The sequence below is a fragment of the Dermacentor silvarum genome, chromosome 9 (assembly GCF_013339745.2).
Source record: "Dermacentor silvarum isolate Dsil-2018 chromosome 9, BIME_Dsil_1.4, whole genome shotgun sequence".
In the NCBI taxonomy this organism is placed as follows: Eukaryota; Metazoa; Arthropoda; class Arachnida; order Ixodida; family Ixodidae; genus Dermacentor; species Dermacentor silvarum.
Window position 1 is genome coordinate 80,635,476 of NC_051162.1, and position 72,089 is coordinate 80,707,564.

General features: G+C 45.7%; 2 protein-coding genes across 2 annotated transcripts; one reads left to right on the forward strand and one right to left on the reverse strand.

Annotated features, from left to right (window-relative positions):
* Positions 1-9,874: 9,874 nt before the first annotated feature.
* Positions 9,875-36,158, reverse strand: LOC125940070 (uncharacterized). The gene is made up of 7 exons (XM_049655742.1): positions 36,024-36,158; positions 30,669-30,852; positions 27,315-27,516; positions 25,557-25,815; positions 21,872-22,178; positions 16,542-16,893; positions 9,875-11,743 (listed from the first exon to the last, which is right to left on the reverse strand). The coding sequence occupies exons 1-7, from the start codon at positions 36,087-36,089 to the stop codon at positions 11,353-11,355; spliced, it is 1,761 nt and encodes a 586-aa protein (XP_049511699.1). The 5' UTR covers positions 36,090-36,158; the 3' UTR covers positions 9,875-11,352.
* Positions 36,159-39,634: 3,476 nt separating this feature from the next.
* LOC125939848 (uncharacterized) lies at positions 39,635-57,769 on the forward strand. Its single transcript, XM_049655334.1, has 5 exons — positions 39,635-39,811; positions 53,130-53,324; positions 55,517-55,878; positions 57,547-57,698; positions 57,761-57,769. The coding sequence occupies exons 1-5, from the start codon at positions 39,696-39,698 to the stop codon at positions 57,767-57,769; spliced, it is 834 nt and encodes a 277-aa protein (XP_049511291.1). The 5' UTR covers positions 39,635-39,695.
* The last annotated feature ends 14,320 nt before the right edge of the window (positions 57,770-72,089 follow it).

Consider the following 72,089-nt stretch of genomic DNA (forward strand, 5'->3'; position numbering starts at 1 on the left):
ACACACATACACACACACGCACGCACATAGTTACGTTCGTCAATGTTCCAAGAAAACTGTGCGTCGCACAAACTTCATATTGCGAGTAATATATATCAGGCACAGTTATATTATGTTGAACAAGGAGGCCTGTTGATGACGAACAGTATATCTTTCAACCAAGTAGCGTAATTAGAGCCTTGTATGAAAGTTCCTTCTTCAAGTGTTCCACAGTGCCATACCACCGGTATTCGCAATCTTACTAACAGTTCAAGGAAGTGTGCCTGGTACGAACTGCAATTTATGTAATAACAAAGGAAATGTTGTATAATGTGCCGAAACTTTCAAGTTGTCGGCTTAATTGAAAGCGTTTTAATTATTTACCGAACTCTTGTATTTTCCCCTATTTTCATGCGTCATAAGAGGTTCACAGCTGGTTTGTGCAATGTTATCCTATATTCTACATTTAGGTTCTTTATCTGCACATATTCAACATAATCGCAGGCGTCATCCTCTTGAGCTCGCAGCCCTGCTGACTAAAGCGCTAAGGTGACAGCTGTCTCACAGTATTCAGTTGATATGGGGGCCATCTTATGTGCTATATGTCACGAAATTGAAACGTTTTTGGCTCAATAATGAGCGCCAAAACATTTTTAGCCCTTGTATTTAATGCGTAGCATTCTTTGGCAGGATTCTCGCCGTAATTATCTGTTCCGTTCTGTTCGCCTTTTCGGTTTCGTATCCCAAAATAGCGAGGGGGCCATCTAGGCTTGAATAGGGTAATTTATGTGAATTCACGGACTTCTGTGCGCTTACTGACACTACGTATGGGCGCACGAACCTGGACGCATTTTGTTGTCAGAAAGCCGCCAGGTGCCGACACATATCCGCCCAAAGCACAAACCTTTGAGTATCCTACAATAAATACTAGAGAGAACTCTGGCACTATTGCGTAGGGAGCTGCGCGCAGGGTAGTGCAGCCAACATCGGACACATGGGAATGTTGGCTGCACATGGAAAGAGCCCTGTTTTTCCGAGCGTGAGGAAGCGCGGGCTTCTTTGGCGCTCGAAAAAAAAAAACACTTTTATGTAGCACGTATTGAGCAACAGAAAGCTGTATCGGGAGTTTTTAATGTTTCTCTACAATTGTTTATATTGACACCTTTCATTTAAATATAATATTCGAGAAGTTGAATCAATATTAGGAGTAATTATGTAATTAAGCGGAACATAAGATATAATCTCAGCGTCTCCAAGCGACGGCAAGTAACATTACCTTGGTTCTCTCCAGCTACGTGACATTTGAACATTTTTAAATATTGGTTTATGGCAGTTCGTCCTAGCTAAAAGTAACCAATGTTTTAAAAACGACGGAGTGTACTAGGGGGCAGAAACCAACTCCGTGGTATTGAAATTCGCGCGGCCTAGCCTGCGCTATCTTTTTTGTTTTCCAAAATCAATCAATTAGTACAATGAATTACCTAACTTTTTTTAAATATTGGCGTTAGCAAGAAAGTGACAATAGGAAGCTGTAGATCTCATTGCAAAATGGCCAGCTGAAGTGTTTTCAACTAAGTAACACCAATCGAGCTTCTTGTACTTTCTTTTAAAGAAAGCCCGCATAATACAAAAACAAGCGTGTGATAGTGGCGCTATTTGAGCGCTCCCAGATGACCGATCAAGAAAGGAAATCCGCTTCTTTGCAGCGTTGTCCGGGACTGGCTTGTGTTTTCGGTGGCCGCAAGATACGCGCCAGTAACTCTCGCTAGTAAGATGTGATCACGAACGAATAAAAGAATATGAAAATTGCATTTTCCTTCCCCATTAAATAGCTCTTTGGTCAACATTTACTCAAGCCCGCGTTTTTTTGTGATAGGAATTAGATGGGCACTCCAAGCGCATTGATGCCGTCAGCGTCGTCGTCGCCGTGATGTTCCGTATAAAGTCCAAGGAGGATAACATCGTCGCTGCGTGCCGTATGATCTGTGTGCGAGTGAAAGTTGGCGAAAGGCAGCCGTCGATCGCGGATCGATTTCGCTCGCGTGAGAGAGGAAGCCGGGCGGAAGCGCACCGTCTTCTGTCTCGCGCGAGGCACGGGGGGATGGCGAGGGGGGTGTTCTACTTTGGCGGGATCTGCTACTTACGGCGCGGCCGCCGTAGCTTGACAGGTAGCTGGGACATGCAAAACGTGCGCGCCCACGCGTACCTCATCTTCAAAGCGATCTGCGATGCGCACAAAGTACGCCCAGTGACGGTAGCTTCGTATGCATTGTGCTTTCGACGTTTAGTTTCGATGAAGCGAAAGACAGCACGAAGGACAATTCGCGCGCCGTTGCGGCCGCGCTTCCCCACTGCAGAGTTATGACAGCGAGTTTCCACGCTCATATCGAGCGAGATGTGTTCATGTTTACCTGTGCGCGCGTGATACCGTGCTTTTAATTTGGTTTGTAAGCGAATTTTTGCAAGGTTATACGGCCAATAAAATTAATAACCTTACTTGGCATAGCTATCTACTATTTTGCTTAATTAATTGACTTCGTAACGCGAAAAAAATACCGCAGACTACATCGCGTGATCCTCAACACCACCGTGTTCGTTTTAGCCCACTAGCACACTTCGTCACTTTTAAAATGTTCGTTACTTTTAGTCATAGAGTTTCATATTACTATAACTAGAGGGCAATGTGGCGCTGCGATCGTTCAACTATCATGGGAATGATGGGAAGTACAGGCTACGGATTGGTATTCTGTTGACTGGCGAACTAGTCTACAGGTATTTTTGTCAGTTTTGGTTTCGCTAGTTTTGCTCCAAGCGCAGTTGCTACAATCCGCAGTGGGGCAGTGCGGCGCAAAACTCTCGAGCTCTCTGTATTTGTTTGGTCGCTCGAAGTAGCGATAGGGTTCTTTATTCTATGGCGATAGCGTGAGCTAGCGGCTGGAACGATGCTTGTGTCGCGGCGTGTTGACGAAGCCCTGACGAGAAAGCGACTGCTGACTGCTTGCATAAAGCATTTTGTTTGCTACATAGTTGCTCTTCTACGGGCTTGACAATCAAATTTGATTGAGGGCTTCATTGCACATTACTCGTTTATGTGTTCATTGAAATGGTTGTTTCAGGACATTTCAGAACACAAACTTACTTGTGGTAGGAAAGGTTGCTGCTTCCTGGCTGTAGTCTGCTGTCGCAAAACGGGTAAGCGCAAAGCCACGACATAACAGTTGCTGGCGCGCACTTCAGAAGAAGCGGTGCGTCAACATAAAATATAGTGAAGCATGCTCGTAAGAGGCCACAAGCGTCCAAGATAGCACTGCAGCAGATGTGTTTAAAAGTACTCGAAGACGTTCATCAATCGTGACAGCCGATGCAGCCTTTCGAAAGAGCGAGAGAGTTCGCAAGTGCGTCTGCGCAGACGCAAGTGCGTCTGCGAGAAAAGTTCACTTCCCCCCCGCGTTCGCAGCGAGCAGGCGTCGTAGCAGACGACACTTGTAACATTTCTCTCAAAGGCGCAACACTTTTCTCATAATACAAAATTTTTATTCCCACAAATATTTGATGAGTATTTTTTATATAAGCACATGCACGGTTGTTATTGCTGTTGTGAAAGTAAATAAATAATTATTCAATGACGCTAAATCAGGCAGAACGATGCATACCCTGGTGGTAAACCATGCTTCAATCTCAAAGTCATACAAACTTTATTCAATGTATTATGCATTATATAAAACACAACATAAATAAAATTAATTTTTGCACAAAAATGTTTTAATACAGCTTCGTTTACTGCGCCGCATGCAAACGCCACCAGTTTCAAGACAGAAGTCAATCCGAAGCCTGTACTTCCCATCATTCCCATGTAGGTTGAGGCGACGTTCAGGAGAACCCCCGTAGACACTAGCGCCACTTTTCCCTCTAGGTTTTTTATTTAGAAACTCTATGCTTTTAGTTGAGACACTTTGTATATATTGTACTTAAAAACACGGTCGCAAGCAAAAGACGTGGACGAAGACTGTTTTTGGTGCTAGAGCTCGCTCTCCTCTGCCGTTGAGCGGAACGCTTTCTTGTCGCTTGATTATTGAGATAAATCACGCCCTGACCTGAACGTGCGCTTGTATTTGGTGTAGGTTGCTGGTTTCACTCTTCACCCAGGAACTCCATACCCAGACTCTACCTCCCGCCTCGGCTATACCTGACGACATGGCGCCGCAAAAAGCTACCTCACCCACGGCTGTAATCTGTTCTGGCGTTCCAGCGCAGCGAGACCCTGTTACATTCAGCGGCACCGAACACCGCGACACGGAGCACTGGCTGTCCTCCTACGAATGGGTGTGTGAATAAAACAAATGGGATGAGGCCGCCAAATCAAACAGCGTCACCTTTTACTTGAGCAATGGGGCACTTCTATGGTACCGTTACCACGAAACTGACATTGCCAACTTGGGTTCTTGTAGACGAGCTTCGGGGAAGTATACAGCGGACCCACTATGCGCAAGCTCCGCGCAGAACAGCGCTTGCGTGGTCGCGCCCAGCAATCCGGCGAGAACTTTAGAGCCTACATGAAGATGTCGTAAGCCTCTGCCACCGCATCAGCCATTCAGCACCCGCACCCGCAAACAGTCACCGACCTAATTTAGCTCTGCCAAAGGTACGACGAGCTGAGGAAACAACGCATTTGCTTGCGGAGCTCTAACTTCAACACGACCAACATCTCGGCTCTCACAGTTCGCGATGATTATTGGGACCAATATACTTAAATTGAAAAAAGTACAGGCGCACATGCAAAAGCGAAAAAAACATTTATTTAGACGTTTCGGCAGGGACCCGCCGCCCTTTATGATGAGTGCAAATTGCAATTACAAGCAACCAGAGTTCACTTTAAACATCTTCTCTGTAAGAGCGAAAAAAAAAAAACACATAGGTAGCCTATTACCACAAAGACGCGTGCATTCAGAGGCGTGAGAAATATAAGATAGGCAGACGCAGCCAGTGGAATGCAGGGGTGAGGGGCCAAATTTTTGCATAGAGCATGCGATGGGTCGCAGCTGCTGGAAGAGTGTTTTGCTTGTTCTTAGTCTGAAGTTACTGCAGCTTTTGTGAGACAATAAAGACAGTCAATACACCCTAACCTGGTTATATCATACCCATACTGTGACCGCCATTAACCTCCGAGTACCGCGAACTGCATTCCATTGCGATCTTTCCACAGGTGCTATTGTGGCTTTGTGGGGACATCAAGTAATGTTCAAAAAGTGGTACATTCATTTCTTCACAGAGATTCCTCACACCTAAAGAGAAGGGCTCTCTTGATGTAGGTCGGTTACGATAGATTCTAGCAGAGGCCATACAATTTATTATTACATAAGAAGGGTGTTAATTGTTTGCATCTACTTTAAGAAAATATGTAAAACTTGAATACGACCGCTGTAGAACAGAGCACTCAGGCCGATGCATAGACTGTGCACAGGGTATGGAATTTTTCATGGACTTGGTGGAGCTGAATTATACATTATAACAATGTAGTCAAGGCCCGAGCGGACAAGGCTCTCATGCGAGCTCAGGAGACATTTCCGATTACTATCCCACGGAAGCTTTAAAAGGTTCATTGTCTTAAGGCATTTCATGCTGAGATACTTAAGATAAAGAATAAACGAAAGCTGAGAGGTTAAAATGATTTCTAATCACCTATATGATCGCTGTTCACAGAAAGCTCATCTGAATTGATAGCAATACTTGAGACTGACGTTAGTCCTCTCTTGTTTGTAAAAATGTACGCAAGTGATTTTCTGTGTGTTCACTTGAAAAACAGTTCCATTTGTACATGAAGACAACTTATTTGACCCAAGCTGCACCTGCCGTTTGCAGATGCCAATAATAAATCATTAAAAGCTGTCTGTAAATCATCGACGTACATGGTATGAAACATGCTGCGTGGAATGACTGCATCAAGCGAATTCATTTTCACAACAAAAAATGGGCAGCTAAGCACTCCGCCGTGGGTGAATGGTCTTGAAAAAAATAGTGCAAAACTCTTACGCGGAATGTGCATTCAGACAGGCAGCTTTCAATGATGTTCAACATGCTACCGCTGACATCCAGTCCCGACCGCACTAGAAAAATTCTGAAGCGCCATGTGGTATCGTAGGCTTTCTCGATGTCTAAAAATACAGATAACAAGTATTCTTTGTGAATGAGGGGGTCGCTAATATTTGCCGCCATGCGGAGTAGATGGTCAGTTGTAGATCAGGTCTCCCTGAAACCGCAATGGTATGGACCGAGCAGTTTATTGATCTCCAGAAAGTACAGTAGGCGCCGATTTACCATCTTTTCGAAGAACTTGCAGAGTCAGCCCGTCAGTGCTGTAGGCCTTTCTCTGGTGGATAAAAACGGCTCCTTGCCCTCTTTGAGAATTGGAATTATAACGGCCTCTTTCCAAGACGACTGGATATCCCTGAAGACCGTATACATTGAAAAGAGAAAGGAGAGCTTATCGGGTTACAGCGTGGAAATGCTTTTTCACTTCATAAATGATCTCATCAGATCCTGGAGCACAGTTATATTACAGCAGTTCAGGGATCTCTGGAGCTCGGCTAAGTGTAATGGACATTTGTATGCCTCATTTGTGTGCGTTTCCGTTCCAAAAGCGGTCGTTATGCTCGTTGTTTGTATCTAAGGAATGTTTCATAATAATGTAAAGGGGGGGGGGTCCCCCCCTTTACATTATTATGAAACATTCCATTATTTACATTTACATTATTATGAAACATTATTATGTAGATGTGTTGAAAATGTGCAACCAGAAAGTCTGCTTGTTCTTTGAGATTATCTCCCTCAGAATTTACCAAACCAATAGGTTGTTGCCTGTCGGCCTTTTATTTTGTGAACTCTATTCTGTACTGTATCTTATTGTATACTTTCTATTCCATAGTGCATAAGAGATTATATCCGAGATATACTTTTGCCAACATTCTCAAGTGAAACAGTAGTGGGTTTGACTGCTGGCCTCTTATGCTATTTACTCTATTCCATACGGTATTTTGTTGCATAGTCTCTATTCTTAACTCTATAAGAGTTGATACCAGACATATACTTTTTCCATATGTCTCTCCTAGCCTGTCGATGCGTCCTTCTTCCTTGCAATTTTACGCACTCGAAGGTAATTAAGTACCTGTGGCTCAATAGCCCGATATTGAAAGCATTACGCCACACACGTAAGCATCGACAAGTGGCACAGAACACGCTTAACAATTTTATTTATACATTAGTTTATTGATAAGTGATACTTTATTGCTTAGCAGCCTTCGTGCGGCGGCGATGGCAGACGAGTTTGCTGTCCAACGATGCGTCCAGCACTCAGCGCCGAAAACTTTCTTTGACCTGTAAAGAAACTCTGTCGGGCGCGTGGGTGCGATTGCGACACCTGTACGGCTGAAGCTTCGCTGCATCTCGTTGCGCGATAAAAGCTAGAAAGGGCCATCGCGTCGAAATTTGGATCATTTGAAAATACTGCCCTAACTTCATGCCACCAAAATAAATTTCACGTTTTTGGCTACTAAAATTACGTCACTTCTCTTTTTTAATGGACATGGGGTCACTAATTATTTTTTGTTCCACCCTCGTCACACAGATGACGATAAGCTCCACCAAGCGCCAATGAACCGCCGTGTTTGGAACCTTATGGGCTTCGAAGGACGCTTCGCTAACAAGTATATTTACCTCGGCGTCGCTTAAAATTTCAGTTGAGCTAGCGCAAGGTCTTTATCGGCAAACAGAGCCGTGGTTGCAGACATTTCGATATCGTGCATTGTGACGCTGCAGCAGCCGATGTGTTGTCCCAAGGTGACATTAAAGCGGAGAGCTTGGCGAACATAGGCCCAGCGATGTTTGCTGACTGTAAAGGCTGACTCAGACTACACCGACACGAGAATGACTTTGGTCTGCCGACTGATGACGCGAGCAGTTTACAGCACGGAAAACGCTGTGGACAACGGATTAAAGGAAGGAAACGCAGTCGCCAACAGTCAGCAGACCAAAATCCGGTGCCGTGTAGGCTTAGTGTGATTTAACCTTAACAAAACACTCGGAGAACACTGCACGCAGCAAAGCTGGTAAGGTTAAATTCTTTTCAAAAGATACGGCGCAATGCTTCCTTGTCTGATAATTGATTATATGAAAGCAGGGTTTCGCACATATGCGGAAGTGTCCAAATGATTCAATGAGAAATGTCCACATAGATTTCTGTTTTTTGATTGCGTTGGCAATACTACTTTTCATCCACTGAAACATCATTATTGTTCGGAATAACACTAATGTCTTCAATTGAATTCCGGGGTGTTACGTGCCAATTAAAACCGCGATTGTATTGTGAGACACGCCATAGGAGAGGGGGGGGGGGGGACTCCGGAATAATTTTGACCACCAGGGGATACTTAAAGTGCTATGCACGGGACACGGGCGTTCTTGATTTTCGCCCCAATCTAAATGCGGCGCGATTTGATCCTGCGACTTCGTGCTTCTTCTTTCTGGGGTTTTACGTGCCAAAACCAGTTCTGATTATGAGGCACGCCGTAGTGGAGGGCTCCGGATTAATTTTGACCACCTGGGGTTCTTTAACGTGCACTACAACGCAAGCACACGGGCGTTTTCGCATTTCGCCTCCATCGAAATGCGGCCGCCGGGGCCGGGATTCGATCCCGCGACCTCGTGCTCAGCAGCGCAACGCCTTAGCTGACTGAGCCTCCCCGGTGGGTGACTTCGTGCTTAGCAGTGCATTACCATAGCGCTTAGCCACCGCGGCGAGTGGTATGTAATCTTAATGTGGACTAGGATTATATACCACTCATAGTGTGAACGGTGTTTTACAGTCGCTCTGGCACTGTCATTAATCCCCCATCTGCTACCACACGCTCTTAAAGAAAGCACAGAAAAAAGTTCAAGAGCAAGCTCGTGGCTAAGCTTAGGAAAGCTGCAACCTCACAGAATAAAAATAACCCTGCGCGTAGCAGACAAAAATTTGGGCCATTACTCAGAGTTATTTTGGTTCTTTCAGCATGCAGGTTGAAACGCAAGATATAGAAGTAATTTAAATATTCGTGCGAAGGAGCGTAAGACACCGATGCAAGTTCCACTTCCGACTGTGAAGTCGAAACTGTTGGTTTATTTTTTTATATTTTGGTTCATAGAACTGTGCCCCGACACCGAGATTGCGATGATTGCAACTTAGCGCCATTTTCTAGACCTGTGGACTTCCGTAGAAGCTTCGCTATTATTTACATATACTTTGCCACTTCCATTAATGCTCTGAATGTGCAACGCTCTTTTTATGTCCACTGGCCTCGTTCATTTCAGCACTTGAAAATCAGAACCGTTCTGCACAAAGTCGACACAACTTGAGATCTCTTTGAGTGTTCTCGAGATTAAGTGAAAGCCTGTAGAACCAGTGCTTTCGCGCCTTTACGGGCCCAGTATGAGGCACTGACGAGTCCAACAAGCCGGCAACAAAAGAAAGCCTGCCAGTTTGACAGTGGTGCAGAGATTACAGTAAACAGTTTGGAGGCGGGTTGCATTGAACATTATGTTCAATAAATGATATACTTATCATCTTCATTCGTGGTATGGACGTTTCTCATGTACAAACCACTACAGCATACGAAAATACAGTTTTTCCATAATGTCATTGAGAACAGACTGAGTTGGTGCGGCTTTTTCGGGTACGTACCCTATATCAAGTACCCCGTATGTTTTGTTTGGGAAATGGCGGGAGAACTTCGACCTGTGTACCTATTTATTACATCCCACATCCTTGTTCAAACAAAATTCTCATACTTTTTACAGCATAACATTATTCCAAATAAAATTATTTCACTAAAATTGGTTCACCCGTCCACTACAAGGACAGGTGCTTCCGCGCTTAGCAGAAATTGCCACATTATTCATTCCATGACGTGAATTTACAAGCACTCATTACTCTGGCTTCTTAAACGCCCTTATACATGGCCCAGAGAGTTACTACGACAGCCTCCTACTATGATTCAGAACAAAACCGGCAATAAAATGGTGAATCTCTACAGCTCACAATCAATTTCTCTGAAGCTAGACAAACTTCTGAAAAGAAAACACATCATTGGCGTCACAAACCTGCAGGAAACGTGTATTTTATTGTTTTACAAGATGAGTAGAAATCATGGAGAAATGAAGTGCACCGACATAAATTACAAGGCACATGCATTGGCACAAAATGTATTTTCAACAAATGTCAATGCACTATAAGCGGGTAGGTCTAAAAAAACATCTGAAATGAAAGCTATACAGACAAAAATGACATTAAATGCCACTGGAGCACTGGAGGCATTCCTTGCAATAAAAAACAGCACGTGCTCTAATTGAAACCTTTCATACAAATGCAGTCAGGCTCTTGTTTTGTGACCTCGAGAGATTGGTTGTGTCATACAGGAGACGCTCATAAAAATAAACGAAAGCTATAATATAAATATCCGCGAACTCTCTGGGGCGCTAGAATGTCTTCAATAAAATGTCAAAGTAGTGGCCTTGGTAAGCATCAGTCAGAACTGAATACAATTACGACGTGAATTTGGAATATTGCAGTTATTTGTCCTAGTACAATTAAGAGTTACGTTTTTATTACCATCAATTATCCTGCGTCTAATACGGTAATGCCAGTGAGCCTTGGATATAGTGTAGGCTCTCCACTTCGAGATGAAATTTTGGTGTCAATGCGGTGGAAATCGCCGTGATACGAGTAATAAAATATGCTTACTTTTCACGGTCCGAAATTGAGACGTTCGGTAGTCTTCTCATGACTGGTCCTCAGCAAGTACTCCAAGGACCCTTATGTAATTTAAGAGTTCTCAGATAAGCTCTTAAAGCACTTAAAAACATTGTGACATTACTAGACGCAGTTTCGCTTTAAACAAGCTGCCACTGCGTCAACGCACCCGCACAAATACATTTAAACATAAGCAGATTGCATACATTTACAGGTGTTTTCGTCTGCATCAAGTGAACATTTTTCATTGCGATATGTTCAGCTTTGCTTCGCGTTAACGGCGTGACGTTCTTTATTTCGATGTAATTTCCCTGTCGCAAGCAAAACATTCATTTCAAAATGTAAAAAGTGTCGCACCTCTAACGTAACGTATACGTAGCTTGGTCAGTGAATAAGAACAAATTTAGAACATAAACCATTTAGAACAAAAACAACGTAGGTAACGTGTCTGCTTTCAGACACTTTCTTACAGCACCTGTGAAAAAACACCCTACAAAGGTGAGAATGGCAACATTTGTCAGAAAGTGGCGATAGCCTTCCAAAATCATTTGAAAATCGTCTAAACTGCCTTCTGATTCTAAAAGCAAATAAAGCTAATCTTGATCACGCATACATACAATGGAAAACACATTAAGAACATAAGTACCAAGCAATGGAGGTTGCGTAACAGTAATTATGTATGGCACCATGTCACCGATGGAACATGTGAGCTCGCGACCGGCGCTGAGTGTCGGTATAATGTTTGTCTCAACACCAAGCGTTGTGCTTACGCCACGGTGGTCGGCGCATTCACAGCACAGTAAATGCGCGTAGGTTGCATCGACCTCGTATCTCAGCCTCCGAACGTCACTGCAAATGCGGTATGTCAGGTTTACCGATATTTGTCGGGGCTCGCACGGTCCAGGGCCAGTGTTGTTCAGGTGTATTCCGAGCTGCTCAAGAAAGGGCATTTCCCTGGTAGCGTCCAATATTCGTGCGATGTTCCTAAAATTATGATAAGGCAAGCAATATATGTGTCTGATGTTGTGGCTAACATGCAACTAGGAAAATGTCTGCCAGCAAGTAATCTGAAAATGCTACAAATTATACTCATTTTGTCACCACAGCCGTATCACATGAATAATTTAACTTTGGGTTTTGTTTACTAAGTACTTAAGTCCAAAAAACAAGAAAAGTTCGTTTTTCACACTACCAGTTACAGAGACGCGTATACCCATTCCCTCACGCTAGGTTAGACAGGGCGCAAGCAGTACACTACAGGCAATTACAAACTGATTCTTACATAAACCCAAGACTCATGCACGCCATGTATCCAGACATGTACACTACAAACAGATGCACATCCTGTGGCGAGGTTGCCACACTTAATCACATGTTATGGGAATGTCAGGACATAACAAACAATTCGGGCAGTGCCGACACCTCCGTCTCTTCCACCGCCAGCCTCCGCTCGCGTTGGAAGACCGCACTGCTCAGCTCGAACCTGACAGTACAGCTCTGGGCCGTCCAGCGAGCCGAGGAAGCCGCTTCGAGACAAGGTCTCGGTTCCGCGTCCGCGGCGGGTGCCCAGACCCACTACGCCGGACTCAAATCTTATCGATTTGATAATAAAGTTTTCTTTCTTCTTCTTCTTCGTTTTTCAACCACAGTGCCCTGACCCGTGCATTAGTTGACAGAGAACATATTTCTTTGTGCTTACCCTTTATTGAGAGTTGTTGAGTGTCCCGACATTTTATCATCCCTCTAATGCAACATAAACGAATGTAGTTCAGTACACTGAAAATTGCACAGGCTATGCAAAAATCGTCGACCAAATTTCAGCTATTACCTTTACAGAGTACGGTGAGCAATTAGAGCGGCTTGGAGCCTGCCGGAGGAGAGCAGAATGCTAATACCGGCGTACCAAATCAATCCTAGATCTTAGGGCGGCTAAGATTCTGCGACGTATTGACATATTCTAGGCCAGTCACCGGAAATCATTTTGCGGATTGCAGGATCCATATAAGCGTCTCTCACATGACTGGAGTACTGTACAATATATCAGCCGCACTCCTCAGCAGTGCGGCCCATTCCGGTCCCTCTTATTCATCATAGATGGCAGTAAATTGATGGTGAGGAAGATTTGTGGGCAAGGCTACAAGGCACAATATTCTTCTCTGCTACACATCTTCCGATCGCTACACCTTGTTCACGACATGTACGAATGAATATTCTTCGTTTTTTGGGAGACGGAGTTTTCACTAGCTGTGTGCCAGCACTCATCTGTAGAACTTGATGTAGTTATATATACCACACTGAGTGATCTGAATCCAACGGCCCAAGATAGCATTCTCAAGCTTTAAAAGGAAACCATGCAAGAAGTGTCATTCTCGCTAAGATGGAAGTGAAGTCGCGTTGTTGTAAATTTAAAGCCTGACAAGTCTCCGTTCCACTCAACATTGTACCCTCCAGATGCAATGGCCAGCTATTGGGAAAATCATGAAGAGGAGTGTTATGAAGTGCTTTCAACGGTATCTTAAGAGACACAGGGCCTATCCACAAGCCATGCCTGGCTTTCGACGCGGTCGATGTTTAAGAGACGTTGTGATTTACCTCGTAACGTAGGCGCAACATGAGACAAGTCTTGAACAAACAACCGCGGCGCTATTTCTAGACTGCGTACGATAACATGACTCTTGAGGCCATACACGACGTCTTGAAGACTTGCCGGATGGGCAGTCACACACACACACACACACACACACACACACACATATATATATATATATATATATATATATATATATATATCCTTATATCCAACGGTATAACATTGGATATGCAGGTATGTATGGAAAAGATCATGACGGAAAATAGAGGAACATATTCCTATCGCATTTCGCGTGCTGTTCCGCCGGGAGGAGTGCTAATACCTACACAATTAAATGTTTCGTAAAAGATATTTTGGAGTCGAAGTTAGAAACATAAATCTATCAGTATATTCAGTCAAGAACTACATAAGATGCCGCTGTAACACACCAATAAATTCGGGTGAGACTTCACAGGGCCGTGACGAACCGTATCCATGTAACTACAAAAACTTCCTGCAGCTTTCCCTAGAAACGTTCTGTGGCTGCATTCCCGCACAAGCCCGATGGTATCACACACCGTACATATCTACAGGCAAACAATCCTAAACAAAAAAAAACAATTAATTTGGGGGTATCGTCATGGACCTTTCTCTGAGCTCACCAATCAATGTTAAAAAGATGCTCACAGAAATTGTTAACCTATTGGTATTTCTTGGTAGGAAGTCGTGGGGTTCTTCACTGCAATCCAAGCTGATACAGTAGCGCATGATTTTTCTGGGCTTCCTAAGATACAGCACATTTGTGCCGGCAAAAGTATGCGCAACCAACATTCGTACGCTTAAACGCTTCCAATTTCCAGCACTCCGGACCTCTCTTGAACTCTCGATGCATACATTTACAGCGGCTACCGAAGCCATTATACGGGATCACCTGATCACGGCACAAATTTCATTTAGCATCACTGAAACACACAAAATACCCCGCTGAGCTTCCATCGCACCATCTGGATTGCCTACCTACAATGGGGATGTTTAGAACGGACGCAAACATTTTTACACAGCACCCCGGCTCTCTGTCGTAAGCTTTTGCACATGCTAGAAGACCGACGCCACCTTTGTGATGTATACACCAACCCAAGGTACACCAACCCAAGGTACACCCACCCAAGGTACACCTCGCTATTGCTGGCTTCAAAAGCAAAGCTGGGGTGCCTCAGGAGTTTTAAGAGAAGCAACGCCACACTTTCTATAAGACGGTCACAACACCCCATTCCGTGTTCATACTAACGGTTTTGTGAAATCTACGATTGCGAGAAAAGCAGTTCACGTACCAGAAAGGCCTGTTTAAATGAAGATTGACATTTTGTCTGACAAATCATATGAGCACGGCGCGTCCTGCGCTTCCATTGGCACTCGAGTTTACTATTGCGATAGCAGTTATATAGTTATATAGACACTCCAGGCGCATTTCCGCCGTCGTTGTCGCTGTGATGATCTGTGTAAAGTCCAAGTGCGATAACACCCTGCCCACACGCCTTATGCTGCAGGTACTAGTGAAAACATGCAATGGTGAGCCGAGGATGGCGGCTTCATTTCGCGCGCGCAAGGGAGGAAGGTGGTGAGGAAGCGCGCCTTGCACCACACGCAAGGCACCAGAGAAGGTGGTGGGGGCTTCAACTTCGATGGCGTCTGCCTACGGCGCGGCTGAGCTCGGCTGCGCGGGTCCTATCTTGAAAGCGATCTGCGATGTGCAAAGAGTTGGACTGCCGAGGGCTGACAGCTTCGTGTGCACTGTGTTCTTGACGCTTAGTTGGCGTTGAAGCGAGAGGCAGTATGGAGGTCAATACACTCGCTGCTGCTGCCGCTCTTCCTCACGCCTGTGTTTTGACAGCGAATTTCCGCGCTCATCGAGTGAGATGTATTTATGTGTACTTTTTCGCGCGTTCCACCATCTTTGTTAGTTTAGTTAGTGAGCAAATGTTTACGAGTTTACACGGTGGATGAAACTGCTAAGCTTAATTCGTATAGCTGTCGAATACTTTGCTATCGCAATTGATGGTTCACCTATCGGGCAAAGCTGTGACAATTTTCTTCAGAAACCCCCTCATCACTGGACCATTCTTCGGGATTCGGAGGTAGCCTTCCAAGGTATACAAAGCTCAATGCGCCATGTTCTCAAACAATGTGTGCCGAGATACAACGTTTACACCATGAAGAAACCGTTCAAGGACACGATATACTTTATCAGTGGGAGCCGGCGCACTATGGTGCCTGTGAAAATCATTGAGCTGACCGACCAGCTAAGTCTCCATATAGAAGTGGCAGATCGGCCTCAATTCCACTCGCAAGAACAAGCGCAGCAATTCCACTTCGTTACATGTCACGTGATGTAGATTGGCATCGTGTAAGTCAACTATTTCTACGAACAGTCGATTTCCAGGTTCCTGACGTGAAAATCTGCTTACAACCTGAGCTAACAGCATGTAAAAAAAAAACGTACCGTTTGTGGTTTGGTATCCCGTTTACCAAGTCATACTCGTTCATATTAGCATCTGCTGATAGTTCTACCTGTGACAATCTTGGAGCTGTGAAGGTACTATTTCACATCTTCTGTGTATCTGTGCACGTTATAGTAGGAGAGGCGGGTGCTGTATACCATGTTAGAGATATTGGGCAGCTGGCCCCTATAAGAGCAGAAATACGTGGACAATGGTCACAATGGACGTCTGCAATGAAGACAGCCGCAGAACTAGTTCACTTCCTGTCGTCTGCAGGCATGAGAGATAGACTGATAGTAACTTGTTCCGCTACTAATTTTGGCGCCAATGAGCGATTCTGTACTCGTTTTTCGTACTCGTCATGTCGTCCTGGTATTTGTACCTTCTGGTGCTTTTCACGCTAATTACGGAAGTCTTCGTTCGTTCCAACATCTTTAAATATTTATTTCCTTTCCCCCGAGCATGGCAGGAACCCTAACTTTTTCTGGTTAACCTCTCTGCTTTCCTTTATAGGAGTGTCTGTCTCTCTGAAAAAAAAAATAACACTAAATGTTGCGTAGGGGGTTGTGAAGTGGCGGAGCAGGCAAAGTCATCTGAAACGTCCCCAGATTCGCGGTAAACGCAGCTGTGCTGAATTATGCATGCAATCTCTTGTCGAAAGCGTGGATGTTTAAGCCTTACTTTCCCTAATAAAATGGAAGAAAGAAAAACGTACCTGTTGTTTACGTCAAATTCGAGACGTGCATCCATCCGGTGCGCTTCACGCAACATCTCCTGACCTATGACGTCACAACTTTGCGGAGAGATATCTTGAAAGTACACATCAGCCTGTTCAACATTTCTTAATCGACACAGATGATGCAAATACGGTAACACAAAGTCCATGTACGGGTCGCGAAATGCAGAGACTTCAACGTCGATCACAAAGGTTCCGTCTCGCAAACTGAAGCCCTGGTAGAAGTTTCTGGGTGGCCGGGAGACTGCCGAGATGCTCAGGCACAAGCGGTGAATACAAAAGTGAACGGTCAATAGAGCCCTTGTGAACGTTTCCCATTCGGCGAGATGATCTGCAAATAACAACGGCATCAATCATTTCATTTCATGAAGATATAACTGTTCCCAATGGACGCGCATATTTAGAAAACTCGCATGAGGACACAAACAAAATTTGCTGTTGCAAGCGAGCAATGATAAATGTTCTTCAGAATGTTCTGCGCAAACCTTGCCACCACTTAATCAAAAACATCTTAATCCTACAGTGCATCCACCTGTCTGATGCAAGCTACACTAAGAGTTTGTTTAACTGTGAGGATCCTTAAAAAGTCATGATTCAGAAAAAAGGATGCTGTGTCTTTTTATTCATAATCATTGCACTACTGGAAGAGCACTGATGAGCACTCAAATTTGCAGGTGCTATTCACGGCATGAAATATACGGGTAAAGGTTATGCAATATGTCTAACCCTAACAGCACTGGGATAAAGATGGCCAAAATAGCTTCGTTGTTCCGAGAGCGTCGTCGACCGTATGCCATTGTCATGCTGTAGATATATTACTCGGTGCCGAACAGGACGCACAGGGTGATCAAAATTAACCTTTAAGGAATTCCTAAAATATAAAACTACAAATGGAATTGAAACATAAGTTATGCGGTCAGGGTATAAGCGTGATCCTCACCGTCTTGCACTGAGTAATGCGTACAGACAGAGATGAAAATTTGAAGGGCGGATATCTCAAAACACGCGCACACTAGCAGAATTATGACAAATATACGTGTGCAGGAATGAGGCTCGACTTTCGATTTCTAATACAAACGAGCCCACTTGCTGCAATAACTAAAATGTTAGCTTATCTGCAGGGCTACATATCACGTACTTCTGAGCCCCAAATGTTAAGAAATCTGTGAAATTTAATTTTGATAACCTCATACAAGCGTTCCCGCGGGATGGCTTACATATTTTTTTTTGAAGAGTGAGAATGCACGGCTATTTTTGACATCAATGAGGTGTCCTTGCAAGAACATGAGATCGGCTGACACGTCAGCTCCGCCGTTCCTATTCAAAATTAGGCTGACAGTGTGAGCGCCGTTTTTGACATAATGCCACGGGCTAGTGGACTTACGCAAGAGATCAATATTGGTAAATTGAAAGAAAAAAGCACCTGCAAATCTCTCGAAATAAGAAGTTAGAAATTAAGGCCCTGTGCTGTTGTTCCTATGGTCGCGCTTGACTTTTCAGCACTATTTTGGATGCAAGATTGTACCCACGTTTGCTATTAAATTCAAGCTGCTTTCGTCCAAAACGTCACTGTTATTAAATAAATTTCGTTCTTTGATATGTGCGTTCTATGATATGGTTGTGCGCTCTCTAGGTACAATACTTTCTTCGATACATTCATGTATCCAGGTGGAATTTATTGATTGTATTTTTATGTGGGTATTATGTGTATTGAATGTATCCTATGTGGCTAAAAGGCTTCTAGTGCTGCTCAACTTGACTGAATTATGTCACTTGCGAAGTCTCTCAAAGCGTTTCATGGGTTAGCCCTGAATGCTTCCTTTATGCCTCCTTAAATACGTTTTCTTACGATTCGATATCATTCAAATGCAGCTTCCTGAAACAACGCTATGGATGCCTAGGTGCGCTCGTAAGTAGCCAATACTGAACGGCCACTAGAAGTAATTTGTCCAAGAGGTACATAATGATTGCGGGCGCCGTTCCGCCAAAAATATTTCTGAGATACGGAACCGCGCCTTTTAGTGCGCACCATAATAATGGTGACCAGAATACACCATTCAAATTTCGTGCATATCTGTGGACCTAAATTGGTCGCCAATATTGCCACTTGAAGACACAAGGAGAAAGCAAATTAAAGTTTCCTAAACGGGCTTGAAAAAGCGGCTTGAAACTCCCACAAAGGTCTTCTAGATCTGTGATGGATCCTGTTTGTGTGTTGCTTGTAGGCAGCTTCTCGTCTGGAGTCTCGTCACAAGCTCCACCGTCACCACAATGTTGTAGACAGGCATGAATGAGGCACATCAATTAGGCTAGCCTAATCTTTAGACGAAAGCTTGACATAGCGTACGAGTGTTATTGGTAAAAAGATATATACATGGAGCGTGTTGGTATTCCATACTTATGTAAATAGGGCGGAAGAACAAATTATTTAGGAAAACGAGGTCTTCGTCTAGTGCTACGTTTTCATCCTTTGTCGTTTGGTACTGCTTTTACAAACATTAATTGTTCATCCGTCTACTTCTAAAGTTGATGTGCTACGTGACGCCATTGGTCAGACTGATGTCCCACAGTCACCGCCATGTTCTTGACTGCTAATGGCTAACGCTCCTCTGAATTCTACCCATAAACAGATGTCCAAGAATGTGAACGTGGGAACAGCAGTCGCCGTACGTCAATTATTAGAGCAACATATGCATTGTGTGGAGCCACTGTGCTTGTTAATTGAATAAGTAAGCAATTGTTTACTGTAATCGACGCTGCGAATAAAACTATGAACTTTATTTTGTATAACACTTAATACTTTTCTGTAGCTATCAATGCTTCGCCTTTCGAGCGAAGCAGTCTTTTTTATCCCACACATCATATGTATGTCGCATGATTTACTGAAAATTTTATTTTGAAGAAGAACCAATGGCTGGAGCATGCCGGGGTTTTCTAAAAGAGACTATGGGGCAGAGGGAGATGACTCGCTCAATTAGGTTACCGTCGGGGAGCAGAGCAAGTTATCTAGATGCCACACTCATTCGAATTGATGGTGGTTTGTGTTCAAAGCAATAACGCATTGTAGGGTTATAAAATTAAGATACACATATGGCACGCCTCTGACTGGCAAGTGGCATTTACTTGCGGTGTTCACCATATACACATCAGTCATAAACAAAAAATGACAAGTGGCAAACCGTTCATTATTTGGCAATCGACATATGTACTGCCTCCATGATTAGGCATTGTCCGTTCTTGTTGGAATTGCTTACTAATATCTACAAAAAGAACCGCAGTCCTACAAAGGAGATCTAGATAAGATTTTTGCAGGCAGAGTTTCTGACAGTACCAACATAAGTTAAGAATACGCTCTTGGTTTAAATAATCGGAAAGAAAGAACAGTGACGCTGCCTCGACGAAGTCTTTCCTACGAACATCAAATGTTATAGTGATCTCTTCGACAATATTAAGCTTGCGACGATGTGCTATGTGTCATAGAATGGTGTCCGAGTCTATTGTGAATCACTTTTGAAGTGGAAAGTACTAGTGTCATCCGATTGCAGACTTCAAGTTTGTTTTAACTAACCATCAAAAATCTTAGTTTTATCACCCTCGCGCTAACAACCAACCGCCTTCATTTCCTCCAGCGCATTCAAATCTTCGCAACCGACATTCTAAAGATGCACTGAAGTAAAACTTCAAAAAACCGTGCAAACATCTGGTCAGCGTAATTTTCAGGCAATAAACGACACGTCGGTTATTCTGGTAATCCAAACCACATCGGTGAATTGGTAGGGGAACAATTGCTAAAGCAAATTCCGCTAAAATTAGTCATATCAGCGTGCCCAAATACCAAGTAGAAAGGCTTAGCAATTAAACCATAAATTCATCGACTGTCACACCACCTTAAGAATGTTGCACAACGTATTGCAGTTACTGTGGCGTTTTCAGCCGAAAACAAAGTAACGGGTCTTTGAGGGAAGACCAGACCGTGGCGCACAAAGAAAACAAGCTCTGAAAAGAACCACGAAGGTTTTGTTTTAGTGTAAGACATGTGTCATTTACCGCATCCCAACACTTGGAGCTAGCTACAGCAGTCAGACTCGCAGGTGATTTATCGAGAGTCTACGTGAACCAAACAGCAAAGCAAAAAAAAGGATGCTTTTCCCACACTTCACTGCAAAAGATGCGCCCACCGACCCCGCTTGAACGACAGTGGGTTTCTGGGTAAACGCGTAAGCGAATTGCCCAAGCTTATATTTTAAACAGAACACAGCCATCCACGGAGGTACATGTGTCAGGAAATCATCCAACTCATTATCCAAAATAGTCTAAGAGTGATTACGCATAACATGAATGTTATTCACAAGATAGGTACATACATATCGCGATATTGTTCCCGGTAAGCTTCCAAGCAAGTGTTCTATTACGCATCTATTTAGTCAGGGTATACGTATCTTTTGATCCCGCAAATAAAGTCTGGAAAGTTAGCATTATGTGTGTATGTGTGTTTGTTCGGTGTCGCTCTTTTGTTCTGTGTTGGATGCGCTGAACTTTAGTAAGAGGTCACAATGATGTGTTCTTGCTGCAGTCGGAATGACCGCAGCTCTATGAGGTGTGCTGTAACACGATATTTGCGACTGAAGAGCAGATTCAGAATCTAGAATACTCATACTAGACGAATTATTCATCCTCAACAAGGAAGCACTTTAGAAAGAATTGTAGAGAGCAAATAAATGCGTCTTTTATTGTATTTGAACGGGCATTTAAACCACCTGCAATTTCCTTATTCCATTACGTATGATTTGCGCGTTGCTGAAAGGCTACTCTATTTTTGTCGATGTTATGTGACACTGAATAAAGTAAAATATTGCTGCTGATGCTGTAGGTAGACGTTCTTTATGGCTATCGGCCGTATCCGTTTTGTATTGTTTAATGACAACACGCGCACACTCCAATTATACCGATGCGTTATATATTCTGATCAGTGATAAATGTGCACATTTATTGATATGGCAAAATCGGTATTAGCAGATGGCAAACGATGAGGTGTAGGAAAATCGCTCACAACGTGTTAGAGTATATTTGCATGGCGTGCCATCATTTTAGCGCTATGAACGGAGTGTTTACCACGAATCCTGCACAATGGCCGTTTATTTTTATTTTTTGACTCTTGGACATGCCTATAGCATATGCGGGAGAAAATGAGTGGTATCTGTTGGAGCGCGCACATTGCCTCATTCGCGGCAAAAGCACATTCTAAAGCTGTTCGATATTGCTATATTTCTTGTGCGCTGCAAGCAATGGTCGTTTTTTGAGCAGCTTACGTCTTTCTTCAGCCACTCCGGCTTCGTCATCGGTAAGCATCAGCGTGAGACGGCAGGGCTCTTGTTCCAAGACTTCGAGGTCTGGAAGAACGCGCACTCGTCTGATTGCTTCGCTTTGTGGGTCGATCCTCATCCTTCGTGTATGTAAGCCAACCAATCGTTCCAAACTCTCGCCTGTGGTACGCGTCCATGCGTTCGCAGTGGCGTCCCGAGCGTCGTCCTCTGCGGCCAGCCGCGGAGGAAGCTCACCACCGCCCGGTGCTTCGGAGGCGCCGCTTACGTTTCTCTGCCGTTCACTTTCTGCGCCCTGGAGAAGAAAAGTGTGCGCTCTTCTAGAGGAACAAAAAAAAATAGCTGCGCAAGACATGACAGGCGTGATATCACTTCAAGCATTTGCAGTTGGAAAATGCGCTGCCTTCAATATTTCTTTATGTTATTCTGCTGAAACGGCTATGGGGCTGATAGTTGGAAGCCACCTATTGGTGAATTTTTTATCGCCTCACATTCACAATTTGGCTGAGATATGTTCTGACTCAAACAATGCCGGCCGACCACTGGGAGTTCTGTAAGCAATGCCCAAATGTTAAAAGCACGCTTGCATGCTATCCGCACTGAAAAGCAGCCGCTAAGCGTCGCTCAGCATATTCTCACAGCATGTCGGAACCGCACCTTTATTTAAGCTCGCATGGTTTTTACCCACTGCTTTTCCGACATCTATAGCGGTACTGGTAGCCTCACGATCATAAGTGGATTCATTTAAACACCTCTCAAGCGTCTTTAAAAATTTCACAGGCTCCCTGTTCATTCCCAGAAAAGTCATTTTGAACGAGGAAACCCACGTGCCGGAGTATCTGTCCGCAGCACTAACTAGCCGATACTGGAGCTAAAATGAACGCATGGTCGTTGTGCTAAAAAAATAAGCTCGACACCATGCGAGGAAATGACTTCACAATGAACAGGTTACCCACTCGCAGCGTAATTATTCATTCGCATATTACTCTTGTGGTGAATTCTGTAAAAATTTTGGTAGCAGCACAAAAGAAATGTGAACGTGCATGTATTGCGGTAGCCCCCTGCATGAAATAGTCGCGGCGCTCACTCATGTCTCGTGGCGTCATTTCCACCATAAGTGGAGAGAGAGAGAGGGGGAAACACGTTTATTAAGTAAAGAAATGTAAATGTATAAGTGGAAAGCAGGTTTCCAAGCGTATAGCGCTGCCAACCGTAGGACAATTTACCTACATCTATGGACATATAGCCATTTTTAGGCAAATTGGGAATTTGTCTATATCTAGGAAAATTTTGCGTAAGGAGAAACCACTGCTTCGATACCACGAGGATTGATACGTGGAACTGCTGCCACGAAGGCGTGCTTAAATTTCTGTAGCCACAAATTATTTCCGCAAGTCCCTGCTAAGTATAGGTAATGATGGCGCTGCAGCGCAGTGAGCGCATCTTGCCAAGAAAACGACAGGCTATGGCTGCCCTTTGCTCGTTAATGAAGCAATGTTATTGCTGTTGTGCCACCGATTTCTACGCACGTTAAAGCAAATATTGACCTGTAACCAGTGAAAGAAACTTATGCTGCAGTACTAAAGAAAACATCAAGGCATATCGGGGCGTAAGCATACAGATACCGAGCACCAAACACGATAAGCCATTCGGTGCGCTCAGCATCGGTCTATGCATTCATATATAAAAATTACCAGGAAACGGCAACGGGCACAAACCTCGATAGAAACACTAGTTTTGACATGCTAGGGCGAGGTTTAGCGCGCAGGAAAGAGAAAAATTGTCCGCGTAATTTTTTTTTCCTGCTGGAAGCGGCCTTCCCTGTGAGTGATTTTAAGTCAGTAAGTGTTGATGTGCTGCGCCAGTACCCCGCAATGAAAAAAATATATATTGCAAGTGTTTTACAAAGGTGTCGTGAAGTAGTAGTCTGCTTTGACACTCTTATTCTGTAAAGAAGGCCGGGTAGCCCTTTTTCGGTAAAGTTTCGAAACTTTTCTACGCAAATCTTGATTGGGATTTAGAGCAAAGCACACACGTGCTGACTTCTTATGTCCTCTGCTGTGAATATGGGGGCTTCAAGCGAACCTATGTTATTCTAACAACATGCACTGCGACATCATTTTATCGCGAGTGCGGTAACTTTTCATTTGTATTTTTAAATCGAATATTGAAATAAATTTAAGCAATAAATTTGCAGTCTGCTTTCAGATCACAAAACATATCTTTACAAAAAGCATGTTGAGAAACTGAACTACCCCATCCATATAGCAAAAATATAGGGGAAATGTAGTGATTTTTACAGCGAAGCTGTTAAGGGCTCACCTTCCGATCGTCGCGTCCGGCAATAGAAAAGAAAACTCATTGGCCGTATGCTGGATGTGCGAGTGAAAGTGAGCGAGGGCGAGGGACGCACGCTCTCACGGGGAGCGAACACACGGCGGAGAGCAAACGCGACTTTCCAGTAGAAGGGGACTGGTGGGCGAGGAGGGCATCTAGGCACCCTAGACTGCGTGTGCGTGCCCGCTCTTCCACTGCGGTGCATGCGCGCAGCCCTACCGGCTTCTGCCGCCGACTCTCTCTGGGCTCTCGCCCGCCTCTCCCCTAACAGTGTCGACAACGGCGTTTAGCCGTTCGTCACGTAGTCAGCGTTTTGACAGCGGTTGTGCATGAGGGGTCACACAAACCACGCGCACAACTGTTGTCGACGGCGGCAACGTTTTGCCCGCGTTTGCACCGAACGCGCGCGGCGTTGGTGGCGTGTTAATGAAGAACGTGCCAACCTTTGCCGTACACCCTATGGCGGTGTACTGTAGCGACCATAAGGTCATGGTCCCTGTGGTAACTAAATAAATAAAAACCACCGGACCATTTATATTTCTAATTATTTAATAGTTCAAATAACCAATTACACCATCACATCCTAATAGTCATAATATTGGGAATACATAATTCCCACCATAGGACAGCTTCGCTGGTCTTCCATCTCCACCATAGTGGAAGGGCTGACATTTTTTTTAATACAAGTTATAGGGAAACAAGCTTCGCAGGTCACAAGAATTGCCATGAGCAAACAATAATGGGACATGGAGTGTTCTTAGGCCTATTGTCGACATATTTGTTGCACTTATTGCGATTCAAGAGACCTACGTGAGGCGAACAGCCCGGCAAGACTCAGGCAGCTATAACCGCTGGGCGATGTCGATTATGTATGCATACACGCTGCTGCACCTCCTGAACAATGCAGAGTTGCAAGCTTTTATTCAACTGTCTTTTATTATTCATAGGCCTTGCGTAAAATTCAACGAAATCCTCAAAAAAGCAATAGATAGTATAATAAAATCACCAACGTGGTGTGCAAGTCGTTGCTGCGAGGTTAGAGTAAATACATCTAGACAAACAATATTCGCACAAGGTTGCTCGCGTCACTTTTTTTACATGATATATGCTTAAATGATTGCGAAATGGTAAGAAGGGCCCGTATATACTCTAGATTAAATTAATAGAATGCAGTAATCAATTTTTGCAGTCGCCTTAACGGTGCTTTCAAGAAATCGCGCGTTATGAATTCCTATCGGAATTCAGTGCGCTGCAACAAAAAGAGATGCCATATTCGGACAGCAGCAGGACACTGTATGTATTGTTTGCGAATTCAAATTGCGTTCGCGCATCTTACCTGTGTTCCATTCAGTACTGTGTGAGCCGGGGGATCTGACGAAGGCTCAGGTAGTACTTCATGTCCTGAACGCTGCCAGGGCGCACTACATAGGGTGCGAGCCCCAAACGCACCAATAGTTATTTCACTGGTTTCGTTGAACATGACGACAGGTGAGAATGGCCATGATGATCCTGCCGTCAGAAGACGCTCTCCTTCTGCTAGCCCAGGTCCAGCCTGTGGCTGTCCATGTGTGTTGATGATCATGTCTAATAGCGGCCTGAAAGTGAAAGTTGTTTAGTTTGAAGTATTCTGTCATTGAGTACTTCCCGTTCAGAACACTTTAGCAGCAAGTGGAGCAACAATAACCGGAGGCTTTTTCATCATGCTAAAATGAAACTTTCCGATACGTGGACCTTTGCTAGATGGACTGCTTTTTTCATGACCTAGTAAGAGCGTCGACGTAATATTTAGCGCATTCAATAGGTGTGTTAACTAGTGCAGTTGAGTATCCCTTCATGGGTTTTTGTAGACTTGTTTTTTTTTCTTCTTTGTGTTATGTGATTCCTGGATTTCCATTGACTGTACCGGAATAACAAACGCTGCTTCTGCCTTGTTCAGTTCTAGTTGCTATTATTGGCTAAAGGTTAACACAAGGGCCTTCAATGGCAAAAACGTATCGCATATCCCGCATGTTATAAACAAAAAAGACAAACAAGAGCTATCTGGTGTGATAGCGCAAGCACCGTCACGAACGTGGTGTCGTGAATAATTCCTGATAAGATTGCGCAATCATTCCCGATCAAAATAAAATACACAATATCACTTTGTCAACTTATACTTGGTCATTCACACCTTCATATAATGTCAGCATCAAGGCAAGGTTTAGGATCTTAGGAATGGCTTATGAATGAAAGAATAACCTTGTTTTCACATTTTGAGCTGTTGCAAGACGTGGTCGAAGTTTAGGCTCGTGTTAACGTCAGCTATCACTATTGCTTCCAAAATTTTTTGAGACAAATTATTTTGCATCAGGATCTGGCATTCACTACCAACGAAATAAAGATTGTTTACATTTTTTTTTCTTCGAAAGCAAAGCTACCACCCAAAACCATGATAAATAGATAGAAGACATACACTCAACGCTGCGCGTGCCTGGTCTGGAGCTGAATTGTTCCCTTCACAGACATGACGTGCCAAGCACTTGCAATCGCGAACAGCGTTTCATTTTTACATACATACATACGCCTTTATTTCAGCAGCTAACAACTTATTACATATTTTGTGCCCGCATTTTGTGTTCGCTGTATGCAAGATATTGGTACATAGTGTATAAAATAGAAGGATATCTGCGTCTTAATTTATAATGCTTTGTTGCATACGTGGAAGAGAAAAAAATGTGCGGTGATATTTTTTTGGGGGGGGTTACAAGCCTACAAAAATGAGGGAAGGGTAGAGAAGGCATAGGCTATAATAATTCGTGTCGTTATATGATACGTCCAAATAAAAAGTTCAGCACAAATGAAAGCACACGAAAAGTTGATTGCTGTACGTAGAGACAGAATGCCCAACCTTGGTTTTATGCGAGTGCTGCTATGCGAGTGAAATATGCCGCACCTCTTGTCATTCCATTATACTTTTAAACGTGTTTTCTCCTCCTCAGCACTCTTGTTTTCAACGTGTATCAGAGTTGACTTGCAGGCGAGTAAATATATCCTGCCTTGCTACTCGTCTCCTTTTTCCTCAACTGCTGATCGTACAAAAAACATGGCGACGTACCGCAGTCGTTCAAGGGCGACCAATATGTTGTACGGGTGAACAGCCGCTATTGCGGCCACGTTATCTGCTGTGAGACCGGCGCTGTCCCCAAAGGATGGCTGCATTGCTTGTGACAGTGGGCTGGGAGAAGCCTCGAAGGCGTCGGAGAAAGTAGGCGGTGGCGTTGATGTAGTGCTATGTTCATTTGACACGACACCCATGCCTGCAACAGGGGGGAGTGTGCCACAAATTATATATTTGGTTCCTTTCTTGAAAAACAAGATTGCGGAAAAAGCGTCGACGATGATTTTTGATGTATGCGAATTGCCGAAATCTTGTTGAAAGCTATTCTCATTAATAAAAGAACGATGTCTTAGGTCAAATTATTTCTTCCAGGGCAACTATACCTAGAAAGTGTGTTGTTTTATTACATAATTCAGTAGATAACAAAACGCGTTAGCGATCATATGCGTAGTTGTAGAATAGGCATAAGCCAATTAGTTTATAAAAGTGTACAAACGTTGGCGTTTGACCAACTAAATGGTCAATCTTCACATACGCTTGCCGGAGCGCGAAAGCTCGCGCCCACGCTCCTTGCGTTTGCCCCGCCTCGCGAGAAATGGCGGTTTGAACCTACATGACGTGCCCCAGCGTGCGCCCACTTGGCTCACTATTTTCGCCTTGGTAGAGATCGTTTGGTATTTTGAGGAGACAGACTGAGCCCCGATATTTGTCTGGAGAAGATACCTGTGCTCGTGCCGTGTTTCGACGCGTATGATGTGTTACGCGCCCTCTGGCCATGAGTAGGCGCATGGGTGCGAGCTTTTCCGCGCCGGCAAGCGTACGTGTATTTTGGTCTCTACTCTCAACTTTGAAGTCTCGCCGGGCTAGACAAAGCCACCTAGACAGCACATGGCCTGTGCACTCTGCTTTATGAGGCCACGCTGTTAGGTCCGGCTCTCATAGAATCAAGTGGGAATGCTGCCGAATAAGCAGTGGCGATTTTCACGTCACCGCTTCCATCACGCCGGGCATGGCAATGGAAATTTCGGCCCTATTATCGAGGCATTGCTTTATAAAACAGACAGTACAGAACATGTGGTATCGTGGTGGCGTCGCCCAGCATGGCACATTTAACTTTCCCGTGACACCATACTGTGACGCTTATACCAGCAGGGCATCAGCGGAAGTCTGCGTGTCACGGTTGCTATGCGTGCTCAATATGTCATGGCGTTTGAGTGACATGGCCTCCACAATGTGTCGCTGCGCGTTAAGACTTCGGGGGTCAGGCCGTCACTTTTATGGTTACAACAATTTGCGCGTGGCGGCCGATGGCGTGCCAAAAGGGTCATGGCGTTGATTCGCCGTTCCCATGGTTGCAACACATCGCCGTGGCTGGGCAGTACTTAAATTTCTTGTAAAACCCACTGCCGTAGTTTTCTTAAAGAACTAGCAATATCATGCGAACATACATCGCATATTACATTTATAGCCGTGATCATAGCATCTTTATTTCATCAAGCGTCGGGTCTTCGAATTACTCGAAATCACTGTATTGTGGCGTAACCATCGGCGCCGTCCAATCTTTCCCTGGTGCGCTGGAGGGAAACATCACTCAGCAACACGCGGGCTATACGACGTGGTTGGGGCTCCGGATTACTGTGCCCATGTCATCTTTCGTTCTCCTACGTGCTCCTAAATAGAGGCACACGGCAGTTTAGGGATATTATCATTTTGGGGGAACTGCATCCAGTAAACGATATATAACACATAGCGGTTGTTTCAGCAAACACTTTCAATTTTTTTTAAAAGCTTGCCTGTGGCATGGACGACTAGCCGACAGCACAGCCCGTGACCACCGTGGTACTAAATAAACCGTCCGTATAAATTTATTCCGTGACATTGGCCTCAGTTCTGTGTGCAATGACATTTGCTGTGGCCTATGGGCTACCCCTCATGCCCGAGGCCTCCTTCCGAAGAAATAATTGGGCAACGTGAACGCAGCTCCCATCAGAAAATAATGCAAGTACCCTGATGCTTTCAAGCGAATAGCTTTCCTTGGCTTTTTTGACCGTATTTTTGACCGGTGGCTGATCGTGAGCAAACCTTCACCGCTGAGAGAAAGAAGCCAATGTAAAGGTAGTGTGTTGTGGCGCATCCAAGTTGCGAGGCGTGTGCGCCTCAGAATGCCGACTAATATAGTCCCAGAGCATTTGGGCACATGAAGGTGCGGTATAGGAAAGGACAGACCACTTATTCTCGTGCCACCTTCTCTCCGTAGGCGGCTTGCATTAGAAAATAATAGCGGACACCATCAGCGCTGCCACATCAGGCACAGCTGGATACAACACGCATATGAAGAACGAATTGGTATGTGTATAGCCACCTATACGTTTGCAATGTATGCACTAGTTAATAGATGCGCGCACTACTGTAATTGGCTATGAAATAACAAACGCTACCATGTATCTTCACTGGAACATATATGTACCTATAAGGGAATCGTACCTGTAATAAAGCGAATAGTTTTCTAGAGGTGTTCCGCTATTGCTTATATTGGCCATCATGTCCGTAGTTTCTGTACAACTTCTTTGTGATCGATCGTTATGTGTTAGCGCCTTCACACTTCCCTTTTTCACCAGCATTTCATTTCACTCAAACCCTTTCATCCACACTCTTGCAGGGTAGCAAACAAGAAAATCGCATTATGTTAACTGCGCTCCTTTCTTCTTAAAAGATCGAAAGCCTTATCACTCGCCCTGTACGAGGTTCAATGGTCCTAGTCCAGGGCACTCGGCTCAGCCTAGAAGCAATTTAAATAATAAACTCATTTCAAGGATGCCATTTTAATGTTCGTCAATTCGGAATAGCGTTCTCATCGATCCTAATCAACGCAGTGTTTTTTCATCTGTGAAATAATTCTTGCTGACATGTGGAAGTTTTTAAGTAGCTTGTCGGTATACAACAGAACAAAGAGGGCTAATCATTTTCTTGCGGCCCAATACCCATAATCCCATCATCGGTGAGGAATTTTTCCAACTATACCGAATCTTCAAGCTATCAAACACCTTCAGCTTGAAAGAGATCAAGCCAGGAAGCCAAACAGTTGGGGTCTTGTTAATTTAATCATGGGCTTTACGTTTGAAACTCAGACTATAATTATGAGGAAAGCTATAGTGGGGCACTCCGTAGTAATTTTGACTGGTTGGGGCTCTTCATCGTTCAGCTAATTTGATCAATATGTTTGCGTCGCCGCAGGGATCGAATCTATGGCCTCGAGCGAAGCGGTGCAATAGCCACTCTGCTACTGCGGTGGGTGGTTTTTTTCCCTATAGTCTCATCACTGAGAGGAGTGGCCGTGTAAATACTACTTACTTTGCCCTTGCACGTTCTGAGTGCCTGCCCTCGCACCATCGTTTCTGTGCTCTTGATTTGCCGACGAGGAAGTAATAAGTGGACAACTCAGAGGCCCTTCTTGATACGGATTCGGGAGCAACCACTCCCTGCCGGGCTGCGTGGACGAACCTAGTTGCTGTGAAATTTCACTTGTTTCACCAGCCTGCAAGAAGCCAGTGGTTTTAGACGCGGCTATCTATCATAATATACTACGAGACGCGAGTGGCTGTGTTCTTATACCAAGATGACATTGGGTCCCTTTAATGATTGTCACAAACACCTCATTGGAAACAACTTGGCAACACAATCGTCACACCGTTCGTTACTAGTGCACCTAGTGTGAATAACAGCAACATTTATGGTATACACCTTGGTAACGTTGAGCAAGAGCGTATTTTTGAATTCATCACAGTGGATTGATAAAAAAAATGTTTACGCTGTACAACAAAAATGTCTACATTATTCCACCACAATGAATCGTTTTTCGCGAACAAGTTTTAGGAATGTTGAGCACGCTACTGAGTAAAAAATAATTCTGAGTGCTGCTGCATTTACGGGAGGATCATAAATGTACAATCTCTGTTATAGGAAAGCATTATGCTGCGACTCTGCATAGATGCGTAACCAATCTTTAAAGTGCATCTTTCTTGTACCAAAATTTCGATTTTCGCACTGCTGTTTCCCTGAATAGCGGTCGTTGAATATAGTCAAGCACCTCTACAACAAACGCCGTTCCAACAAAGTGACCTGCATAGCGAAGGAATGATTCTGCCCTTGCTCTAGAATGAGCTGTGTGGTACGCGACCTTTTAAACGAAGTGACTTGTTTGCTGCTTTTCGTGCACGTTCCGGCATTTTGCTGCTGGTACAGAGCGAATCTAGTAGGGGGAAATAAAACGAACTTTTTGGTGACAATAAATTAGTTGAATGTGGTACCTGCTATCACCCCTCAGTCCAAACCACGGAGTAAGATAAGACAGGAGCGCCGACTCCGCTCGTCTGGAAGGGACACATTCTGAAACGCCAGTTCCTGCTTCACAGCGTGGTCGCCAGATGGCGCTACGAATGAAGAAAAACTCTGCAGCGGAGAGGCGGGCGCAACAAACCGAAGCAGCAAAGGCGCGGGACTCTCTCGCGGCGCCTGCTTGCCTATCCGTTTTGTCGTCTGCTACGCGCACGCCCTGGCACATGTAGCGCACATAGCTCTTCCGGATGACGGAGTGACGTTAGCAGGAGAAAAAGTCATGTATCATTTTAATTATTTATTTTATACAGGCCAAATGCAGGACATTTGCCAGGTGGCCTGCATGAAACTGTACAAGGCACAGGAACACAAAATAAACAAATTACGGAAACTAAGACGGAAAGAAAAGCTATAGCAAATGGTAAGGCGATATAATGGCAGTTCGGGTGGTCTCAAGCAATGACAGACGACAGCGAAAAGAAGTTTTTATGCAAAAGCGAACGTTTGTCACTTTTTTATCTGAGCACGCATCAAGTGCTAAGATGCTTCGCTTGCTTCTTTGTTTCTCGCGGTGCTTTTCGTGTCGTCCGGTTCTCGTGCGAGCAGAATCGCCACATTCTCATTAAACATAATAATTGGGAATTCCTGCCAGTGTTTCCTGCTCATTATTTCACAAGAGAAGCTTTGATTATGTGTGTGCATAACTAGGGGAATCATGTCGAAGGCGAGGCTAAAAATTTACAGGGTAGCCAGCCCGTATTTATACTGGCTAACCTCCTTGTCTTTCTTTCCCTTTCTTTCTCTCTCTCTACATTACGGCATGTCTCTGTACAAGGAAAGGCACCTGCACTGTGCGTAGTTGTAGACAAATTTAAATTGAGCTCCTCTCGTCCTTCCGCATTGGCGTCTTCTGGTTCCTCCTGGCATTCAGCATCATTGAGCTACGCCAGGCTTCCCTAATCAAATTGAAGGAACGGCTCAACTTCGAAGTCGAGGCACTTTCTTTACATCTAGTAGGACATCACCTTTGTCTTTGCTGAAGTAACTATCAAGAATAAGCTGCTTCTCATAGTGTCGCGAACATATTTTGTCCATTGCTTTAAGCGCTCGCTTATCTTCAGGAATTTTTTTCCGCCACTGGTGCAGTAGTTCAAGATCAGATGGCGCCGCGAAGAGCGAAAACTTCTCGCGTCCTTTGCCATACACAAATTTACAGCCGGGAACAAAACACCGTCCTGTTGCTCTGTCTCTTCACGCACAAGTATCAGGATACTTGTGCATACAAATACTTATTATTTGTGCGCATATATTTTTTGTGCTTGATTGCTGTGAAATTGAGACGGCCGAGGGTCCACGTTTGTAGTCGGCGACACACTCTACGGATACCTTGTTCCGCCAGGCATGCATAAACGACACACTCTACGGATACCTTGTTCCGCCAGGCATGCATGCCTGTTCCGCCAGGCATGCAGATACCTTGTTCCGCCAGCATGCATAAACGACACACTCTACGGATACCTTGTTCCGCCAGGCATGCATAAACTTACTGCAGGCGTGGTAAACAAAGCAAGGAAGACGAAAATTTCGCACCTTCGCTTCCGCACAGACATAGAGTGAAAAACAAGTACTTCTGTTGTGTCTTTTTGTACAGCATAATTTATAGTCTGTTCCCTCTAAAGACATCTAAAAATGTTTCGTACGCGTGCATAAAAGCACTACCGCGTGTTTATTAGAGCTTTTATTATTTGTGCGCATATATTTTTTGTGCTTGATTGCTGTGAAATTGAGACGGCCGAGGGTCCACGTTTGTAGTCGGCGACACACTCTACGGGTGCCGCGCTACCGGTTCTGAGGCGCCGTCGCCGCCGTCACCGCCGGTCTCCGCCACTCAGCGCATGCGCACATGGAAGCAAGCTGTTGAGCGTTTTACATGTGCCTCGATAGATGGCGCTACGCGATGTATAATTTACGTTACACCGTTTGTCCCGAGCGAATGCGTTGCGCGGCGGCGGAGTCAGCGCTCCTGTTTATCTTACTCCGTGGTCCAAACCAAGTTGGCGTCACCCTATCCGTAATGCGTCCCACCATCTATGCTTCAGTAGCGCGTCCAAAGACCAGGTAATCATGTGGCGCTGTTCTCGGCCGATCTCGGCCGATCTCGGCGACTGGTGCCAGGCTCAGCGATTGAAACGCGATACTTGGAGGATATGGCAGTGATATATTTGTGCCAGAGGTAGGCGCTGGGAACACGAAGCTGATGGCACTGTGGTATACAATAAAAACTAAGCGGAACTTCCCTGAACGAGAACTGTCGAAAATATGCGCAGCATCATTTGTGTTACGTGTGGTAATGATGCGTGTGAGGGCTATGCTGATGTAGTATACTTTATTTTTTTTTATTTATGCATGACGATTCTGAGCAGAAAGTGGCACATATATACACTGCCGAACATTCATTCCACACTACACTGACCGCCATCTAATGGTGCGCATATCTTGTACGGTTCGCGTTCCTTATTTGTTTTCGCGACGCCCGGTGCGGCGTAACCAACGTGTTAATGCTATCGTAGGCATCGTAGAGGGGATGGCTGAGCGTGCACACGTAATGAATGTACAAGTGGCGCATCCTCTCGTTTTGTTGTGTCTCGTTTCGTCACCTTCTGTCCTGACTGGTCGGGTATTTACCAAGGCGTCGCACACTGCTTGCTATCCACCTTTAACTACAGACTTACACATATCTGGCCTAGGTTGAACGCATGCTTTCTACACGTGACCTACGGGGAACGGCGAAAGTATACGGGCTCGTAGAATGCATTACCGCGCACGCAATGCGCTTATACTGTGCCTTCTCGCCTGGTATTGAGAAACGGCTTCACATTGAATTTTTTTGACCGACTCGTCGTATAATGCTGCGCTTTAGGGACGACAGCCTTTGTGCCACATTGTAACAGCACTTGAGCACCCAGTAATTACTCTGTGCCCTCCGATGGCGCAAACATCACCGCCGGCTGGCCATGCGGTCCAATTATCGTGTGTCATGAGCCAAGCATTGCACAGTGCTCTCAGAATGAAACGCGTCAATTTAGGGCTAACTATTACGCATGCTTTCGTTTCCACCGTCTGCAGCTCGTGTGACAATGACGTAATTTTATGCGTACACTCAGATAAGAGTCCGCATCCCATTTGGTTACCAGATTCATAGCGACATGACATGGTACGCTCGAGTACTTGCACATATGCAGGGCTCTATTAAATGCCCCCTGTCGCGTTTCATTCCGTGAGCACTGTAGGTCGTTCCGTGCAACGCTTGGCGCATGAAACAGTACCACGCGAGCGTCGACTGGCCGGCCGGTCAGCGCCATCTAACAGCGCAAGGTGACGATATCAACACTTTCTTGCTTATCTCTTGCTGATATGTCGCTTTTGCGGTTCTCGTGACTTCGCATCGTTAGAGCGTACCATCAACCAGCCAGTCGACCCTCAGGCGGTAGTGATAAAGGATCGGTCGACTGTACGTCATTTTTCAAAACGCATCGCGAAAGTTGCAGAGGGAGTCATCATCATCAGCCTATATTTGTGTCCCCTGCAGGACGAAGGCCTCTCCCTGCGATCTGCAATTACCCCTGTCTTGCGCTAGCTGATTCCAACTTGCGCCTGCAAGTTTGCTAACTTCATCAGCCCACCTAGTTTTCTGCCGTCCTCGACTGCGCGTCCCTTCTCTTGGTATCTATTCTGTAACTGCAATGGTCCACCGGTTATGCATCCTACGCATTACATGGCCTGGCCAGCTTCATTTTTTCCTCCTAATGTCAACTAGAATATCGGCTATCGCCGTTTGCTCTCTGATCCACAGCGCTCTCTTCATCTCTGTGGAGGGAGTAATTGATGGCAATTCACGCAAGGCTAGGTCCGCCTGCAGCCAATAGCCTCCTTCTGGAAACACATCTGAGAAAGCGTATTGCTTATAGCTGAGGCAAAGGGAATTTAAATCGATGCTTATTAAAAGAACGGTCATAGTACATAGGCATTTTGGCTTGGATGGCAGTATTCAACACAGCAAAAAAAAATACAAGGATGAGAAGACATCATCCTCCACTTTTATCTTCATGCTTGATCCTTGACAGAGATGCTACGACATATATTGAATGCTTCAGAAGTCAGATGCTACAGTTAAATTAAAGCTTTATTTTTTAATAGCAGTCAAAATAACAAGCAAGGATGAAGCAACGCAGACCTTGTGCTTGGACAAATTATATATGCCAGGAAAGCCGGTACAATATCGCTAGGCTACCGACCCCAAACGGATACTCTTACAAGACAACTAATAAACATCGGCAAGAGAGCTACACATAACCGAACATCGGCACTCACCTGCGTCCATGACATGGGTGCATCATCTTCGAAGACTGCGTCTTCTTGATCGCCATCTCCTTCCATATTGCTTCGGCGTACCCTTGGTGGATTCGTGGTTCGGAGCGTTCGAGCGGATCCTTCGTGCGACCGTGTCCTTTGGTGCTCGGTCAGTTCTACATATAGCGCTATAGCGACTATGTGGAAGCGCATGTAAGAAAAGTCACGTGTCTCAACAGTTGGTACGACACATAAGCAGGCCACGCATGCGCTGTTCGTGAAAGGCTGAGATAATGTTATTTCGCTTTTCATGCACCTTCAATTCGGATTGTAGAAAAACGGTATCAGTCGTTTCCCAAATATCTGGGATGACACGCAGTGATATTGTGGCCATCGGCTGTGTACCGCATCATAGGTGTTTGCTTCAAACCCCTTGCAACTACGTTTTATAAAATGTGCGTGACAAAGATGCGTTAATTATAAAAAAATAAATACGAGCCACAGGGCGGTAATTCAGTCGCATGTTGCAACAGATTTCAGTGTGTACGAATAATGCAAGTAATTTTTGTGTGGGATGACTGGTGGGAGCGTCGGTTTCGCTTCGGAAAGTCAGCTTTTATATGCGGCCTCGTTCCTTACGTTCCATGTCTACGTTCAGGTAATTTCCTTTATAAGTGTTTCTCACGTGCTGCGCATGCGCATTCGCTGGCTTGCTTGCCGTGGGACACGAGACAAAGCTTCGAAACAGTTCGCGTAGCTCGAAGATCTTGAATTGGCAGCGTGTCGAAGTTGGTGAGCGCTCACGGAGCGGCACTTGGGCTACCACGCAGCGTCATGGAAGAAAATCACAGTCAAGCAGTCCCAGGCTCTGAAAAGGATACGGCCATGCTAGCAACCGCTCAAGCAAGTACACGGGCAAGTATCGATAGACATTTAAGCTGTATAGCTTGCTTGAATTCGTGTTTTATTTTTCTTCCTTGCGTCAGTGTCGCAGCGTTTCTGAGCAGTACTTATAAACTAAGATAGTTTTGTAGAAGAGAACAGTTGCACCCTTGCAATTTGTTTTAATAATAACGCAGGATAATCGACCCTACTGCATGTCAGTGGCCTTGTAACGGCGAGGGGGGACGGTGTAAAGCGCTACGATGTTCGGGAGTGCCCCTCGCGATCTAAGGAGTGTCCCTTGACGGTACAAGGCCCCTGGAAAGCCGCGCGATCGACGATGGCACGGAATTAGAAAACAAATTCCAAGAATGTACCATTTTTTTTTGCTGCTGCTGCTAATTCTCACTTTCAACCTAACAAAAGGCTTTTGTTCATATGTGGGACACGAAAACTTGCAGAACACAATGTCGTAATTTTAAGAAGAATGCTGATGCATGCACTTGACAACATAGGCCGATTTCATTGCAGGTTTACAACATTTGCATTTCAGCATGCTGTACTGCAAGGCAAAGTGCTTAAACACTCAGAGTTGCTTCCTAAACTTAATATGTCATTTGAAGGTTGCTTCATCTGAGCAGAATCGAAAGATACGATTTGAGCGGTCTTATTACCTAATCTGTTATATAGCAAGGCAGACCATGTACGCTCGCTCATCCATTAAGCATAAAATAATGTTTAACTTGAATCCTGTTTTTTCTAATATGGCGACGCTGTCGCTTACGTGCCGTGCCTGCTACACCATGACAGGACAAAGTGCTGCGGCGAGTTTGTCTGGGACTGCTCTGACGAAGTGAAAGTGCAACCTAAACGGCGACAGCTACAGTTCGGGCGACCTTGCCCTCAGTCGGTATTGCGGGCTTTCAGGACGCATAATCTGCCTCACCATCAGCAATTCTCAAAGACCACTGTGATTCCGATACAATATTTTTTGTTGTTTTTTGCAACTTGCTTGCTCGTAATCGATGTACTCTTCTACGGGCGAGTCACGAAAACGAATACCTGAGAAAGCGTACTTCATTTTATGTAGGAACGGTGCCTTAAATCATCTTAGCAAAAGAAGTCGCACTCGCACCCGAAAGGCCCAATCACAATAGCAATTAGGCAGCTATACGAAGTAGCGATAGTAGATTTGTCTGACGTAAGTGCTTATAAACATTCGCTTACCAACTAAATTAAAGAGCATGGTGTCACGCACGCAGAGGTAAACATACACACATCTCATTCAATTACCATGGACACTCGCTGCCAAAATGCTGGCCTAGGGAAGAGCGGCAACAGCAGCAGCGAGCTAATTCACATTCAAGCTGCCTCTCGCTTCAACGCCAATTCAGCAGCGAGAACACAGCGCACAAGAGGCTCTCAGCCATCGGCAGTCTCACGTTCTGTACCCATCACATTTGGATTTCAAGATGGGGCCCATTCGGCCATGCTCATCCGCTCCACAGGAAGCCGCCGCCTGAGTAGAATGATGCTTCATAATATTAGCCTTGAAATATTCTGATGGCGTGTCTTGCGCAGCAAATGAAGCGCAGGTCTTTTACTCCGTTATCTGCTATGCGCGGCCTCATGAAATTTATAATGGGACCTAAACTTATAATCGGCCACAACAGCATTTGTTTCTTCCAAGAACACCTGAAACTATGCAGGTACAATTTGAGGCACTGTGAATCTAAATAAAAGCATATCATATAAAGAGCCAATACTAAAAGTGCAGTTCCTGAGATTTGTGGTAAAAAAGGTGTACGTAAATTAAAAACAAGCTACAGTTTCGCCCGAAAGACGAAGCATAGTTTGGGATACCAAATTAGTGGGCAGACACAAGAAGGTAAGGATAGTAGTTATATCGGGCGTATAAACTTGGAAACATAGGCATACTCACTTAATGAACAAGCGTGGTGTCACGTGCGCATAAGCGAACGTGACCACATCTCACGCGATGACCGCGGAAGCTCGCTGTGTAAATGCTGGAGTGAGGAAGCGCGGCGGCAGCCGCGATCGAATTGACCGTCGTGCAGCGTCTCGCATCAACGCGAATGAAGACGTGAAAACACAGCGCACGGCTGACTGTGACCCGACCCCTACGCTCCAGCCGCAGCCTTGGGGCACAGGCGGGGGCGCGCGTCTGCCCAGAGCACAACGCCCCCCCCCCCCCCCCCTCCCAGTAAGCGCTGCGCGCCGCTTAGGCGTAACGAAAAACGGCGTGCTGCCTTCCCGCTTCCTTCCCTTGCATGCACGAGATTGAGACGCGATCACCGTATGACGCACTCACGTTTTCACTCGCACACACAGCATACGGCGCGCGGCAATGGTTTTATCGCCCTTGGACTTTATACCGAACTTCAAGGCGACGGTGACAACGACGCCGATGGCAGAAATGCGGCTGGAGTTTCCATATAATTGCTATCGCCATAAAATAATCCATAATGGTGATTAAATACCTTAAAGATTCGTTCTCACACCAAAGAACCAGAGAGGTCGCCACAAAGGCTGTAGGAACACATGAGGTCAGAATTTTATGCAACAAACTACGTGACATTTCTAAAGTCCTCGTCAAGAATGCGTTGAGGAAAATTGGTGTCAGATGGCCACCTTCTGTGACAAATTTTGTGTGAAATGTACTTTTTTTACAGCTAGTGATAGGCGATAACTAGTATATTCGCTTCGACTTCTCGCAGGCTGGTGGACTGACCAAAACGGCACAACCACCAGGCCCGCTTCAGGAGTCTCATAGCGAGGCGTTGCTTACAAATGCGAACCCGGACAGTGGCACTTACAAAAAATCTTACTCGCTCCTTATTCGCAAGGGAACAAGGAAATGACGCTGAAGCAGCGGTAGCCATTGAAAACGCCGTGCGCCAACGCAAGTATTTTCTACACTTAAGGAATTTGAGTGGTGAGCTTGCAGGGAGAAAAAAAAAAGAACGAGAAGTGTCATGCGTTTTATTTTTTTTCTGCTTAGAGTGAATGCCTCTTCCTCATACAATATTCACTTGTCGCAAGTGGTGTAATGGCTATAGTGTTTCACAGCTTAGCTCGAGCCACGGCTTCTGCGTTTTGATAAAGCCAAAATGAAAATATGCTCCTATACTTAAATTTTGGGGCCCGGTAAAAAACACAAGGTTGTGAAAAGTCGCAGTTTCGCCCGAAAGGCAAAGCATCGAATGTTATAGCAATATAATACAGATATACAAAGTAAGTATAGTCGTGTTATTGGCCGTATAAACTTGCAAACATTCCTTTACTAACTAAATTAGCAAGCACGGTGTCAGCGCACACAGGCAAAAATGAGCGCTGTCAAAGCACGAGTGCAAGGAAGGCCAGCAGCAGCAGCCAGCGAAGTAACTTCGTGCTGCCCATCGCTTCAACGCAAACTGAGCAATGAAAACGAAGCACGCACAAATGTAGGAGTCGTCTGCGCACTTGGACTCTGCCCAGAAGGCAGATCGCTTTCTAGATATGGCGCGCACGGCCGCGGAATACGCAGTTTCTGTGGAAGTACAACGCTGACCCTCTCCTTCTCATCCCTCCCGGAAGCTAACGCGCGACGGAAGACGGCGCGCTTCCTTCCCGCTTTCCTCCCTTGCGCGGGCGAGATTGAGCCGTTATCGTCGGCTCCCCTCGCACACTTTCACTCACACATACAACATACGGCACGTAGCGACGGCATTGTCGCTCTTGGACTTTATACGAACATCACGGCGACGGTAAAATGCACATGGAGTGTCCATATTAGTATAATTGATATCCCAATAAAAACTCAGTCAAATCCCTCCACTACAGCGTCCCTTGGGATCATTATTGCTTTAGGAGGTAAAACTCATTAAATCAATCGTATTATATTGGCTGCATTACAAGAAATGACAAAGAACGTAGCTCAGACAAACTGAAAGCACCGTCTGTTCGAACGTAAGGAGGTTCAACAGACCATCTACCTGCAGCAAGCTTTCTCGTACACACAAGGCCCATTATCACTCAAGCGCAAAGCAAGACATATCATTCTACTCAAATAACACACGTGCGTGTTTGAAATATTAGTGCGATAGCAATTATGTGGACTCTCAAAGCGGATTTCTGCCATCGGCCTCGCCATCGTCGTCGCCGTGAGCTTCCGTATGACGTCAACGGCGATGAAATCGTCGCCGCGCGCCGTATGTTGCATGTGCGAATGAAAGCGCGCGAGGGACGCGCGCTTTCACGAGGAGTGAACGCACGGCGGAGAGCAAACGCGTGTTCTGCGCCGTGCTTGCTGAAGGGCTGCAGAATTAGGCATCTATTTTCTCCTTTACAATCACCATATATGGCGCAAACGCGACTTCTTCCGTCGCGCGAAAGGCCGTGGGGGGACGGGAGGGATGGAGGGGAGGTCACGTTTAGGTGTGGCATTTATATAAAAACGTTGGGAGGCGATAAGGTTGTAAAGACTTCCGACGCTGCTCGACGAGTGTTCCGTTCTGAAGTCGTCGAAAACGTCGATACGCCCCCAGAGACACAGCAACAGTCACCAACGCCGCGCGCCTTCGGAGCGAACGCGGGCAAAACGCCGACGGCGTCGACAACAGTTCTGCGCGTTGCTGGTGCTGCTGCATGTCCAAAAGTTTATAAAGCTGATAAAACTACTATCCTTATTCCGTATAGCTAGCTCTCTACTAATATGCTATCGCAATTGATGCTTCACCTTTCGGGTGAAACTGCGACATTTCTTGTTGAGAAACAGCATCTAATGTTTCGTAAATCACATCTACTAAGTCGACTAAAGATAAATACCTAACCATTGTCAGGCGAAAGTTCTCGTGAATCCTAGTAAGCTGGAAAATTCCATGTTTCACGAATTCTAACCATCGTTTTATTTATTAATTTTTTGCTTCCGAAGAGAAAACCCCCGAATCACGACAAATACCATATGGCTACAGACTGGACTACATGATAAATCAGCGCCACCTCACAGTCTCCTTTAGAAAGGATGCTATTTATTTAGGCTTATCACGCAGGGCTGCGTGTTTCCTTATTGTTAGTAAGCAATACTTGCAAGGGGCTTTTGGTAAATAACGAAATGAACACGCGTCTTCTTGCCCCCCCCCCCCCTCGACCCAGCTTGTTTTCTCAATGAAACTGTAATGGCGCTTATTTCCCGTGCATGCGGATGTGTAGTCACGTTAATTTTGTATTTCTTGGCCTTTGTCGCCCAAACAAGAATAAAAAGGAAGAAAAATACGAAAAGGACGATGATGGAAATGTCTTATTTTTACGTCTTATATGATTCCATTTAACAGCGCATTTGGCACCCTAATGATTACCGTAAGTAGAAAGTTAGCTATTATCTTTTATAAATTTGTTGGATGCCAAGGACTAAATATTTCTTACTCATTCTGAAGTGCATTCCGAACATGCGTGATCACGTACACGTAGGCTGGTCTTACGTTTTCTTGAGGGCTTTGTGCATGATACATGGGATAACGTGGTGTGCTCGTTGTCATAAATTGTAGAGTTTGTAGTTGATCGTCAGTAATGTTTTTGCTCATTTACGACAAATATTGCAATACTAGGCTTTAGAGCCTATTAGTAAAGATATTTTAGTTTTCTTAGGACGAATTAGTTTCGTTGAACCCTTGCAGTCTTTATTTACAACCCCGCATTATTCTAGAATTGTACAAATGGCGACAGTTATCTGAATCTATTTTAACGTGAAGCATTAGCAGCAGAACACATTTTTTCAACAAGGGAAACTTCTTAAGAAGCGGCTTCCGCCCACCACTGAAATGCTGCTTTGAATACGCGAGGAAAAGAGAAATAAAAATTGACAGTTGCTTAAGTATCTTTACGTTATATGAATGCGAGAGCAATATGGCGTGTCAGGTGTCATGACGTGACACGTGACGTGACGTCATACACGAGCCTCTCGGTATCACCTTAACTTCCAACTGCCACATAACCATGATGCGCAATGTCATACATCGTCATGTGACCTTCACAACTCTACTTTAATCCACCTTAACCGACTGTGATCCACCTCAATCTACCTTAATTCACCGTAATGCACTTTACTACACTTATATCATCTTGCTATAACTTGTTCTAAATTTCATTTACGGCACTTCACTGCAGTTCACTTTAATTCAATTTGTTGACTTTATTGCTCTTTATATATTGTTAAACACGCATCATTACTACTAATTAACGTCGGTATTCCATTTACGATGTTCTGTATTCTAACTTACGTCCTACAAGACGCTAATAACTTCATGTGATGTGATGCCATGAGGGGGGGGGGGGGGAGAAGGTAGACGCCACTTTAGCCGCCGCCGCCGCCGCAGAACAATAAACAACGACATGTTACTTCCTATGCATTTTATTGTATCGTAAATTAGCAGTTTATAGTGAATGCTATATTCATCGCTGGAAGAAGCATGTGCAGAGCGGCCCCATGTGGCACGTACTGTAAATATCGCCTCCCACCCCGACGACACTGGTACTGGCAGTCGTGCCGCTGGCAAAATAGTGAGGGCAGCGAAGTCACAAGACCAAGCGGCAACCCTTATGTCACCTACGCCCGAGCAACGCGGGCTATTCAATGAAGACAAAAACTGCGCTTCGTCATTGCTGACTATGCGTTTTGGCCAATGAATTCATTCGGGCGGATGTATAGGCGGCTGTTCACCGGAGAAAAAGCGCGTCGTCCGCCATGGCACATAGGCGCCAGGCAAGTTTTGAGAAGCAAGTCTCCAGCATAAGTCCTTAGAATTTTCTGTCGCAACTAACGCGTGCGCCCAAGGAACCGAAGAGGGCGGAAGAGCGTTAAGAGCCGTCTGCGCGAGCAGACGCTTCGTGCGTCGCAACAACACGGAACTGAGCACACGTGGGTTGGACACTCCCTCTTGTAGCCATGCTCTGGTTAGCCGTGTTCGAGGAGAGTACACTGGTGGTTGAGCGGATGCTATGCACGTCATGTACATGTGTGGTCCTCTAGTCTCAAAAATTGCAAACAGACGAAATTTTACTATAATCATCGGTTGGCTGTGTGAGGCATTTTTGTTCATAACGACCATACTGGTCATTGGTTATATTTATTTATTTATTTACTTACTTACTTATCTATATATTGTAATACTACAAATCGCCCGAAGGCATTGATGTAGGGGGCATGTTACAGAGGAGGGAAAACGCGAACAATGGTTGCAAGGTGAACACACTAAGAAACATATCAAGAGCAAGGAAACCAAAAAGCAAGCACACCAAGAACGTAGTTTCTTTAAGTCAGGATAAGCGCTACGCGCTATCACAATTATGCCGCCTTAGCTCATGCACGAAATCTTTGTCGTTTGTCGACAACACAGTGTGAGGCAGTCTGTTCCATTGTTTAATGGTGCCGGGAAAGAAAGACGACTGAAATACTTTTGTACGGCAAGGAGTTTCGCGAATTTTTCTGTTATGGTCACGTCTTTGTGACACTTAGATAGGTAGTTTTAGGAAAACGCAGCGATTGATGGCGGAATTATTCCGATCAATTTGATTTAACAGTAAACACCTAGATACGGTATGGCGGATGTCAAGCGTGTCCCAATTGAGCATGTTTTTCAGGGCGGTGACGCTACTGTTGAACTAATACGAGTTAGTTACAAACCGCGCTGCATTATTTTGTATAGCTTCTAGCTTATTAGCAAGAGTTACTGACTCATAGTCCCACACTACAGCAGCATATTCCAAGATAGGGCGAACATTAGAAAAGTATAAGACCTCTTCGACCTGATACGATGCTTTCCTGAAGTTTCTTCTCAAAAAGTTAAGTACGTGGCTAGCTTTTACGGTTACGTAGTTTAAATGGCTGTTCCAAGTTAGATTCGATGAAAATATAACGCCTAGGTATTTCGCTTCCTCAGTTATTGCTATTTGTTGACCATTTAAATAGTAGTAGTTTCCTATGGTTTCCCGCTTTCTACAAAACCGGACATGATAACACTTGGAAATATTTATAGTCATATGCCATTTGCGGCACCACGAACGTATTTGGTCGAGATCTGCCTGTAATTAAGGTAGTGGTGTCTACGTGATTGTTAATGTCCCTGTGAATCACAGTCATCGGCATATAATCTAATTTTGGATGTCTAAACCTATATCATTAATATATACTAGAAACAAAAGTGGGCCTAGTACGGATCCCTGTGGAACTCCTGAAGTTACTAAGACCGAGTCTGATTCTGATCCATCATTTACTACTTTTTGGTATCGGTTCGTCAGATATTCTTCTAGCCATTTGAAAATACATTGTGGTAGGCCAAGATAGAATAGTTTGAAGAGGAGTAAAGAATGTGGAACTGTATCAAAAGCCTTTCGAAATTCCAACATGATGCAGTCTATCTGTGAGCCGGAGTCAAATGAAAAGAAGAGATTGTGGGAAAATTCAATCAGTTGAGTCACGCAGGAGTGGCCGGCCCTGAAGCCATGCTGATTAGAAGTGAGGAAAGTGTTTTTGGCTAAGGGATGATAAATGCTGGAATATATGATGTGTTCTAATGTCTTGCAGCATACACTAGTTAGCGAAATGTGCCTATAATTCGAAACCAAACTCTGAAGGCCGTTTTTATGAACAGGGACTACGTTACCAGTCTTCAAATCTGAAGTAGCTCTTTCAATGACAGAGACAACTGAAATATTATAAGAAGAAATTTTGAGATAATAGGTGCGCAAGCTTTTAACACAACACATGTAATACCCTCTGGGCCTGTAGCGGAATCTGAGTTTAATTCAGATAGTAGCTTCATTACTCCAACGTAAGAAACAGATATATCTGGCATATTCGGCAAACTATAGTTAACTGGCTCTATAGCAGGATTATAGGCAGGTGTGCAGAAAATGGACTTAAAGTAATCGTTGAAGCATCGTGATTTTTCTACTTCGTCAGTTGCATAATCGTTTCCAACAGTTAAGGAGGGAATGGTACATTCACCTTTGCCATTTTGTTTAACGAACTTCCACAGCTAATTTGGGTTGCGCTTAAGTTTATCGCTCAGGTTAGAGTAAAATGTGTCCATGGCTTTCTTTATTTCTAAATTTATTTCTGCCTCTAGTTGTTCTGCTTTATCAAGTATTACAGCGTCCTTACTTCTATTATATCTCCTAATTACCCGAGATGTGCGGTTTAGTAGACATTTGATGTGCTTGATGAACCATGGCTTGTTTCGCCTGTGTATGCCAGTGAGTATTTTAGATGGGACATGTTTCTCTATCAGTGCCTTTAGCGCGGTCCTAAAGAGCTGCCATAAAGCATCAACATTTGAAAATGTACTAGCGGTCAGAAATTCTTCAATGTCGTCGACAAGGCCTTGCATTATCAAGTCGTAATTGCCTCTGTAGTAAAGATACACTTTTCTAGGTGGAGTAGCCATCGTGCAGGGGTTCGTGCACGATATCCGCGCCAGAACGGCGTGATGATCACTGATACCATGGAGCGCTAAGACAGATTTAACCGTACTGCTGGGTGATTTCTCCGTGCTGTCGTGTTGAGAAATCAACGTACTGGTATAGACCGTTTGTGGTGATGATATTGTTAAATTCAAGCGATAATGCAGAGCGGCAACTAGAAACGGAAGATTGTCAACCCATCGCACATGGGGCATGTTGAAGTCCCCTCCAAGCAAAAAGTCACAGTCGCAGCACCGCATCATGCTCGAAAGCGATTGTAAGGGTTTAATGCTGCCATTACCTGGACTACGATAAAACGAGCCGAACGCAATATGTTCGCCGTTGCGAAGCATAAGTTTCCACCACGCAATTTCGCATTCATCGTTTCTTTTATCAATTAGAGCGCTTGAAAATGCCTTATCGACCAAGATAACACCGCTGCCATGACCGTCTCGGTCCTTCCTGTATGTTTCAAATCCAGATGTAAACACTTCTGTATTACACTTTCATCGAGCCATGATTCAATACCGATAACAACTTGAGCATCTGACGAGAGAATGAGACTTGCTAATGCGTCGCTTTTATTTTTGATGCTGCGGCAGTTTATCAGAAAAGCGTTTGGTTCTGTGAGGCTACCTGCCAGGCTGGATTTAGATCGGCAGTCATTCATGTGCCTGTCCTTGGCTGCTTTATTTGTGCAATCATACAGTTATCTCTTCGACTCAACCACACGGTCAGATACTGCATCATATACGCAACATCAGTCATCAAGTAGTAGTTAATCATATCGTATCTTGAAGAAAGAACTTCTAGGCTTAGCACATTCAAAAAGCTTTTTACGAGCCTGCCCAATTCACAACGAAAAATATTCTCGTACAGCATAATCGGTGGATTTCAATTTACTCCCTGAAGCAAGAATAAATTCTTTGTCTTTAACGTGACAGAACTTAACGACTACCGGACGACTCTTATTGGCCTGAAAACGACCAATCCTGCGCGCTCTTTCAATTTGTAATTTTTCCTGAGTTATGCTCAAAGGCTCTGAGCACACAAACACGACTAAGTTCTCAGATTCAACCCAGGTTTCGGTCTTGCTGTCAAGCAAACCAAAGAAAAGAAGATTATTACGACGTGACCGATTGTCAGCATCGTCAGCCGCCGCCTTCAAAGTTGCAATAGTCTGCGATAGTTTCGATATGGCATTACCATGACATGATTCCCGAGAAAGACCGGCACTGTGAGCAGCTGGCAAGCCTTGCTCAAGGTTTGTTATTCTTTCACTAAATTTTTCCAGTTTTGCGTCGACACTGGTTTGTCATTGTTGCAATGCCTTAACACCTGACAGTAACTCCGACTGTCCTTGCTCGATTCGCTGGACCGCCTCGAGTACAGCTGAAATTTTGTAGGCGTCTGTCTGAGAGCTAGAATTGGTATTCCTAGTTCCAGGGTTGACTTCAACATCGCCTGATAATAGTAGCAGCGCACGCAAACAAACAGTACGACATATAACATATAAACTACCAGTGAGCACGTTGCGCAAAATTTCATCAATGTCCGTGTCAATGGGGCACGACACCATAAACAGAAAACGATCAGAACACCTATTGCACCAGCAATTGTCCAACTAACTAACCTGGATTACAAACAGCCGTAAGCCCATGCTCCGCTCGGTGTGGGCACCAAATGCAGCTGCTGGCGGTGGGCGCCTAACTACGTTCGTTGTCGATGTACCGGGTCGCCAGATCGATGAAACAGTCTGTTCTAAGCTGAGCGGAAAATCTTGCAGGGCTATGTTAACTCCGTCGCCACCGCTGTCATAGCACCACAGGTGGCCTGCAGGCGCGGCACCTTGAATGAATTCCTCGATGACGGTTTCTGGCCAAGAAATCCAGGTAGCAAGCAGCACCGGTAGTGAAAGAGTTAAACACAACGTTCTGGACTCGGCTTCACGTAAATGGCAGCCACAGGCTTAACCGACAGGGGGAAATCGGTAGTTTACTTTTCCATTCTTCTTGTCCAGTCTTCCGCTTTCTATCTCCTTTTTGAAGCTTTCGCATGTTCTTTTCGCTTCCTCTTCCGTTCTTCCCGGCAGCAAGGGTTAACCTTGTGTGAAATAAACAATCTTGGTTATTCATATTTGGTTATAATTAAAGTGCAGTTGGCGTCAGCAGAATTTCTTATGCATCCTGTGGCAAACAGACGCAGGATGCATCTGATGCATTTGTTGGACTCCATGGTGAGTGGTTAGGGGGGTATTCTGTAAGAGTCCATGTAGTGGACTGTCCACTTTGGCTGTCGGCGATTGGCTCCAGCTGCACGAGCGAGAACTCGACTGGCTGGCTGCTTCTCGCTCGTGCTGCTGTAGCCAATCGCGACAGCTTAAGTGGACAGTCCACTAGGTGGACTCTTACAGAATACTCCATCAAGTGTCTGTGCGAAAATAATGACACATTTATACATAGCTATTTTTCCCTCACTTTTAGATGGTCCCCGAAAGAGGGGGCGCACCCAATGAGTACACAAGTTTTTTGGCTGCCAAAATGAAAACATTTACATTTTTACATACCAAATCCTCGAGTTTGTTTCAATTACAACACGTTTGGCCAGGGATCCCAAAGTTGGTTTGGTAAGCGCACATGTGTGAGGTCTGGCGATCACGACCACACAGCAGGCGACTGCAGTAGCACGCTCCACTGTGTGAACTGCCATGATAGCCACCCGACATACTTCAGATTTTGTGCAACATGCAACAAAGAAAAAGAAATGATCACTGCAAAGACCAACGACAGTATAACTTACAGAGAAGCGTGACAGCATCTTTCGTCGTCATTTGCACGGAGCACATCTTTCGCTGAAGTGGCGTTTGGGGGTCGATCAAGCCACTCGCACTCAGTGTGTGAGACCACCACCCTTCCCCACGGCGGTGGCATCCCAGTCTTCCCTGCCTACCAAGTGATGGTCGTAGCCAGCGTAGCTAGAAGCTTTCAGGCGAGCCCATAGACTTTTCGACTAATGGCCTCCAAAGTCTTGTATTTAAACGCAACGCTTTCACGACAAACACACTGTTCGCAAGAGTGCGTGTCATGCGCCCCGCAAGAGGCGATGGACACAACACCCGGCCAGAGCGCACAACTTGCACGCGAAGAGCGGAGCGATTCACTCGACCGATTAAAAACAAAACAAACTAAGGGACCCTGAAAGGGTTCTGTAAGCCAAATCAGCATGCCTTTATGTTTTGATACACGCAGCCCAATTAAATTTTTAATGGAGATTCTATTACAGCGGAACGTGAGACGTCCTCTTCGCAAACTCTGTTGTTTAGGAACTGCTGCGTGAATTTAGTCCAAAGCTGCGGTGTGTACAAGAAACCTACCTAAATTCTAGACAAAGGCTTTCTCCACCATTAATTGTGCTTACTTTTCGGAGAGATAGCGACAATGCTATTGCATCCTCTAGCGGTGCAGCAATTGCAGTTCCTAAAAATAGAGCGCAACTCATCTCACGATGGTAATGCGAATGGCAATCGAGGAATGTGGCGACATATCATATACTTGACGCCATTATGCGCCACATACTTATGGTATAACGACGAGTGCAAGGAAACAATGAAATGTCGATGCTTGGATTACGATGACGGTACAACAATGACTCCGTGCCGACGAGGACATGGGGACACTTAGATGACGACGACGATGGCGTGACGGAGACTGCATGATGACAACCGGATAAACATGAAGAGACTAATATCGTGAAGCTAGAATGACGACGATTGAGCCACTACGACAGCATCACTATGGAGGTGTGGCAACGGATGCATGACGATGCCTTGACGACTGTCGTATGGTAAAGCTGGAATGACGGTGATGAAAAGACCACGACGGCATCACGACCACCAGCCCGTACTTAGTGGCTCAAGCTATTAGACAACTCGGGCAGCTGGGTCGAGGTAGAAGGCGTGGCGACGACGGCATGACGATAGTATGATCATGAAGCTGGGATGACGCCATGGAACGACCACGGCGGCATCACGAAGGGGCACATACGTGGTGGCCCAAGCAGGTAGACAACTTGGGCCACTGGGTCGGAATAATTAGATAAAGATAGAGATAGATAGATAGATAGATAGATAGAAACCCGCTGGAGTAGGCAAATAATGATATACGCAATAGAAGTATCTTGTGTCCGTGCTTAGAAGTACACGAGGTCCTTCAGACAGTTACAGTTCGATCTATACTTTTAAGGAAACCCGTTGCTATCTGCTGTGTCTGCATATTGTTACGGTACTGAGCATTTGGAAAGGACCGTGCGCGCGAGAGAGACGAAGAGGAAGTGGCAAAGTTTTGTACCAGCCTCTGCGTTTACCACAAACTTTTTCCTCATGTAAACAGCAGCATATGCATTTGTGCGTCGAGCTTCCTCTTCGTAACAGTATCTCCGCATTATCAGCTCTAGAGACAAAAATTTCTTGCCCTAACAGAATAACTGCCTTAATGAACGTCATGTTGTTCTTGTCGATTTAAATGTACATCACTCTATGAGGGGAACTCTTAATACGAAGTGAGAGGCCATATATTTGAGCAGTTGACAGGTGACAAGAACTTCATTGAAAGGTCCTGCGGAAAAAGATTGGGGGGAGCCGAAGGCACCCCAATCAAGTTGGTGGCTGCGCCCATGACGGAACCGGGAGGTGGTGGCTCTAGGCGACGTCGCGGGCCCTCTGGATTGCCTGTTCTTGATGCTTAAAGCATTTTTTTCGCGGTTGCAAGTCTGGTAAATAGAAATAAAAAATCATTTTGTTTATCTGTGCATAAAACATTATTGTGTGTAGACCTGGGTATGGCATCACCAACACTTGTGACCTTTCTGAAATGAGATGCTAATAAAAGTATTATGGCCGAGACCACTTCTCAGTAGTACAATACACAAAAGTTTGAACGAATTCAAACTTTATGCCCACGGTAAAAGGTTGATACAGCCGGTTGGGAACAATTTTTTGAACTTGCTAATGTGTCGTGGGCTGACATTTGTGCTCTAAGAACCGAGGGTGCTGTTGAGTACTTAACAGTTTTCTCATTCATGCTGCGTCTAAATGCATTCCTGATGCACACAGACAGGCTTGCAAATGACGTGTACTGTGGTGGAACAATGACTTCCTTAAAAGGCGCAAGAAGCAATACAACATATCGGGGCTCCTTCGCCACTCAGATTGCGGAAAACCTAGCAAATTTCAAGCATGTAAGGTCCTCAGGAAGAAGGACGCCTCGACAAGCTAGAAAAGAGAGCTGGCAAGAGCACATCTCGGGCATAAACAATTTTAATCTGTACACTAGATGTGCTCAGCGCATACGTGCAACCAAGTCCTTGTCCTACGCTGGGAACCTGGCCACCGAGGTATAAAAGTCAAGTTGCTTCTGACGAAAATGCTACATCAGTAGGTGGTAGTGATACATATACAGGCATACCAATACCGGCCACAGACCTTAAGCCCATCTTACGCCTTAACTTGAGGACAAGATGGCAAAATGAGGGGGATAGTGTTTCAGATAAGCTACACATGATTAAACCAAAAAAAGAAAACAGCAAGACAAAAGGAAGGGCTTTTTTGTAGAGTAATAATAGGGCATATCTGCGGGTACTCAATCTGACCTCCTTACTGGAAGCACGCCTCCGACACGCAGTAGTTGCGGTAACCGCCTTACAATACTCGGTGTTCTTCAATGCCCTGAAATAGAAGCACAGAAAAAACGTACTTTCCTTCCGAGTACCATGAGTACATACCTCTGCAACCAACATTTGTTCTATATATAGCAACAAACAGTTTCTTTACAACAAAAGTCTGAAACGTGTTCACACAAGTTCCCATGATAGAAAAAAATCATTTGGCCAGGTTATTTGTCGTACAGCCTCCGTTCGGAGGTTGTTGCTGCAGTGCAATCATCTTTTGTAGCCTTTGCGTTCAAGGGCCATCTGGAGGCAGTAGTACTGCGGCCACCTACACGTTTTACATCGTGCGTTGGTAGCAAAACGTTTACGGTCATAGCAGGCATCCCAAATCACTGTGAATGTTGTACTATATATATATATATATATATATCTTGCGCCATTCACGGCAACTGATTTTCACACGATTTCACAGAAATGCGACATGTAACATTCGTAACTCATTTCTTCATTTTCTTCACAATTCATTGTCTATGCACTACCGTGTGCATGGCACTCTTTGGCCATATCTGGCCTTTGCGATAAGCAGCACTACACCTAGTCATCTCGTCCCTGTCCACCTGCTAAAGCATGCTCTGAAGCAGCTCTGTCGTTCCAGCTTGTGACAGCAGGCGTATGGGTCTCCGCATCTCACCGATCCTGCGCTCTACGCAGCCGTGATAGAGGCGGCAGAGCTGTGAAAACGAAACAATAAGACACGAATGAGATAATCTGGAATGCAGCAAACAAAATCTTCATCTCTCAGAAACTAACACACAGGTCCTATTTTTAGCAGTTTTATTTGATACGTTTCAGACGAGAAATTGCATCGTAGCAATCCCATGTGTAAGATTTATTACTAACCATGTGGGCCCTCACACGTATTCATGTATTAGAGCGTACTAAATATACAACCCTTCTATACTGTATTCGCATTTTTAATTGAATTTAAATAACGATGTCTTGCGCATGATGCCATAAAATGATGTTGTGCACCAATATCTCGGAAGTGAATTGATCCTTTTGTCCGAGGTAAAAACTACGTGTCACTAAATTGCTACCGACTCATTTTATGTTTCCAGGCAGTGGTTCCGTGTCATATGAACATGGGATGGCCCAAGCTTCGCAGCCTTTCATCGACAAGGTCGGCCCGTCTTCCACCACTGCATCTTCTTCAAAGCAGCCCTGTTCTGAGGGTAGTTTCTGTCTCGATACAGATTTAACTGGAGCATCAGTGCCTACCAAGGACATCAACGAGTGCATACGCCCGGAACAATCGCAGTACGTTACCATTTCTTTTCACATTTATGCAGCTATCGAAACGAGGCCGCACAGTATTGCAGAAAATATCTCTTATAGCCTATCTTCTGTACATCATTGATTATTTCTAGGAGATTTAGAACTTTGCATGACTGAGGCAATAAAAGACTTTTCAATGTACAAACCGGAATACGCGAAGAAATGCAACGTATAACAAGTTCTCAGGCAAACATTACTACTTGTTTGTTTCTATCGAAAAAAAAAATGGCGTTCTACTCAGGGCGGCCGCGAAAAGACAGTCCGCCACGCGCTGTGTTTTCGCGGCTTAGTTCACGTTGATGGGAGACGCAGCACGAAGGTCAATTCGCGCACTGCCGCGCTTCCTCATTTCCTGTTTTGACACCGAGTTTCCGCGGTCATCGAGTGAGATGAGTTCATGTGTGCTTGTGCGCGCGTGACGCCATGCTTGTAAACATAGGCATACTATCTCTATGAGCAAGTTTCTACGGCTGGTAAAACTACTATCCTTCGTATAGATCCCCACGAATTTTCTATCGCAATGGATGCTTTGCCTTTCGGGTGGAACTGCGACTTTTTTCATTTCACGCAGCTTTTTTTTTTACAGAAATGGGCTTGTACTTTTTTTGACCTGCGTTCTCCAATTTGTAGGCGTACTTCGGCGGCAAGTTCAGAAATGTCCTGGAGGAGCCACTGTTTCTCCGCATATTAATTCTTCCTCAGTGCCTGACCTAGAATGTTTTAACATGAGCAGTTATCGCTTTAGCAGAACACGTGTGTGTGTGTGTGTGTGTGTGTGTGTGTGTGTGTGTGTGTGTGTGTGTGTGTGTGTGTGTGTGTGTGTGTGTGTACACGCCAAGCGAGGGAACAAATCTTAGCGCTCTCACGAAACGTCGCGCCGCGATTATCCTATCGGTGGCCATGCGCGGAGTTCTCGGCAGTATTAATATACGGCGCAGCGTGTTCAAAAAGAAGCGGGAGAGAGGAAGCAGGCTGCTGCATCAAGCGTTTTTCAGCATGCGCCTGCACCGGTGCGCCATGCATTTCGGAGGCCATGCGTAGGCTTCATTTCGGCGCCCGCTAGGTGGCACCGAGTGGCCACTGCAGTGCACGTCTCATATACATACCTTGTTTCGACGGTGGCAATAACTTCGGTCGCTATTTTGATTCAATTCTTGGCGCATTAGCATCGACATGTAGTCGTAAGAGAATTTATGCTGAATTTATTATTAAGCAAATATTGTTTCTGGCGTCAAGGATAATTTCTTAAGCATTAGCCACCTACCATCGGCTCTGCGTTGAGCGACGCAGAGCCGATGGAGTTGAATGCACATACCACACTCATATAAGGAATTTCGGCTATCACTGACAGTTATCATTGCTATGCTAGGCCATATTTCTGCAAGGAATAAGAGAAACGATCACCTTTGTTACCCATTCATTTCACATTCTGCGTATATAGAGGCCCTAGCATATCATTGTGAAGGATTTGTCTGAAAATGTGCTGAATTCACGCGCACGCAACCAAAAATAAAAGCATAATCTAGGCGACCATGCTCTCGAATTAGAAAAAAAAAATGCAGCTGTGGAAGTTCTTCTTCTTCTTCTTTCTGGGGTTTTACGTGCCAAAACCAGTTCTAATTATGAGGCACGCCGTAGTGGAGGGCTCCAGAATAATTGTGACCACGTGGGGTTCTTTAGCGTGCACTAAAATGCAAGCACACGGGCGTCGGCTGTGGAGGTACCTAAGCGTGTTTTAAAAATGTATCAGGTGCCAAAGTTAGGTAAATTGTTTTTCGTATTTCTACAATGTAAATCATTTTTAAAGCGGCCTAATAGGCGGCATTCCCATGAAAGTTTATAAGAGCTGTGTAGGTCTTTCCTGCGTGAATATAGTCATAGCTGAAGAACTTCAAACTAGCACAGGTTCAAAAACTTGCATGCACTCGCAACATGCAAAACACATCAGCAAAACACAAATGTATGTACATAAAATTGCCCACTATAAATACAAACCCTTTGATCTCACAATTTATCTCTATTCTTGAATTCAACCGAGACAAGTCTGGGTATGCAAGACTTGAACCCAGAAAGATGTGGAACTTCGCGGAACTGTATATATCAACAGTGTTACTTCTCTTTAACTTGAACAAATTATTGATGGGGACTTCCAAGTCAACGATGTATACTTTCAGGCAATTACAGGAGCCTCTAGTCCTCACAGAAGAACAGTCACGGGCTAAATTTGCGGGAGCAGCTGTACCAGAAAATGCCGGAGGCGTCAGTTCCGTCTATAGGCTTCTTGAACACCAACAGGCAGAAGAGAACGCTCGGAAGCTCGCTACCAACACTCCCAGATGCACCAGAAACGAGCTTTTGCAACACTTGGTTGGTTTCGTTATGCGAAGGATGAGGCTAGGCCATCAAAGTAAAGCACAGAGGCGAATCCGCGTGCTTCCAGGCATCCAAGTTCTACGAAATGACAGCTGTTGCTTGAAGCTACTGCTCGCAGACGAACTAGCCACCGTTGCTGCCACTTTCACCACTGAATATGCAGGTAAGCGCTTTGCCAAGTTTAAGAAGCTAAAACGTTACGTAATCAATGCATAATTATTTGCGTATAATCTGAGAAGAATAGTTTGGTGTGGAAATTGGTTTTCAATTCTTGACCCAAACCACAGAATAAGAAACTCAAGACATTATGTTAATACGACACATGTTTGCCTCCTTTCCTGATGTATTAGGTTTTCTTGGACTACTTACGTGAAGAGAGCTTTTTCTAGCAGCCCCTAACAAGTAATGTTTGCCATAAATATTTGCTTACTCACTCAGCCACCAGCAACTATCTTCCACACATCTCAACTCCATTCATCGATTCACTCATGTCTCACCGAAAATGAAAGTGTCCACATCGGCGGGAACCACAGTGAAGAAATGCCTTAATAGACTGTGATGTTCAGACCGATTACGAATACATGGTACTGCCTAATGTAAGATTTTTCGTAAATAAATTGCTCCTAGAACTATTCGCATTGTGCACACGAGTAAATTAGCATATTTGATTCCGAATAAACAAGCAACACCTGCAATGCATATTCATAAAAGTCATGTAACTATTTTTCGGTTTGGACATATTGCCTGAAGTACGAGAAAACAAAATTTCAATTCGGGTGAACAAAATTTCAGCAATATGCGCGTTCCTTTGTGAGTCCAATCTTTGCTCATTTCAGCCAATCATATATTGTAAACGCAATTCAGGCAAAGGCTACGTAAATAACTAGGAAAGACCACAATCTGCCAAGTTTCATTATCATCATCATCGTATATTTATGTCCACTGAAGGACGAAGGCCTCTCCCTTCGATATCCGATTACCCCTGTCTTGTGCTAGCTGACTTCAACTTGCACCTGCAAATTTCCTAAATTCATCACCCCACCTAATTTTCTGCCATCCTCGATTGCGCTTCCCTTCTCTTGGTATCCATTCTGTAACTCTAATGTACCACCGGTTATCCATCCTTCGCATTACATAGCCTGCCCAGCTCCATTTTTTTCTCTTAATGTCAATTATGAGAAAAATTGCTGTCTCACCACACCGCTCTCTTCCTGTCTCCCAATGTTAGGCCTACCATGACTCGTTCCATCGTTCTTTGTGCGGTCCTTAACTTGTTCTTGAGCGTCTTTGTTAACCTCCAAAGTTCTGCTCCAAGTGTTAGCACCAGCAGAACGCGATAATTGTACACTTTTTTCAACGACAGTGGTAAGCTCCCAGTCAGGATTTGGCGATGCCTGCCGTAGGCACTCCAACCGCCATGCCTAAACTACGGTAATTGTTCTAGCTAAATTATTACCTAAAACGTATTTCTCCATATCAAATATTATTGGCCTTTTTTATCTGACTGCTAAGAATACATTTTATTTCTCCACTGTTTGTACTCTCTTAAACCTGGTGGTTAACCCTGCCTCTATTATTTTCGGCCTTTTGTTCCTCTAACTGACCACAGCGAAACATAACGACGAAGACGGGACAGAGCTAGAGACATATACACAGTAATGTCTGCACCTGACTTACTGTTGCTTGCGTTCTATATTTTACATAAAACAATCGGTATAGACACACGCAAGTAATGGTGTGAATAATTCTTGAATTAGCATTAAAGTGTATTATATTATGAAGGTTACGTAGAACGACAGAGCTGTGGTTGTTATATTGTCTCTATTCGCAGAACATCTTACCGAATGGAAGTACCTTTTGACGTCGCTGATGACGGTCCACCGCTGCATTCATACTTTATGCCTGAACATCTCGGCTGTAGCACCATCATCTGGGCGCTTTTACAGAGCCTTCCGGTTGCGTGGCGGGACTGCCGAGATCGACGTTGGTGTGGCTCTGTTTCAAAGACTGAATAAGAGTTACTTATACCTTTTGTGCCAAGTAAGTGTTGCTGAAGCTACCTATGCGCATGTTACAGGTAGCTCCCTGGATTTAACCGAAGGCATACGCCACCTTGCCGTCTTCCCATTGACGGACAGGCGATTCAGTTCCTCGTGCCACGAACCTAACAGGTAACTCGTCATCTTTCACTTTTTATATAGGTAGGTGCCGGACACTTACGGCTTCGCTGATAGAATATTTCCGTGCGGTTCGCTTTGTTTTGCGTGTTCCGCCACCAATCGACGCACCTTAAACTTCAGACGCTTGATCAGGTGTCTAATACTGCTGGCACGTAGACGGTATCAAGCCATTTGAAGAAAAAAATTGTACATGATTTTACGTCAGAAAGAATTTCGCCGTTCCCACACGGTTTGGCGCTATCTCCTTTAAATGATTTCTGTAAGCAGCGCGGAACAGCGCATGGCACTTCTTTTTTAAATGAATCTGACTTACGGCTAGAAAATTAGTGAAACTGGCCAGATTGGGTCACTTAGGTATGAATTTGTTTTTGCAAATGCCATCGTTATTAAGGAAACAGTGCGTTATCGCAAGTTGTGTGCTGCTGAATATCTAGCCCCACGTTACCCCATTAGTGATATAGGAGAATCGGGTATCTACTATTCAACAAGGGACATTTACAAAAAAAATACAACCCATTTCAGCGACTCCTTCAGCTACAAAGTTATATATGAAAGCAGCAGTCTCCCACAGTGATGGCCAGCATCCTATTTTTTGTATTATTTGTATGTTTTTAATTATATGTATTAGTTTAGTTTACACAATACAGGGACCTAGACCAGAACACAGCGGTTGGAGGGCGCGTTGTTAGGAGGGACAGATGCGGTCAAAAAAAAAACGTCCATTAAGTAAAGTAATAATTAAAAATTGAGGAGCCTTTTCAATCTTTGAAGATGTATGACCAGCGAATCTATAGCACATCCCACAGGGTTAGACAAGGGTGAATGCATTTATTTTCATCATTTGGTCATGTCAATGACGATATCTTTGTGATTACTGTGATATACACTGCTTGGTTCATTTACAACCTAAGACAGAATCTGGGTTAACGTTAAACCTAGACAATACCGTTGTTGAGTAGTTGAGTGTCTTGGTTGGTGTGGCACTTCAAACCAAAGTTTTCTAGCACAAGCTGAGTGAACCATTTCTTGTCTGGCTTTGAAATGTCCTCATTGAAGTCTCCAACGATGATAACAGGGGTAATGTCATCACGACTAAACCATGGAAAGTCCGTGGTCATGAACTTCTCGATATCACACTTAGGTGTACCTAGAGATATATGCATAGGAGATATCACAATTCCGTCTTTCGTTTGTATGGCGCAGACATCCACCCCCACAGTAACTGACATTGTCCTCTTGTGAGTCAAGAGGACAAATGTACATACATTGTGTCCTTTGTGTATATGGAAACGCCTCCTGCTCGTGAACCCATGTGATGTTCACAAATTACTCGAACCTTACGGGGCTATGAGGCATTTCATTTTTTGCTTGCGTACGGGAGTATGAGCCATTGCTTACGGTGGTATGAGTCATTCGTTCCGCGGGTATGAGTGATTGACGATCAGTTTTCGACATGCTGTTCTCTATGCTGTATGCGTGATTAGAAAGAATATAAACACTGCTCGCTTCACTTTGCTGAGCGCTTGTAGCCTCTGCCTTACGGGGCTATGAGCCATTGCATTTGTCGCTTGCTTAGGGGGGTATGAGCCATTGTTGAGGATGACAGTTCTTGCTCGCACACATGAAAATTGGACGGAAACTTAGCCCTAAGCAGCTTTGTTGTAAACAAAACAAGAGGCAGATTCAACTGTACAAGACGTCTACGTAATGCGAAGCATTCGTTACTTGTAGAGAATTGTTGTATGAATAATGGATATCTTCTGTAGCGAACAATTATGTACACATTCAGTTCTGCAGTGTTTATATTTATACTAAATAAGCCAGAATATTTTAACAACCCAAAATACAACTAAAAGCAAGCTGGCAAGGGCGGTGTCAGTGGCCGCAGGGGACCTGGTGCAGTGGTGGGTGGTCGCTTGTGACGTTGTAACCGAAATGACCAGATGTCACATCGTCATGCATGGCGCGTAAGACGTCGGAGCGGACTCTCGGGAACAACTAGGAGAAAATACGCTCCATTGCCGCAGTAATTGTTGTTATAGAGCAACTCATCACGAATGGTGACGCGACCGCTGCCTTCAGAATTACGAGCGGCGGCAAACAGCGTATTCAGGCTGAAATCATTGCATTGCTCTCTCTGAAAGTCTGCCGCGTCGGCGAACGTACGAGTAATGGCAGCTAGACAGTTATCAAAGTTCTCAGCTTCGCAGTCGGAAGTCACAAGAGGAATGCAAGAAAGACAGTCTACGTCGGCATGATGACGTCCGCTCTTGTATGACACTACGAAGTCATATTCCTGAAGGCGCAGCGCCCAGTGGTGAGTCGACCTGAGGGATCACGCAAACCAACCAACCAGCATAGAGTGATGATCGGTGACTATCTTAAATGGTCACCTGCCATGGTTGCTTAGTGCCTATGGTGTTGGGTTGCTAAGCATGAGATCGCGGGATCGAATCCCGGCCTCGGTGGCCGCATTTCGATGCGAGCGAAATGCGAAAACACCCGTGTACTTAGATTTAGGTGCACGTTAAAGAACCCCAGGTGGTCCAAATTTCCGGAGTCCCCCGCTACGGCGTGCCTCATAATCAGATCATGGTTTTGGCACGTAAAACCCCATAATTAAATTTTTGTAAGAAAGAAGACAACGTTGGAAAGCTGAGAAGTGCTATTCCACTTGTTGCAGGCGCTCACCCATTTGTAATGGATGAGCCATTCCTCGACGTCTTCGCCCGGTTTCCGGGGAAGGGACGTGCATCTCGTAGTTGTTGGACAGAACTGGCAGGGGCTGAGACAGGTCGTTGCTCTTCCGCTTCGAGGGACATCTCCAACTCCGCTGGGTTCGGTGACACTTCAGCAAGGCGGCGGCTTCAACGAAGAACTTACGGTCTAACCTCCGTCTTCGGGTGTCGATTACCCAGTACCTTTCACCACAACTGTAACGGTGAGTTACAGAAATGGCTTTATTTACAGGAGATGGATGATGGTGACCACGCAATCCGGTCTTCAACCACTTCGTTCTTCTCTTCTTCCCAACTGTTTCTTTAATGTTCGTTACAATATCATAATGTGCTGGGTTCCTGGGCATAGAGGCATTGAAGGCAACATGCTTGCCGACAAACTGGCTACATGTATAGGATCAAACGCGAAAACTCTTCCATCGCTGTCTCTGCCATGGATCTGAAATCATTCTTACGCAAGAAACTGAGGATAGATTGGCAACGCTTGTAGGACACAAAACACTCAAACAAGCTTCGTTAGACAAATCCACATATAGGAAGTTGGCATCCTATAACAATAACATGACGAACAGAGGTCACTTTCTGTCGACATCGAACAGGCCGCATGCATGGCACACACTCCTATCTGTGGACCTGTAGTGATTACCCTGTCTGAGGGAAAATGTGGTGAGACGCTAACGGTTCTCCACGTGTGGCTTCAATATGACGAAGTAGAAGAGCAAAGAAAAAAGCACTTGCCTATAGCATACATACAACTTATTTAATTACACCCGGCATTGTTCATCTGGAAGATAAGGAAGTTGGAATGACCACGCTTCAACAACCACGATGGCATCTCGACCACGAGTCTACACCTACTGGCCCAAGCTATTAGAACATTTGGGTGACTGGGTCGGGGTAGAACAGGTCACGACAGGATGAAGAAAGTAAGATGACGAAGCTGGAATGACGGCAGTGGAATGGCCATGACGGCATCGCTACCGCACATACATAGTGGCCCAAGCAGCTAGAAAATTTGGGCCACGGGGTTCGCGTGAGAGGCTAGATAGATAGCTCAGCCAAAAAAGGACTAAAGGCAAATAATGCTATTCGAATCAAATAAGAATGGGTTGGAGTGTATAGGCAGTCATTACAAAATCCTGATTGGGAGCCTACCACGGTCGTTGAAAAGTGTTCAAGGATTTCATTCTACCGGCGCTACCATTTAGCAAAAAGCACCTAGCTACCTTTAGCATATCAGTACGATGTGCCTCTGCACCGGCCAAAACATTGACCCGTTCTCCGACACATCTGTTTAAATTTTTATGATATTCAAACGAGGTACATAATTACTCCAAATGATAGGCAGCACAGCCTTTTCTTAGAGGCTACTACTGTCATAGCTCTTCTAGTACAACACGCGCCTCCAGCTTCTTGAGCTGAAGGGCCCTGCTGAGGCAGTAGTGCTATTCGCAAACTTAGCACGGCTGACACTTTTTAGAACCTTGTACTTGCGTCACCTCCCAGCGTCTTTTTCGTAGCGCACCGCCCTATTATTACAACACCACGCCGTATTAGAAGATATACAGGATGGTGAATATCACATTTGCCGGAATTTTCAAACACCGCCTGTGGCAGATAGCACAATTCTTGTCCGATAGCTTAGATATTCAAAGAGGCGGATATTACTAACAGAACACATCAAACACATAATAAAATTAAGAAAATGTAATTAACTTCCTAATAAGTACTTGATGGCCCATTGAAATTTGCGAATTGTAGCCAGTGAGTTTGAAACATGCATCCACTTCAAATAAATCTCTAGGATGACACCAGCTTCAGATAATATTTCGCAAAATATGTGCTTAAATAGGTGGGTGTTCCAGTTACCTTAGTACTTCAATGCATAAAAAAGCGTTTTGTTAAACTAAGTAGAACAGTGCACTTCTACGGCAAGGCACATATCTCTCAACAGACGTCATTCTGGAAATTCGTTCCCAGTGGATACACCTTGAAAACTAACCGTCTAACAGTGGTAAATTGTAATATGTGCCATACTAATTAACTTATGAATGCCTTATGTTACCTAACGTAAGGTATTCATCGGTTAATTAGTGAATTTTAATATGTTCACTGCGCGATTGGTATCCAACGCGGATGTCATATTCTTGTAAGTGAAGTGCCCAGCGGCTGAGGCGACCTGACGGATCTTTCAACGGGGTCAGCGAGCAAAGGGCATGGTGGTCGGTACCAATGTCAAAAGGGCGACCATATAGGTATGCACGAAATTTGATGAGAGCCCAAATAATGGCCAAGCACTCCTTTTCTGTCACAGAGTAGTTGGCTTTTGCCTTCTTTAAAGTGCGGCTCGCATATGTCACGACGTACTCGTGAAAGCCGTCTTTCCGTTACACTAGGACTACACCAAGTCCGATGCCGCTGGCGTCCGTGTGTAGCTCTGTGGGCACTGTGGAATCGTAGTGCCGAAGAATCGGCAGCGAAGTGAGTAGGCGACGTAGTTGCTTGAAGGCTTCGTCACACGAAGTTGACCACGCGAAGGTGCCGCTACTAGCGGTAAGCAAATTGGTCACGGGTGCTATGATAGTTGCAAAGTTGCGCACAAGACGCCGAAAATAGGAGCAGAGCCCTATAAAGCTGCGGAGTGCCTTAAGAGTAGTGGGGCTGGGCATCGGAAACTCTGCGACTGCGCGAAGCTTGGCTGGGTCATGAAGCGCACCGTCTTTCGAAACAATGTGTCCCAATATTGTTAACTTGCTGGCGGGAAAACTGCACTTTTTGATGTTGAGTTGGAGGCCGGCAGAGGTGAGGCAGGTAAGTATATTACGCAAGCGAACGAGGTGCGTCGGGAAATCGGGCGAAAACACGACGATATCATCAAGGTAGCACAAACATGTTTTCCACTTGTGTTTACGAAGGATGGTGTCCATCATACGCTCGAAAGTAGCGGGCGAGTTGCAGACCCCGAAAGGCATTACGGTAAATTCGTACAAGCGGTCGGGCATCACGCAAGCTGTTTTCTCAAAGTATTCTTCGGCCATCGTCACTTGCCAATAGCCGGAGCGAAGATCCAAAGATGAGAAGTACTCAGTGCCTTGTAGTGAGTCGAGGATGTCATCTATCAGAGGCAGCGGATAGACATCTTTACGAGTTATCTTATTGAGCCGACGGTAATCAACACAGAAGCGTATTGAGCCGTCCTTCTTGCGTACTAATACTACAGGAGACGCCCAAGTACTGTGGGAAGGCCGAATGATGCCACGGTGCAGCATATCGTCGACTTGCTCAGTAATTATCTGTCGCTCGGCGGCCGACACGGGGTGTGGTCGCTGGCGTAATGCTGGATGGGAACCAGTGTGGACGCTGTGGGTGACGGTCGCCGTACGTCCCAGGGATAGTTGGTCGCAATCAAACGACGAGCGAAAATTCTAAAGAAGCACGAGGACTTGCTGGCGGTACGGAGGTGGCAGATCGGCGGCCAAGGCAGATTCAAGAACGTCTGACGACGACGACAGCGGCGACAATGATGATGGTGATGATGGTGATGATGATTCGCACAGAAAGGAAGAAGTGAGGGCGTTGAGCTCATAACAGGCCGTGTCGTTGGAAGTATCGAGAATGGGAAGCGGGTCAAGGAGCTGAACACGTCCGAGTGATTCCCGGCGCAGTAAGGTCACGGGATTGAAACGGGTTACACACAAACATAGCGGATAATCGAGATACAGTGTTCAGGACAGCAAACGAGAGAGGTAGAGCCTTGCTACGTAGAAAAATAGGCGACGGTGTAGAAAGCACCGTAGCGTCTGGCGCGGTGGAGCAAGATACGGGCACAGGAACCGCAATTTCGGGTGGTATGTCCGTATCGGAGACAACGGTGAGCTTTGCGGCTTTACTTGCAGAAGGCTCAGGCAGTGGGGCATCGGAAAGCGGGAAAATCGCCACTTCGGCCCGAGCACAGTCGATGATGGCACGATGGCGAGACAAGAAGTCCCAGCCGAGAATCATGTCATGTGATCATGAAGGCAGCACGAAATATTAAACAACATATACAATGCCGGCAATCACTACCCTTGCGGTACATTGAGCAAACGGTGCTATATGCTGGGCACTCGCGGTGCGCAGTAGCAAACCATACAACGGCGCGGTGACGTTGTGGAGTTTATGACAAAGTTTTTCGTCCATGACAGACACTGCAGCCCCAGTAGCAATAAGCGCAATTGTGGCAGTTCCTTCGACGAAAACGTCCAGTAAATTGCGTGGCGATTCTGCAGGCCTTGTGGAAGCCGCGAAGTTGGCAGTTCGTGCCTGCAAAACTACAGCAACTAGTTTCCCTCGCTAGGTGACTGGCGACGCCGTAAAGGGGGAAAGCGAGCGACGACGCGGGGAGGGAGAACGATGGTTGCCGAAAGGGCGTCGAGGAGACGGCGAATACTCTGGGTTGGGATGCATAGAATGCCCGGTAGCATCGTGGGAATAGCCATACCCAGGCGTTGCGACAGCAGGGTTAGCAGGTGGCTGGCGACGATGGCAGAAGCGCGCTACGTGGCCGGCGAAACCGCAAGCGAGACATATGGGTCGGTTTTCGCGTGTGCGCCAAGGGTTCTGAACTTGGCTTCGAGGCCGAATGGGAGGTGATGCGGGAGTTGGCACCTGTTGAGGTCGCATGGTCGCAGGAAATGCGAATATCGGCGGTGCAGGTCGCGATGCGACTGCGGCATAGGTCAGGTGCAGCCACGGGAGGGCAGGGTTGAGCCAGAGGTATCGATTCGACAAGTTCCTCGCGAATGGCTCTCCTAATCGGAGCAACCAGAGATGTGTCAGGCTGTAGAGATCGATGGCTGAAAGGCAGCATAGAGAGTTGCCGTGCCACGTCCTCACGAATAAAATCCTTAAACTGGACGGACAGTGAGGACTCGGGCGTGGAGTTGGAGGGAAGGGTGAGACCTGAGAGAGAGTGGCCAGGTGCGACAGCGCCGCGCGCTAAGACCCTTTGTCGACGCAGCTCATCGAAGCTCTGGCAAAGAGTGACGACAGCAGCGACAGATGAGGGGTTGCACGCGAGAAGCATTTGAAATGCGTCGTCCTTGATGCCCTTGAGGATGTGCTTCACCTTGTCCTCTTCACTCATGGTGGAATGGACGCGGGTGCAAATATCCACGACATCCTCTTTCTAGCTGGTGTACGTCTCGCCGGGCTGTTCATCGCGCTGGCATAGATTCTGTTCAGAACGAAGCTTTCGCAAGGCTGGACGGCCGAAGACTTCCGCCAATGCTGTCTTGAAAGGGGACCAGGTTTGGAGTTCCCGCTCATGATTGTGGAACCAGAGGTTCGCAACGTCAGCAAGATAGAATATGACGGTACGTAACTTCGTCGGGTCATCCCACTTGTGTTCACTGACGCGCTCATAGGTAAGAGCCAATCTTCCACGTCAGTCTCACTGGCTCCGCTAAAGACAGGAGGGTCCCGCTGCCGCTGGACGGCGCCGCAGATGATGGGAGCAGCGGAAGCTGCAGGCTGATTGTCGGTAGGCTCGAGCATGGTACCGGCTGAAGCAGTCGGCGACGTTTGGCTGCGAAGTTCCAGGGTGAGGTCGGGGATAGCAGCACCTTCCACCAAATGTAGTATAACGATTTATTAGTCGACAATGACGTCTCACACAATCGAGGTAGTCCACGAACGCTTATCACGTGTACAGCGAGAGATGCAAGAGCGCTCCTTCTTCCTCTTCTTCACTACATGCTGAATATTTATTTCGGTTTCTCATGCAAGTATTGTCATCCCCTCTTAGTAATCCTGCTAAAGAACTAGAATTATGTTATCTGCAACAGGCGATTTTAAAGAATTTCAGAAAACCTGAGAACGACCACCCCGTATATTTTACAATCCCTACAGCACCTCGTCTTCAGACCATTTCCCAACCATGCTAGATGTACCATTCGCAGTTTATTTTTGATTTCACTAACAATTCGTTGGCAACTCATTCCCACTTGCATGACGCTCAATGGACGCTGCACAATTAAGCACTACACATGATCATCTTGTGACATACGAGCACCTAGGCGTCTAATAACTGTACTGGCCGCCATGTAAGTCTCTTTCTAAGGGATCATTCACACTTGCGACTAGGCGAGGTCGCGCGACCAAGTTGGTCGCAAAGCGACCAGTCGCAAGTAGTCGCAAATGGTCGCTTTTCTCGAAATGCGACCATTTCGGGCCAGTCGCTCACTGATCGATTTTCCAGTCGCGCGACCCCAGTCGCAGAACAGCTGAACCAATCAGGTGCGAAGGAACATGACGTCCGTATACGCTGACGCTTATTTTACTCGGCGATGACATTTCAAGCAGACGTGAACGGCGTATCGTGATACATTTCGGTTTAGCGACTCGTCGGTCGCATTTGTAAGTGTGAACATCGTTCGTCTTGAGTATTTTTCTGGTCGCCAGTCGACCAGAAAACTACATATACAATGCCGGCAATGGCCACCCCTGCGGTACATTGAGCAAACGGTGCTATATGCTGGGCACTCGCGGTGCGCAGTAGCAAACCACACAACGGCGCGGTGACGTTGTGGAGTTTATGACAAAGTTTTTCGTCCATGACAGACACTGCAGCCCCAGTAGCAATAAGCGCAATTGTGGCAGTTCCTTCAACGAAAACGTCCAGTAAATTGCGTGGCGATTCTGCAGGCCTTGTAGAAGCCGCGAAGTTGGCAGTTCGTGCCTGCAAAACTACAGCAACTAGTTTCCCTCGCTAGGTGACTGGCGACGCCGTAAAGGGGGAAAGCGAGCGACGACGCGGGGAGGGAGACGATGGTTGCCGAAAGGGCGTCGAGGAGACGGCGAATACTCTGGGTTGGGATGCATAGAATGCCCGGTAGCATCGTGGGAATAGCCATACCCAGGCGTTGCGACAGCAGGGTTAGCAGGTGGCTGGCGACGATGGCAGAAGCGCGCTACGTGGCCGGCGAAACCGCAAGCGAGACATATGGGTCGGTTTTCGCGTGTGCGCCAAGGGTTCTGAACTTGGCTTCGAGGCCGAATGGGAGGTGATGCGGGAGTTGGCACCTGTTGAGGTCGCATGGTCGCAGGAAATGCGAATATCGGCGGTGAAGGTCGCGCTGCGACTGCGGCATAGGTCAGGTGCAGCCACGGGAGGGCAGGGTTGAGCCAGAGGTATCGATTCGACAAGTTCCTCGCGAATGGCTCTCCTAATCGGAGCAACCAGAGATGTGTCAGGCTGTAGAGATCGATGGCTGAAAGGCAGCATAGAATTATGTTATCTGCAACAGGCGATTTTAAAGAATTTCAGAAAACCTGAGAACGACCACCCCGTATATTTTACAATCCCTACAGCACCTCGTCTTCAGACCATTTCCCAACCATGCTAGATGTACCATTCGCAGTTTATTTTTGATTTCACTAACAATTCGTTGGCAACTCATTCCCACTTGCATGACGCTCAATGGACGCTGCACAATTAAGCACTACACATGATCATCTTGTGACATACGAGCACCTAGGCGTCTAATAACTGTACTGGCCGCCATCTAAGTCTCTTTCTAACATATCGGCGGTGAATATCGGCGGTGAAGGTCGCGCTGCGACTGCGGCATAGGTCAGGTGCAGCCACGGGAGGGCAGGGTTGAGCCAGAGGTATCGATTCGACAAGTTCCTCGCGAATGGCTCTCCTAATCGGAGCAACCAGAGATGTGTCAGGCTGTAGAGATCGATGGCTGAAAGGCAGCATAGAGAGTTGCCGTGCCACGTCCTCACGAATAAAATCCTTAATCTGGACGGACAGTGAGGACTCGGGCGTGGAGGTCCCCTAGGTGCCACAGACCGGAGTCCCGATCCTCAGCGATTGGAATCTGGAGAGCTGACTCCAGTGCACCAGCACGCCAGCCACCGACTTCGGGAAGACCCGCCTGAATTCAGACTGCTTCCCGCTGCTACGGCAACACAGACGGTGTCTTCGGCGGTCGCCACAACGATGACTAGCTAGCAGGCGACATCATCCGAGGTCATCGTGTACCCGCCGCGCTTGCCCGACCCATTCCAGGGCGACCCGTACAAGGACGTAGATGATTGGTTGGAGCACTTCGAGAGGGTCGCAGATGTCAACGGCTGGGACCGGGTACGAAAATGTCGCCAGTTGTACTTCGCGTTGGGGGATTCAGCGAAGACGTGGTATGAGAATCACGAAGTGGTGTTAATGTCGTGGGAAAAGTTTTGGCGACATCTGCTTGCTACGTTTGCAAGCACTGATCGCCGAGAGAAGGCTGAGAATGCACTACAAGCCAGGAACCAACGCATCAATCAGAGTGTCGGCATGTATATCGAGGACATGTCCCGTCTGTTCAAACGTGCCGATGCAAACATGCCGGAGGAGAAGAAAGTGCGCAATTTTATGCGTGGCGTGAAGGAGGAGCTATTTGCAGGGTTGGTTCACAACCCGCCACGTACTGTTGCAGAGTTTCGCACCGAGGCGATGACGATAGAGAAGGCCCTGCAGCAGCGTGCCCACCACTACAGCCGTGATGTCAGCAGTAACACCTGTGGACGTTCTTTTGGCAGGCCTGGGCAATAACACCAAAGCATTCAGAGAGCTGGTGCGATCTATTGTGAAAGAAGAGCTTTGGAAGCTGCAGCAACCACAAGTCGCCTCGACTGTTTCCTCTCTCACCGCCGTCATTCGGGATGAATTTAGGCATGCCACGTTAGAACCGCAAGAGGAGGTGCAGCCTGTCTCACTGGGGCAACCACTGCAGGAATGCCTCGTACCAGCATACGCTAACACTTTACGTCAACCTGCCGTGCAGACTGCATCATTCGCAGCTCCCAGTGCCCGCCCAGCGGCTCCGCGCAGTGCATCTCCCCGAGCAGAGTACGGAACACGGAAAAGCTAGGTGTGGCACACACCCGACAGGACCCCGCTCTGTTTCCATTGCTGAGAGGCTGGACGCATGTACAGATGGTACCCGTATCGACGAGTCGGACTTCGTGGATTTTCTGTCAATGCGCCTTGCCCCCGCAATGGTGAAAGACCCATCCATGTCGAAGATTACTTGTCGCGAAGTTAACTTGCGGCTGCTAGTTACCAACACCAGCCACGTTCACCAGCGCCCGCCCACAACCGATCACCAAGCCCACGACCCTTTTGAAGTTCACATAGACGTCGTTCAATAAGCCCGCGCCCGGAAAACTAGCGCCAGCGATCTGGGGCGGCAAGGCCGCTGACGTTCGACAAAGCGAAGATCCTCCGTCAATGTCACAGCGCATTAACGACAAGCAGAAAGCGACGACTACGACAGGTCCGCAGAAAGTTTCTTGAGACCGAGTTGTTGCCGTTGATGGGCGAGAATCGAATGCTTTAGTAGACACGGGTGCTGATTATCCAGTCGTAAGCAACGCACTCGCAAAGCAGTTGAAGAAAGTTTTGACGCCGTGGAACAGACCGCACATGCATACGGCTGGGGGTCACTTCATTAGACTTCTAGGAATATGCAAAGCAAAAATTCTAATTCGAGGTGTAACTTACGTCATGAATTCATACTTCCGGACTGTTCGAGAGACATTATACTAGGTATAGATTTTCTGCATGCAAACGGTGCTATAATTGACCAACAGAATTCTAGCGTTTCCTTCGCGACGAAGCTGGCCATTGACATGATGGAACTTGAGGACCCGGACTACACTGCCTTGCGAGTTCTCGACACAGACGTAACTGCCACGACGATGCAGTGTACTGGTTTGCGTCAGAAATGAAGCATTCGTTGGCTCCGTGTATATAGCGGACGGCAATTTCGAGCTATTGCTGAAGAAAGGTATTTGCATTGCTAGAGGCATTATTCGCTTACGCAATGGGCTTGCCGATGTATTGCTGACAAACTTAGGAAATGAACTTCAGCATGTCACCAAAAACACTGCCATCGCCTTCCTGCACAGCTTTAATGCAGTGACAAGCTTATGTACCCAGGAGTCGGAGCCACCTCCTGCGCAAACTACGAATAAGGTCGCAGCAGCAGTTGCAATCAGCCCACACCTAACCTCATAGGTGCTTTTGCAGAGTGTTTCTCTACTTCCTCAAGAGAACAGCGAACGCAGTTGGTTAAATACCGTATTATAACAGATGAAGCAACCAGACCTGTATACCAACACCAATACAAAGTATGGCTGAAAGAGCGGAAGATCATAAAGGATCAGGTGCAAGAGATGCTTCAGGGCGATGTCATTCAGACGTCCAAGAGCCCATGGGCGTCGCCGGTAGTTCTTGTCAGGAAAAAGGACAACACAATGAGATTTTGTGTTGGTTACCGGAAACTTAACCACGTGACCAAGCGGGATGTCTACCCCTTGCCACGTATCGATGACACGTTGGACCGGGTGCATAATGCAAAGTATTTATCCTCATTGGATTTAAAAAGCGCATATTGGGAAATTGAAGTGGATGAAAGAGATCGTGAAAAAACAGCTTTCATAACTCCGGACGGATTTTAAGAGTTTAAAGAACTCCCATTCGGCCTCTGTTGCGTACCAGCGACATTCCAGCGCATGATGGACAGTGTTTAGTCGGCTCTGAAAGGGCAGTCATGCCTAGTCTACTTGGATGACGTTGTGGTATTCCCTTCAACCATCGAGCAGCACGTGGAGAGGCTACGCTTCGTTCTTCAGGCGATCCAGTCAGCCGGCTTAACTTGTAAACCGGAAAAGTGCCAGTTTGGATTTGAAGAGCGTCGTTTCTTGGGTCATGTCATCAGCGCTGAAGCTATGGGGCCGGACGCTGAGAAGACTGCAGCCGTTGCAGGGTTTTCCAAACCACGGGTTAAGGGGTGCGTCAATTTTTCGGCTTATACGCTTGCTACAGGCGATTTGTAGAAAATTTATACAAAAGTTCAGAACCTCTAACAAGACTCACGAAAGAAGACTTACCCTTCGTGTGGCATACTGAATAAGACACTGCTTTCAATGAATTAAAGAAGTGTTTGCAATCTCCACCAATCCCCGCCCACTTCGACGAGACCTCAGACACAGAAGTCCACACAGATGCAAGCGATCTGGGTCTTGGCGCAGTTTTAGTTCAGTGGCAGAATGGAGAACAGAAGGCCATAGTGCACGCTAGCCACACTCTCTCAAAAGCTGAACGAAACTACTCTGCGACGGAGATGTAGTGCTTGGCAGTCATATGGGTCATCAACACGTTTGTACAACACCTCTACGGCAGGTCGTTCCGTGCAGTCAGAGACTACCATTCACTGTGTTGCCTGGTAAGCTTGACCCATCCGGACGACTTGCGAGGTGGAGCCTCAGGCTCCAAGAATGCGACATTACCGTTGTATATAAGTCTGGGCGAAAGCATGACGACGCTGATTGCTTGTCACTCACACCAGTCGGCTCTCCTCCTTATGAAGACGACAAATTCCAATTATTTTGTGTTATGCGAGCCGGGGAAATCGCCGATC

What these genes read in the sequence shown, in the direction of transcription:
- LOC125940070 (XM_049655742.1), bottom strand. Translation starts at nt 36,089, where the DNA reads ATGGAAGGAGATGGCGATCAAGAAGACGCAGTCTTCGAAGATGATGCA. An exon ending in TCAGAACGTGCAAGGGCAAA is followed by an intron (nt 27,517 to 30,668) that starts GTAAGTAGTATT and finishes CCCCTGTTGCAG; the next exon opens with GCATGGGTGTCGTGTCAAAT. An exon ending in GAATTTGACGTAAACAACAG is followed by an intron (nt 11,744 to 16,541) that starts GTACGTTTTTCT and finishes TCATAATTTTAG; the next exon opens with GAACATCGCACGAATATTGG.
- LOC125939848 (XM_049655334.1), top strand. Translation starts at nt 39,696, where the DNA reads ATGCGAACCCGGACAGTGGCACTTACAAAAAATCTTACTCGCTCCTTA. An exon ending in AACGCCGTGCGCCAACGCAA is followed by an intron (nt 39,812 to 53,129) that starts GTATTTTCTACA and finishes GTTTCCAGGCAG; the next exon opens with TGGTTCCGTGTCATATGAAC. An exon ending in TTTCACCACTGAATATGCAG is followed by an intron (nt 55,879 to 57,546) that starts GTAAGCGCTTTG and finishes CTCTATTCGCAG; the next exon opens with AACATCTTACCGAATGGAAG.